Raw genomic sequence first — 72,089 nt, 5'->3', positions numbered from 1 at the left:
AAAGTGTAAATTGATTTTGAATTCAAAATAAGTGATCCCACTAATAAAGGTTAAATACTGGTCATTATCTTTAAGAATCAATTGCAACATCGTACTACAGATCCTAGAGTAACATACTATAATATTAAAAAAAATTTAAAGTAGTAATTTATGTCACTGGAGTTAAATATGGTCTTATTTTATATCAGTAACATTTTTTTTAATAGCAAAAGACTTTATATCATTTATTTTTGAGTATTTATATATGTAAAAGAAATTCAAAATACTAATTGCTGAAAGTGTTTGAAATTAGCTGTCAAAAATATTTTTCTGTATATATTATTCTATGTGATTGTATATATTGTATATTTCTTCTTGCATAAAGTATTAATTAACTACTCACAGATTGTTGAGTTCAAAAATTATTTATTTAAGTTATTTTCTATATTCTGAACATAATAATTGCATCATGAAATTCTATTTATGATCGTCAGGGATTCTCCAATATATTTGAATTATTTAAAATATTGCATGTTTTGACTAAAATAAAATTTTAGAGTTATATTTAAATTTCATATTAATCAAAATATTAATTTTTTTAGATATTCAGATTATATCAGAATTTTCTTTGAGAAAAATTTTATTCCTCAATGCCATTATCCCAAATTTTAATTCTATGATTTGAAGAGCGCATCATATTTATTAAATTCTATATAAAAGTTTTATTTGAAATCTAAACAAATTTGAGTATCTAGCTAGTTTAATCTTCCTCCTAACAAAACTGAATTTCTACATATACTGCATCAATAATGTTTCTGTTTTCTCTTAATTGAGTATAAAAAAAAGAAGAGAAATAAGAGAAAAGGGCATTCTTATAGCATAAATTTATATTGAGCACACATATATTTTAACAAATAGTAATACAGCTACGTCAAGTCGGGAAAAGGGAGAAATTAAAGAATGAAGAGTAGCACTAGCACAGAAAATATAAAATATTGAGGTGAAGATTAATTTAAACAAAATCATAACACAAATTAATCTAAGTACATGAATGTATGTGACCCGACGACTATTTCTGTGAGGATGACACCTACAACTATTATGATGACTACAACTATTTAGACGATGACTATGACGACTAAGAAACTAATAACATATCTCTATGGTGGAATTTAATTGGTTATTTAAAGTACATCCCCAATAACATAAAAAAAAATTAAAAATTAAAAATCATAATTCTCAATTTCTAAGGGTCATTAAACACATTGGACCATATCAATCCATTATTCTGGTAGTTCTGATATGTGAATGGCACCATCATCTCTGCCTGTTCCCCGTTCAACCCGACATAAAGCTGTTGCTGTGCTTGAGAATTCATCCCATTAACGAACTGCATTTGCCACTGCTGCAGCATCTGCACCGTAGAATCCTCCTTGATTTGAGTGAAAGTCTCACCAGGACCCTTCATCACTCCTTTGTCTGTCGCCTCCTGAGGCTGAGGTGACTTGCGTAGTGTTTCCATGCTCTTTTGGATTTCTTTGAGGTGTTGTTCGATAAGTCAACCCAAATCGTTGAGATCAATAAGGTTGAGTTGGTGGAGGGACTTCCCAATAAGACTTTGGAACATGATATCCGTTATCTCCTTTTCGCGATTATCGCTACGCTGCTTCTTCATTTGGTCGATTGCTCTAGTGATCCTCTGGCGTAGGAAGCTCTCCTGATTCACCATTTTCTTGCTCTGCTCTATCTCGGGCATCGTCTTAAAGTCAGCAAACACATGATGGGCTCCGAGAGGGGAAGGCCAAACATCTGGTTGCGAGTCATAAGGGCTTGTAAATGATTGTACAGGCTTTGACATCGCAAAGAGTGCTAAGTTCACTCACTTTCTTCATCAGCCCCTTCTTCCTTTTCTTGAATGTGTCTTTTCTTGCAGAGTTGTTAGTGATATAAGCAAGCTTAACCTTCTTTCTAGTCATGGTATTTTGTCATGTGTGCCCAAGGGGCGGGAGGGGGTATATATAAAACAACACAACAGTTGAGTAGCCATTAGTAAGGAATGGGGGTGAAGTATTTTAATATAGAAGAATATACCATGTAAGGTAAGATATGGTATATTCTAAAACTGCAAGTGGAATGCCCAAATTATCTCCAAAAATGTTATGTCTTTAATAGGGGATATGGAAAAATCTTTTGATTTAAGGTAATCTAATTAAAAAAATTTAATTAGTAAATTGTTGCAAGGCTGTATTTATATAAAATTATTCAATTGTGGCCATCCCTTTTAATTAAAAGCTATTGCTTCACTGTAATGCATGTTTCTACCTACTCTCTCCTGCATTATCCCCAGCATGCATTCACACTCGAAGTCAATTATACGTGGCAACCACACTCACAAATATTATCTCTTAACCATCAACTAATATGGTCATCACTTTCTAATCCAACTTAATTGTATGTCTTGATGACTTAGAGTTAGTACCATTTTATTTTTTAATTCTTTTTTACAAAAAAATAGAAAAACCATAGATATATTTTTTTTTCTATATCAGAGTTCACATTACATACTAACAATCATTTAAATTTATACTTTTAAAAGACAATGGTATTAGTTAGAAAGTTGTTGAAGTAATAGTTGAACTCAAAAAAATACAACAGATTAATATGCCATTACCTTGTAAATTAATAGGGGATTTTGTGACATTAAAATATTCTCTTTGAATATGTTAATGTTTGTATTTATGATAAATGTGAGAAATGTATTTGATTAAATTAGAATTATCTCTTGTTTTGTACTTTGAGTCCTTATTATTACTCTATCAAATCTAAAATAAATAATAGTTTTTTTTACTGCTAAATTTTTAAAGTATATTAGTTTTTACCCTCTCACGTCTTTTCTCTACTTTTACTGGTTTGATCATTATATTATTTATATGATTTTTATTCAACTAAATTGGCTTATATATTTCACAACATACGAACAAATATTAATCGCAATATATATCTATATATATATATCATAACTAAGTTTTTATGGTATTAGAATACTATTGGAGTGTAATTAGTAATTATGTTTTGCATGAAAAGTTTTGAAATCTTACAAATTAAAGTTTGCATGTCAAGCAAATTAATTATAAACCAAGTACGGGCCAGATGTTTGTTGTCTGATCCAGTTGATATATACATATATATATCTATACAAGTAATATATAAGGTAGCGATGGAAGGAATACATGTTAAGGTAGGTAAATATATATTGAGATGTTTGCATATGTGTATGGAAGGGTGAGCATCTAAATTTTTATGATGTTTAGGTAAATATCAATAGAAAGAAATATATCAACGAGAAAAACACAACTTTTGAGGGTCTTGTCGTATCATGTCATAAAATTAATTTTTTCTTTATGAATTATATAACATATATATTGCAATTATAATGAAATTATATAGCATATGTATAACTAATTTACATATTGATCAATTCAAATAAAAATTATTATAATTAAACTAATTAGCTCCCTAATTATTTAACGAATCCTTTGGCATATTAACCTAGTTTCCTTAAATATAGATACGGGAATAAATTATTTCAAATTGTATACTATATATATGGTTTGATGCACTAAAATATTATTTGTGTATATATTTTCTTCTATATACAATTAAAGATTTAAATAAAAGATTATGCATCCAGCATTCAATATTCAAAAAAGTGTAATGCATATATATACCTGCATATAATATTCCTCTCCTTTTTTACCTTCTCCCTAACTCAACTTTTAGGGAGATTCATTTTTTAATTGACAATGTGCATTTGGAACTCAGCCCACAATGTGATGAACATGCTATAGAAATCTTTATTTTTATGTATTACAATAAATTAGCCGCACGCAAGGAACCAGATTCATAAGCACTTCCTCGATTACCATCATCGTACCACAATTATGTATGCACATCTTTTATTTTGACTCACTTTATACATATATATATATAGGACTTGCTCTATAGCTAATTATAATGATTTGCAAACATTTCATATGTAATCTTGTATTTGTTTTTATACTCTTCTAATCTGGACATTCTAATAATCCATTCCTAAGTCACAATTAAGTTTCAAAGTAACTCAAAGAGCTGCCCAGTATCTTCTTCAATTTTCACAAGGCCCGTAAATCAAAATTAATAATACACATATATACATGCAAGAACATATTACATTTCATTCTTTATATCTATATATTTAATTTATATATCTTTTCGATTTAAAACTAAATCACATATATAATTTGCAATTAATCACTATATTAAGACCTTGTACAAGTAGACAAGAAAAGTTAAATATATACACTGATAATTTTTATAATCCTCCTATAGCCTTAACTACCACCAATCCCCTTCATTTTCTTTTCTTCAAAGAAAAAACTCCATGTATTAGATCCCTGAAGCAAGCTTGATGCCACCTTAATTCACCAGCTTAGTGAACCTGTTCTAACCATAGACACATTCTCTTAGGTATAAGTTAGAAATCAAAGAAAAGGACCATATTCAACATGATCGTTAATTTACCCTCTATATTAGCTTCAATTATCTCCTATAAGAAAAAGTAAAAACTTAAAAAGTGTCAAATTGAGCATCATACAATAACATAAGTAGAAAAGTAAGAATTGCATGTATAACTTTTAAAGATAAAACAATAGCTAAAAAAATAAAATAGAAGAATCAGTGTAAACCATCATTGTACGAGTTTTAATGGTACTTATATATACCCACTAAATAGCCTCTTTCATTGGCCAATTAAAACCGATGTTAGAGCATCGTAAACCCATCCAGAGGGCTAAAGAAGTAGTTAAAACTAATAAAAAATCCTCCTATTCAATGTGATACTGCAAGACTAATACAATTCATCTTAAATCACTCCTTAGCAACTATCATCTCCTGATTCACCATTAGTTTGAAATCCAAGGTAAAGCTATCATAAAAGCTATATTACTCAACAAAATCGCCAATATTTGTCTTCAAAAGGTCCTGATCCAATTAAGTATGGATGCTTTGGAGATTCTTTACCTACTTAGGTTTATTAATTCACCAAGTTATTGAAGTCTCTAAGCTTGAAGTTGAGGTTAACTATAAGTGAAATCATTTTTAATAGTTTTAATGTCAAGACTGTTGATATTTTTCAAATTTGTTTCCTACTTAGCTTATTAATTCACCATGTTGAAGAGAAAATTGTGTAAGGAGGCATGTTTCTTTTTCTAACTTTGTTTTTTATTTTACAGTATTCTGTAAAAATTTTAACTTTTTAGGATGTCATCGAACAAATATGATAAATAGGAGTTTGTATTTGTTCAAATAGCAAATAGATCTCTTTACTCAAGTTGATGATGAAATATAGAAGATGATTAGTTAAATTTTGACAAGTGACTACCATGTTTTATTAGATATTTAGAAGATTGGTTGGCATTTTAAGCTTTTGCAATCTTCATCAATTGACTATCTCAAATGTACATAAGCTCCAATATTCTCCCATTCACTTCCTCTTACAATTTCTAAAATGTCGAAATAGTTAATTGTTACAAGATAAATAAAAATAAATTGTTTTAGAAATAAGCAAGTTAAAAACATAAAAATTTTAGTATAAGTACGTATATCCATATATATATATAACTAAATCATAAACAACTATATCTAACTCATGAAAGAATTCTTTGTTGAAATATAATTTACTTTTTGATGTATCTGTATGAGGCAATGAAGGGGGATCATATAACAGATGTTTTAAGAATATGCTTTTATTGTGTTTAGCTTCTATTTCAAATTACCTATATTATCATATAATTTTATTCTTAAATTGTGCTTTTCATTTTCCAAAGGCTGGTGGTTTTGTGTTTTCTTGTAATTCTCTCTTTAAAAAAGATAGAACTATCCTTATTGACAAGATTATTTTTTATTATTCAAATAGAAAAAGGACATGCAACTACCATTTTATTAATAAAGTTATCTTTTAATTAAGGAAAAGTATGCAATACTTAACCTACAACAAAACCCTTAAAAAGATTTATCCCCAAATAAAATTGTAGGTTACTATGCAAACAAAGAGCTAATTATTTTGAATTAATTAACAACATCCTGTATAAAATAAACTAATAGAGTAACATAATAAGATGAATAAAGATTAAGATGATGTTGTATGGCTATTTTCTTTGATAAATAAAGTTATCTTACTTTTTAAAAAAATTCATGATAATTAGAAAATGAAAAAGTGCTATAACAATAAACATATATATATACACTTCATTATTTATGTAAAATAGTGATGAATAGCTAAAACGTATAACACAAACTATTTATAACAAGATACTTCAAAATTATATTTCCTAAATATAACATCTTGAATCTTCCAGTTAAGGGTAATTGATGGATTCCAAATTTTATGACCGATATGTATGCATGAGGGATCTTCACATGTAAAGAAACCCTACAAGCAATCCAACATTTAAAAGTATGTCCCCTAGGACTTGTGATATCACTTTTTTTGTTTTCTTGTGTATATAAAAATTTTGTTTTGGCCTGAGATAAAGTATATTTCTATTCAATTTAATAATTAAAAAATAACATTCTCGTGCAAGAAGAACAAATAACATTTTTCAAAAACAAGATAAAAGAGAACTTTATTGTGAAATTTATATTTTTAATATAGCTACAGTTATCATAGCCATATTTTGATACAACTTCTCCCTCATCCTCTTTACGAATAAATCTAGCCATGTTTCCCATTTCCTCTTGCTCCACAATGTTCTTCGCAACCATCTATCATTATTTATTTTCTATCAAGCTAACCCATACTCATTATTTTTATATGGAAAACACAATTTATTCATATATTAGCTATCTAAATTATTTTAGATATATTAACAGCTCAAATACCATGTTATCTTGTGAGAATAGAAAATTGTGTTTTATTATTGAGATACCACTATTTATAGGCATATTATGTACATAATTTTACAAAGAAAAAATTAAATGAAAATTAAATGCACATTTACACCATAAATGCACTAAAAATTATGGAATAATACATGAGATAAGAATTTTTATTGTTGGCAATAGTATATTATGCTCAACAAATTGTTGTATTATTGGATCATACTTGCCAGTTCTAGTTAATAAAATTTCAAGAATTTTCATACAAATGATTAAATTATGAGTACTTCATATATCACTAATGAGATTTTAGCTAATAGGCAGCTTCATGTATTATTAACAAAATTCTACATGATACCAAAGATGTGTAATAGGAAAGATGTATGGGAGGTTGTGTTAAGATGGTGATGTTGGCGATAGCGGGAAAACAAGCTGACTAGTCATTTTGGTGTGGATTGAGTTGTTAATAGGAAAAGTGAATAGGAATTTAAAGAGTTGTAAAGCTTTAGCAGATATGCACTATTTTCAAGTGTCTGTGAATGAGTGAGAGGGAACAACAAAGCTGGGTGGAAAAGAGGAACGAATGGGTTTGAGAGGATATTGGTAAAAGCTTGGAGATCTTTGGTGGGTGTGGGTGATATGCATGCTTTTAGTTATTTCTTTTTTATTTTTAGTACACATATAGCCAAAGGAATGCTTGTTCTAATTCTCAGAATCTATAAGGTATCCATTAACCCATATAGGCATGATCCTTGGAGCTTCTATACATACAATATGAAATTCACGCACAACCAAAGTTAATCAATTCTATGTCAACTAGTTTAGACAGTTAGGTGTCTCAAATAACCCTTTCATATTGTTGTTAAACATCATCACACATACACATATAGGAAGTTTTTTTAGATGTGTAATGTAGTGTTTAGACTATGTTGTTGTTATTTATGCCTTTTTTTTCTATTATTTTATGCTCCAAGGTCTCATATATCTTAGATGATGCCAATGGTTGATTTTTCTATATAAGCATTCCTTGTAGTTTGTTTTATAAATCTACTTGTTATGGATAAAAGGTATATTACTTTTCAAAAAAATATTACTTTTAAAATATAAAATTAAAATTTAGGATTTAGATTTTTTAGTAACAATTCATACATTTCATTAAGCCGTGAGTTGACCAAGTCTCACAACAAAATTAATTTTAATATTGTTAAATTGCAACTAAAAGGACGCTAAAATTAAACTTCAAGCGTACTTTTTATTCATGCTACGTCAATCACTTCAGTGAAGGAGATTTAACTAGACATGGTAGATTGATCAATAGAACTTATAATTAAAAAACTATAATCATGTAATAATAAAAAATAAATTCCAAAATATTCCAAACATGAGTTTGTTAAAAAATGATGAAAATTTTCATCCTAAAAATCTACAATTTGATAGCAAAAAAAGAAAAATAAATTACTTATTAATTTTTCTCAACTTTTCCTCCGCTGCTCAGCTCTAGGCCCACTTCTGCTTTCTATTTCGGCTTCTTCTCCACCAGATTTGGGTTTACATCGGCTCCAGACTAGATATGGGTTCACTTTTGCTCCCCTCTTAACGTTGCAGATTTGGTTCCTTTTGCAGGTGGTAGAAAGAGAAGAGATAGGGTTTTGCCTACCACCCTTTTTCACTTTCAGTTGCCTCTTTTTTTCCTTTTTAAAGCTGCTTATTTTTCCTCTTCAGAGCTACTTCATTTTTCCTTTTCAGAGCTGCTCCTTCTTCCTGTTCAGAATTGCTTCCTTTTTCCTCTCCAGAGTTGCTTCCTTTCTGCTCTTCAGAACTACTTCATTGTTTCTCTTATCAGTCTTTTTTTCTATTTTCTTAACGAAACCTATATCAAGAATTTTTTCATTAAATGACCTTTAACTCAAAATTAATCAAAAGTTATTCTAAATTTAAGTAAAAAAGGGTATAAAAATATATTAAAAATCAGACACATCAATATACTTCTTTGTATACATAATACTTATTGTACTTACTACCTAAGCAATCGCAATAATATCACATATTTTGTAAATTATACAAGATACTGTCTAAACTACTTGAAGGAGCTCGTAGTGAGTGTACACATGTACTTCTTCTCAATACTCTAAATTAGTAGTATAAGTGTGAGTGTAATTTTTTTGTTCTTTAAAATATAAGGAACAAAGATAGATTATTCTACATATCTATTAATTAATTAGAAGTCGATTTATAACTTAATATAACATATTTTTCCAGATTCATGTATAATATTAATATCAATCAAAATATTAATTGTTTTAAATTATATGATTATACCGGGACTTTGTTTGAAGAGAACATTACCTGCTAGTGCCACTATTCTAAATTTTAATTCCAAGATTCGAAGATCGTATCCATATCCATTAAATTTTATACAAAAATCTCATTTTAAATCTAAAAAAATTTAAAAAGCTAGCTAGCTTCATCTTCATCCTAACTACACTGAAGTTTTACATAAACTACATCAATAATGGTTCTATCCTTGCTTCATTGTGCATAAATAAAAAGAAAAAAAAAGAAATGCGACGTCTTGTGTCTTATGAATTTTTAAAAATGTTATCACAAAAGTATAAATTGGTTTTGAATAAGTGATCCTACTAATAAAGGTTAAATACTAGTCATTATCTTTAAGAATCAATTGCAACATCGTACTACAGATCCTAGAGTAACATACTATAATATTCAAAAAAAATTTTAAGTAGTAATTTATGTCACTGGAGTTAAATATGGTCTTGTTTTATATCAATGACATTTCTTTTAAAAGCAAGAGACTTTATATCATTTATTTTTTAGTATTTATATATGTAAAAGAAATTCAAAATACTAATTGTTGAAAGTGTTTGAAATTAGCCATCAAAAATATTTTTCTGTATTTATTATTCTATATGATTGTATATATTTAAATGTGTATATGTATATATTGTACATTTCTTTTTGCATAAAGTATTAGTTAACTATTCACAGATTGTTGAGTTTGAAAATTATTTATTTTAGTTTTTTTCCATATTTTGAACATAATAATTGCATCGTAAAATTTTATTTATGATTGTTAGAGAATCTTCAATATATTTAAGTTATTTAAATATTGCATGTTTTGACTAAAATAAAACTTTTTAGAATTATATTTAAATTTCAGATTAATCAAAATATTAATTGTTTTAGATATTTGAATTATATCGGAATTTTCTTTAGAAAAAATATTATTCCTTAATGCCATTATCCCAAATTTTAATTCTATGATCTGAAGAGCGCATCCATATTTATTAAATTCTGTACAAAAATCTTATTTGAAATCTAAACAAATTTAAGTATCTAGCTAGCTTAATCTTCCTCCTAAGTAAACTGAATTTCTACATATAGTGCATCAATAATGCATTTGTCCTCTCTTAATTGTGTATAAAAAAAAAGAAAAGAAAGAAGAGAAAAGAGCATTCTGATAGCATAAAATTATATTGAGCATGCATATATTTTAACAAATAGTAATACAGCCACATCAAGTCAGGGAAAGGGACAAATTAAAGAATGAAGAGTAGTACTAGCATAGGAAATATAAAATATTGCGGTAAAGATTAATTCAAAGAAAATCATAACATAAAGCAATCTAAGTACATACATGTATGTGACCCAACGACTATGACTGTGACGATGACAGCTACAACTATTATGATGACTACAATTATTTAGATGATGACTATGACAACTAAGAAATTAATAACATATCTCTATGGTGGAATTTAATTGCTTGTTTAAATTACATCTCCAACAGCACCCCAAAAAATTCAAAATTAAATATCATAATACTCAATTCCTAAGGGTAATTAAACACACTACACCATATCAATCCATTATTCTGTTTGTTCTAATCCGTGAATGGCACCATCATCTCGTGCAAGAAGAATAAATATTTTTTTCGAAAAAGAGTACAAAAAGAAAACTTTATTGAGAAAAAATTCATAGCTTAAAGGTCACATAACAAGCCAGCAAAATAGTTAAAACACAGTTATAAAAAAGAGAAGGTCACACCTGAGGATTAATTGAAGTCATGCAAAATTAAAGACACTATAAAAAATTTCATAACAACTCTATCTTGCCACTGTGAAGAAGCAAAAAGGCTCATATGCATCATATATACAGTTGGAAGTCAAGCTAATCATGAAACTGGAAAAGCCCAACAATAAATTAAGAGCACAAAAGACTATCAACATGGAGAAACTACCAATGATGCTACTAGAATCAGTTATATACATCAACTTAGACCTACCTATGAATTAGCCTCCTCAAAGTAGAAATTTTGAGACCACACAAGCCCCTATTCATACGAGGATTAAAATGACTACTAAAAAAATACAATCATTAAATTATAAATGAAATCTTTATCTTAAAAGTTTAAACTAATAGGAAATAACTCAACTAATTATTTATATTTTAATACATCTTTTAAGTTTTAAGTCTACTTAGGTTAAAAGGATGAATCATACACATAAGCAATAAATATTGTGCAATTTATATTTTTAATATAGTTATGGCTATCAGAGCCATATTTTGATAAAACTTTCTCCCTCATCCTTTTAATGAATCGATCCAACCATGTTTCCCATTTCATCTTGCTCTAGAATGTTTTTTGCAATCATCTATCATTATTTATTTTCTATCAAACTCACCCCTACTCATGATTTTTGTAGAAAAACACAATTTATTCATATATTAGCTATCTAAATTCTTCTAGATATATTAAAAACTCTAATACCATGTTATCTTGTGAGAATAGAAAATTGTATTTTATTATTGAGATACCACTATTTAGAGAAATATTATGTATATAGTTTTACAGAGAAAAAATTAAATGACAATTAAATACACATTTACACCATAAATGAACTAAAAATTCTCAAATAATACATGAGATAAGAATTTATATTGTTGGCAATAGTATATTATGCTCAATAAATTATTGTATTATTGGATTATATTTGCTAGTTCTAGTCAATAAAATTTCAAGAATATTCATAAAAATGATTAAATTATAGGTAGCTTCATATATCACTAATGAGTTTTTAGCTAATAGGTAGCTTCATGTATTATTAACCAAATTTTAAGAGGTGTAATAGGAAAGATGTATGGGAGGTTGTGTTGAGATGGTGATGTTGGTGATAGCAGGAAAATAAGCTGACTAGTCGTTGTGGTGTGGGGTGAGGTGTTAATTGGAAAAGTGAATAGGAATTTACAAAGTTGTAAAGGTCTAGCATATATGCACTATCTTCAAGTGTTTGTGAATGAGTGAGAGTGAGCAACAAAGCTGGGTGGAAGAGAGGAACGAATGGGTTTAAGAGGATATTGGTAAAAGCTTGGAGATCTTTAGTTGGTGTGGGTGATATGTGTTCTTTTCGTTGTTTCTTTTTTCTTTTTAGTGCACATATAGCAAGAGGAACGCTTCTTCCAATTCTCAGAATCTATTAGGTATTCATTAAGTCATATAGGCATGATCCTTGGAGCTTCTATGCATACAATATGAAATTCATCCACAACCAAAGTTAATCAATTCTATGTCTACTAGTTTAGACAGGTAGGTGTCTCGAAAAACCCTTTCATATTGTTGTTAAACATCATCACACATACACATATAGGAAGTTGTTTTAGATGTGTAATGTAGTGTTTAGACTATGTTGTCTTTATTTATACCTTTCTTTGCTATTATTTTATGCTCCAAGATCTCATGTATTTTAGATGATGCTAGTGATTGATTTTGCTATATAAGCATTCATTATGGTTGGTTTTATAAATATACTTTTTATGGATAAAAGGTACATTATTTTTCAGAAAAATATTACTTTTAAAATATAGAATTAAAAGTTAGGATTTAGATTTTTTAGTCACAATTCATACATTTTATTAATTAGATGATACAACCTCTTAAAGATAATCTACAAAAAAACACAATTTGAATCTAAAATCTCTCATGAATAGAAGAAATATCAATCATATTGTTAAGGAAAGTTTAGTTTGATCCAATTTTAAAATGGTATAATAAAAGTAATATATATGAAAACTTTGGTATTGATTTTTGTAATAGCCGCAAAATTCTTAAAGAAATCAAACATATATTTCCTGCCAATTTAATGCAGTAAAAATATAAAAGTGTTATCTCTCTTTCAATAAAAGAATGATACTAGCCTGGTACTAATATATATGCCTTCTCCTTGACACTCTATATTAGTCTGTCAGATAATTTTTTTTTTCAAAATGAAATATAATTTAACAATAGTAATTAACCATTTTAAACACAATAAAAGTACCATTAAACAATATATCCGATCACCACAATGTAGATTGAGAAGAAAAAGAAAAAGGCGTAACCATGTCCAAAAAACAATTAGAAGGAAACAATTCATTATGCATTACTGATTCCAACCTTTAAACAATTCGTAAAAATGATCAAATTATAGGTAGCTTCATATGTCACTAATGAGTTTTTAGCTAATAGGTAGCTTCATGTATTATTAACCAAATTCTATGTGATACCAAAGATGTGTAGTAGGAAAGATATAAGTCGAGATGGTGATGTTGGTGATAGCGGGAAAACAAGCTGACTAGTCGTTGTGGTATGGGATGAGGTGATTATAGGAAAAGTGAATAGGAATTTATAGAGTTATAAAGCTCTAATGGATATGCACTATTTTTAAGTTTTTATGAATGAGTGAGAGGGAGCAATAAAGCTGGGTGGAAGAGAGGAACGAATAAATTTGAGAGGATATTGGTAAAAGCTTAGAGATCTTTGGTGGGTGTGGGTGATATGCGTGCTTTTAGTTGTTTCTTTTTTCTTTTTAGTGCACACATAGCCAAAGGAATGCTTGTTCCAATTCTAAAAATCTATAAGATATCCGTTAACTCATATAGACATGATCCTTGGAGCTTTTATACATACAATATGAAATTCACGCACAACCAAAGTTAATCAATTCTATGTCAACTAGTTTAGACAGTTAGGTGTCTCAAATGACCCTTTAATATTGGTGCTAAACTTCCTTTAAGAGGTATATCATCACACATACAGATATAGGAAGTTGTTTTAGATGTGTATTGTAGTGTTTAGACTATGTTATTGTTATTTATGCATTTCTTTTACTATTGTTTTATACTCTAAGGTCTCATGTATTTTAGATCATGCTAATGGTTAATTTTGCTATATAGTCATTCCTTATGGTTGGTTTTATAAATCTACTTGTAATGGATAAAAAGTATCTTACTTTTCAGAAAAATATTACTTTTAAAATATAGAATTGAAATTTAGGATTTAGATTTTTTAGTAACAATTCATACATTTCATTAATTAGATAACATAACCTCTTAAAGATAATCTAAGAAAATACCTGATCTTTTCATGAAGATTTAGAAAGCTCAGTCCACAGAGCAAGAAATCAATAAAAATTTAAGTAAGCTTACTTCTAATGAGTTTTTTTATTTCAGGCTCACAGATGATGGATTGTGCATATTTCGAGACTGTATTTCGGTCCTTGTCGCTAGGATGGACGTTCTCAAGGCTGCCTATGCCTTCAAACTGTCCATCCACCCTGGGAGTACCAAGATGTACCGAGACCTGAAGCGTCAATATTAGTGGCCTAGAATGAAGGAGGACATTGTCGACTATGTCTCGATGACTTACTTGGCAATGGGTTAAGGTAAAACACCAGAGACCTGGTGGTTTGTTATAAGGCCTCCCTATTCTAGAATGGAAGTGGGAGCATGTAACCATGGACTTTGTCACCAGCCTGCCCAGAACTTGTTCTATTTGTAATGCCATATGGGTCATTGTTGACAGGTTGATCAAGACCGTTCACTTCTTACCCATCAGAATCACAGATTCCACCTGCATATTAGCCCGCCTGTACGTCAATAAAATTGTTCGACTCCATGATGTCCCCTCATCCATTGTGTTCAACTGTGATCCTCGGTTTACCTCCTATTTTTGGGATAGTTTTTAAGAAGCACTCGATTCTGCATTGTACTTCAGCATTGCTTATCTTCCCCAGACTGATGGCCAGTCTGAATGTACTCCAAACATTTTAGTATTTACATGGCTCCATATGAAGCTTTGTACAGTAGACCCTTTTGTTCTCCCATTTGTTGGAACGAAGTTGGGAACGAGCATTTTTTGGGACCTAATTTCATCCAGGAGACTATCAAAAAAGTTGTTATCATTCTAAGAAATTTAGCCACTGCCTAAAGTATCCAGAAAAGCTACATAGACAAATGTAGAAGACCTTTGGAATTTGTAATTGGCGATCAAGTCTTCCTTAGGATCTTCCCTTACAAGGAGAAAATACTATTCAGTAAGAAGGGAAAGTTGAGCCCCTATTACGTGGGACCTTTTTAGATCATGGAGCGTGTTGGACCCGTGGCGTACTGCCTTACTCTGTCCCAAGAGTTTACGGGTCTACATGATATTTTTCATGTCTCTATACTAAAAAAGTACAACCTTGACCCTTCTCACATCATTTCTCATCAAGAGATGCAGGTTTAAGCTGATATGACATACAAGGAGCTTCCCACAAAAATACTTAATTAGACTGACAAGGTTTTGCACAACAATAGGATCCCCATGGTGAAGGTATAGTGGCAACACCACATTTCGAAAGAGGTAACGTGGGAGTTGGAGAACAAGATGAGAGAGAAGTTTTCAGATCTATTCATAACAAATTTGGGGGACAAAATTTTCTAAGGTGGGGTGAATGTAACACCTTGAAAACCTTCGCACTTAATTTGTAATAAGAACCACTATTTATTCGGGCCCTAAGACAATTTAAAACCCCATAATATTTTGTATTTTTAATATTTCGAATGAATATTGTATTTCATATTTTAAGTTTCGTATTTTATTTGATTTAATAATTCTTAAAATTAATTATTTTATTTTCTCATCGGAAAAATTTTATTTTATTTATTATTTAAATAAATTTCAGGAAAAATGGAGAAAAAGACAAAAAATCCCACAGGAAGGATCCTGCTCCCAGGGGCTCTGCTCACTTGGGCGACATGCCGTCATTGTTTGGGTGGCATGCCTCTAAGTTTTGCACCACTATCATGTCGCATTGTCCATTCGTTGGTCACATTCGTCAGTCACCACATCACACTTTTCCCATTGACTTTCTCTCTCCTCACCAAATTTTGCCACTTGGCATAAATCCAACAGTCCCCATTTTCTATAAATAGTGGCCCTCCCTTCACCATTTTCCCATCACTTCCATTTCAATTCTTCTATCCTCTAAGAATTTTAGAGAGAGAGGGAGCTGTCAAGAGAGAGAGGGAGAGGAGAAGAAGAAGAAAAGGCACAAAAAATATCGAAGTTTCGGTAAGGAATTTAGTATTTACTTTTAAACATCCTAAGGAGCATTTCTAGAGTAAAATTAATAAAGTTTAAATTAGTGATTTCATGGTTAAGTTTTATGCCTAAACTAAGTAATTTCAAGTGTTAACGCATATCTATGATCGTGTATGAACTTGTTAATTTGCAAGTGTAATTTAGATGAAACAAATATTGATATGTGATGCAATTAAATGGTAGAGAAATGATTAAGCATGAAATTATGTATAGACATGAGAAACATGTATTGATATTAGCATGCATAATGCATAAAATGTTTCATTATACTTTTTATCTCTAAGGAGTTTCTGTTTCTTCCTCATCTAGTTTGAAAATACATGAGAGAACCACTCCCTGTGGATGATAGCATACCCTTTGACGCGAGGGGTGTTTCAAAATGATTATAGGGGTCACCTTCGACTAATTACGGTCGTGGCCATAGTTAACATGTAGGACCACTATGGTTGGCATGGCTGTGGTCATAGATCGTGTCATAGTTTTGCAAACCGTAAATGTGATTTTGTTTAGCAAACCATAAATGTGTTGTTAGTTTAGCAATATGCAAATTTCTATTACAAATGAAATGAATTTTTCATTCCACATGGGTAGTTGGGAATCCGTATCGCCCTCAATAGATGGAAGTCAGAACGACTTCGCAAATAATGACACGAAAAATAGTGCATATCATGATTTTTTTAAGTTTTTTTATTTTTAGTATGATATACTTGATTGATATGATATGACTATAATATGATGTTTTCTTTAAATAAAATAAATTACTTTCATAATTTAATAAAGAACCCTGACATGACTTTTGATGGTAAGAAATGATGATAGCTTTAATTACCTTTAAAATCTTATGATGTTTTTTAAATACTTTTTTCCTTACTGAGTATATAGAACTCACCCCTTTCCATGCCTCCTCCAGATGAGGAAGATAATGAGGAACTGATTGCTGACCTACTCTTTGAAGTCTTTGAGGATCCCGTCGATCCATAAACTTCTATAAGTGCATGACTTGTCTCGCACTCTGATGAGTCTTTTTACATAATTATAGAAGTGACCCTTTTTGTATTATGATATTTTATATTTTGTCGGCACTTCTGACCTCAGTTATATATGTAATTGGAAACAGATATATTTTGTAAGGATTTTGTAATAAATTGATCTGTTGCATATATTTAACTATTACGCAATCATAATCTATTTCTGTATCTTGCACCTTTATGCCTTAAATAATATTTGGGATGTCACAAAAGTTATCTTACTTTTCAAAAGAATATTACTTTTAAAATATAGAATTGAAATTTAGGATCTATATTTTTTAGTAACAGTTCATACATTTCATTAACTAGATGACACAACCTCTTAAAGATGATCTATAAAAATGCACAATTTGAATCTAAAATCTTTTATGAAGAGAAGAAATACCAATCATATTTTTAATAAAAATTAGTATGATTCAATTTTAAAATGGTATAATAAAAGTAATATATATGAATACTTTTGTATTGATTTTTATAATAGTTTCAAAATTCTTAAAGAAATCAAAGATATATTTCCTGCCAATTTAATGCAATAAAAATGTAAAAGTGTTATCTCTCTTCCAATTAAAAAATGATACTAGCCTGGTACTAATATATATGCCTTCTCCTTGACACTCTATAATAGCCTTTAAGATAATTATTTTTTTTTAATGAAATAAAATTTAACATTAGCAATTAACCATTACAAACACAATAAAATTACCATTAAACAATACATCTGATAGCCACAATATAGATTGAGAAGAAAAATAAAAGGGCAAAACTATGTCCAAAAGCCAATTAGAATGAAACAATTCATCATCTATTACTAATTCCAACCTTTAAGATAATTATGATATTCTACAGATTGCATACTAGTATACATATAAAAAATAAAAACTAGTTAAAGATTATATATATGATGGGAAAATTTGCAAGTGCATAAAATCATTCAAATAATAAAGTGATAAGTATGGTATCATTCTACAGGGATTGTGCATCAAGTACTAGAATTATAGAAATTCTATTATTATCTAGAAATTTAAATCTAATAATAATTTAATCAAAGAAAAATGATTATATTAATGAAAACTATTGATGTAAACCCATCATAGTCATTGATTTCACCTAAATTTTAGGTATATTTGAGTTTTAATTTCACAATCAATTTAATCTAGTTTGCAATGATCGAACAAAGCTAATGTACTTTTGGTTTCCCTCCCAGTATTTGCTAGGTTTATCAATTAACAACTACTAACCTTTTACAATAATTATTAATTTGATTCTATTAGATTTGTGATAATTCGATTTCTCCACGTTAACTCGAACATATAACTCTCGTTTAAATTGCAATTAACGACTAGAAATATCTGTCTAATTAATAGAATTTCACTCCTGCTACTCTAAAACTATCAATAACAAATTAAGCTGTGAGTTGGCCAAGTCTCGCAACAAATTAATTTCAATATTGTTAAATTGGAACTAGAAGGAAGCTAAAATTAAACTTCAAGCATACTTTTGATTCATGCTACATCAATCACTCCAATGAAGGAGATTTAACCAGACATGGTAGATTGAGCAACAAAACTTATAATTAAAAAAAAATATAATCATGTAATAATAAAAAACTAATTTCTAAAAAATTCCAAACATGAGTTTGTTAAAAAATAAGGAAAAACTTCATACCAAAAATCTATAATTTGAAAGAAAAAAATAAAAATAAGAATAAATTACTTGATTAATTTTTTTCAACTTTTCCTCTGTTGCTCAACTGCAAGCCCACTTCTGCTTTCTATTTCGGCTTCTTCTCCACCAGATTTGGGTTCACATTAGCTCCCCACCAAATATAGTTTCACCTTTGCTCACCTTTTAATGTTGTAGATCTGGTTCCTTTTATAGGTAGAAGAAATAAAGGAGATAGGGTTTTGCATGCCTTTTTTTTTCCACTTTTAGCTGCCTTCATTTTTTCTCTTTTCTTCTTCTATTTTCAGTCTTTTTTTAATTTTCTCCACGAAACCTACATAAAATTTTTTTTTTCATTAAATGACTTTTAACTTAAAACTAATTCAAAAGTTATTCTAAATTTAAGTAAAAAAGGTATAAAAATACAATAAAAATCGAACACAACAATATACGTTTGTGTATACATATAAAACAATACTTATTGTACTTGCCACCTAAGCAATCGCAATAATATAACATATTTAGTAAATTATACAAGATATTGTCTAAACTACTTAAAGGAGCTAGTAGCCAATGTACACATGTACTTCTCATCAACACTCTAAATTGGTAATATATGTGTGAGTGTAATTTTTTATTCTTCAAAATATAGGGAACAAAGGCAGATTATTCTATATATCTATTAATTAGTTAGAATTCTATATATCTATTAATTAGTTAGAAGTGGGTTTATAACTTAATTTAATGTATTTTTCCAGATACATGAATAATATTCATATTAATCAAAACATTAATTGTTTTAGATGTTATGATTAATCAAATTTTAATTCCAAGTTCCAAAGATTGAATCCATATCTATTAAATTTTATACAAAAATCTCATTTTAAATCTAAAAAAATTTAAGGAGCTAGCTAGATTCATCTTCATCCTAACTAGATTGAATTTTTACATATACTACATCAATAACGCTTCTATCTTTGCTCCATTGTGTATAAATAAAAAGAAAAGAAAATAAATGTGACATCCTTATGCCAAACAGGGAACCAATGTCCAAATGAGCAGACATAAAATAGATATTAATATTGCAGCAGAACTATACATCCCATACAAGATTATGTGCAGGCTAGGCCTTCAGCACATAGCTGGCTTGGTGTGGCACACTATTGCCTCGGGCAGTGTGCTGCCGCCCTCTTGGGCTTCGTGCACCACCTTTGGCGATGTGCTGCTGCCTTGGGTGGAGAGCTGCCACTGGTGGAGGATTCTTCCTCTGCTTTTTGTGCTGTTGTCGTCTCGTGTCAAATCACTCATCTTTCACTCAACTTTCTCTCTCCTCACCGAATTTTGCCACTCAGCACAAATACAACAGTCCCAATTTTTTATAAATAGGGACCCCTTTCTTCCATTTTCCTCATCACTTCCATTTTATTCTTCCATCTTCTAATAGCTTAGAGAGAGAAAAGGAGTGATTTAGAGAGAGAAGGAGAAGACAAGAAGAAGAAAGGTGTAGGAAAACTTCTAAGTTTTAGTAAGAAATTTAGTATTTCCTTAAACATCTTAACGAGCATTTTTAAAAAATCAAAATTATGACGTTTGTGTTTTGTGTTTTTCATATTTAATGTTTAATAAAGTGATTTGTTCTTGATTTCAAGCATGCTATGTGATTTTATAGATACTTGATGATTTGCATGTAAATTAAAAAACATGAATCTGGTGATAATTTTTTGAAATATACATAAAAAAAAAGAAAGAGAAGGGGAATGAGCCTGAATGGTCTAAAAAATATATGTATTTGTATTGATATGTATAATGCATCAAGTGTCTCGTTAGGCTTTTTATCTCTGAGGGTTTTCTTTTTTTTTCCTCCCCTATTTGGTCTCAAAAGACGCCGCTCTCTGTAGACATCGGTGTACCATCTGACGAGAGCGGTGATGCGATTATCTGTTAGAGGTCACCTTTGGCTAAGTACTATCGTGACTATAGAATATCTGATAGAACCACTTTGGTTGGTACGACCATAGTCATAGATTGTACCATAGTTTGACAAGTCAGAAATGTGCTTGAACGAATTGTCGTTATATATCTAATCTGGTCCTTCCACATGGGTAGTCAAAAATTCATATTTGCCCTCACAGATGGAAGTTGGAACGATTTCATGAAGTATGACACAAAAATCTAAGCATTTCATGATTTATTTTATTTTTTCTATTGTTAAGTATGATTTTGATTTGATTGTTGTGACTATGACAGGATGTTTCTTTTAATAAATAAAATTATTTTCATAAAATAAGAAAGGACCATGACATGACATGATGGTAAGTATTAATGATATAATTATTCACTCTTAAAATCTTATGTTATTATTTAAATGTTGTTTTTCTTACTAAGTATATAGAACTCACCATTTCCATACTCCCTCCAGATGACGGAGATAGTAAAGAACTAATCGCTGACCTACCCCTTGAAGTCTATAAGGATCCCATGGATCCACAAACCTTGAGTGCAGGACTTGTCGTGCACTCTAATGAGTCCAATCACATAATGAAAGAAGTGATCCTTTGTATTTTGATATTTTGTATTTTGTTACCACCTCTGTCCTCAGTTATATATATGTGTGATAGGAACTCATATATTTTGGTAAGGGATTTGAAATAATTTGCTCCGCTGTATACAATTTTTATAATGCACTCGTAATCTATTTCTGTATCTTGCACCCTTAGGCCTTAATTTGCATTAGAGATGTCACACATATTTTAGCGGTTCTGAAACAAATAATCAAAACTAAATACCCCTCAAAGGAAATATGGTGAACCAGATTTAACTAGACTCTGTGTTTGTTAAGTTTTGACTTTTTATTTTATTAGTTAACTTTTTAGATTCTTTTGTTCTTGTTTCATTTTTTCTTTAATCTTTTAATTTCAAGTTTTTTCAAATGTTAATTCTCCTTCTTTTATAATTATTTATAGATTTAGAATTTCTTTTTTACAAGTTTTTAATTTATAAAATTATTCTTAGAATTTTAAGATTTTATTAATTTTATTAGATTTATTCTATTAAATTAACGAAATCATTTTTTGTTATAGTAGATTTCCAATTTATACCAATATTCCTAAAATGCCAATTTGTCACAAAATTTACTTAGTTTACCAAATTACAGATTTTATTTATTTATTTTATCTTGTGCCCGAGGGAATTTATCCTCCTATTCGCACCCGCAATATGGGGAGCACATCCGTGAAGACCCCTCTGCATCCGTATAAGCCTGGTAGGTCAACACGATGCCCAAGGCTGGCTGCAATGTGCAGGTGCTTGGAGTGTAGTGGCACTCCCACACACAAGACTTGTGCACAAATGCACACCAGCATGCATCACAGTGCCATGAACATTCCCACACGACTGTGATGACAACAACTACAACTATTATGATGATTACAACTATTAAGACAATGACTACGAGTCTGACAACCTATCTATGTAGTGGATTGGTTCTTCAAAGTACATCTCCAACAACATCAAAAAAATTAAAAACTAAACATCCTAATACTTGATTCCTAAGGGTAATTAAATCTACTGAACCATATCAGTCCATTATTTTGGTTGTTCTTATCCGTGAATGGCACCAACATCTTTGCATGTTCCCCGTTAGCAAACCCTACATGAAACTTTTGTTGTACTTACAAGTTTATCTTGTCAATGGACCACTCTCACGACTGCTGCATCTCCTGCACCAGAGAATCCTCCTTCATTTGAGTAGACGTCTCTTGAGGACCCTGCATGACTCCCCCGTTAGGTTGTCCTTTAAGGCTAAACTGACTTCCTAAGTGTTTCTGTCCTATTCAAGATTTCTTTAAGGTGTTGTTCGATGCGCCAGCCCAAATTTTTGAGATCAATGACATTGAGTTGGTAGAGGGGCTTCCCAATATGACTTTGGAGCATGACCTACGTGATCGCCTTCTCACAATTACCTTTCACTGGTTCTTCAGTTGGTCAATTATCTTTGTGATTCTTTAGTGCAAGAAGCTCTCTTAATTCACCATCTTCTTGTTATGCTCCATCTCAGGCATCCTCTGAAAGTCAACAAGCACATGTTAGGCTTCTAGAAGAGAAGGCTAAACCTCTGGTTATTAGTCATAGGGGTTGTAAATGATTGCATAGACTTTAACGTCACAGAAACTACTGAGTTCACTCACTTTCTTCATCAGCCCTTTCTTTCTTTTATTGAATATGGTTTTTCTTGCAGGGTCATTAAGTGATATACGCAAACTTAACTTTCTTTCTTCATTAGTACAGATTGTATGTGCTGAAAAATATTTAAAAATACATAATAAAGCATATAAAAGAAGGAAAAAAAGAAGAAAATTATGTATCTTTGCTTTCAATCAATTACATGCAACTAATAAATCTACTACACTAATGATAAGATTATTTTCTTTCTTTTTCAAAATAAAATAAATCCACTTAGACCAATTAATTATAATTCTACCCTACGCATCATGTTCTTTTAAAACATAAACTTCATATAAAATAAAGACATGAGATCACATAAAACTATTTTCTCTATATATGTTTGTGTATGTGAGTGCCTTTTTCATGTATATCTTCAAAGGGAAAAGAATGAGGAAGCCTATAATTGTTTTATATTGGAAAACCATGTATAGATGGCAAAACTCCAGTAAGGACATATTTTTTGTTCTCAATTAGCATACAAGATTATGTGCAGGCTAGGCCTTCAGCACGTAGCTGGCTTGGTGTGGCACACTATTGCCTTGGGTGGAGAGCTGCCACTGGTGGAGGATTCTTCCTCTACTTTTTGTGCTGCTGTCGTCTCGTGTCAAATCACTCATCTTTCACTCAACTTTCTCTCTCCTCACCGAATTTTACCACTCAGCACAAATACAACGGTCCCCATTTTTTATAAATAGGGACCCCTTTCTTCCATTTTCCTCATCACTTCCATTTTATTCTTCCATCTTCTAATAGCTTAGAGAGAGAAAAGGAGTGATTTAGAGAGAGAAGGAGAAGACAAGAAGAAGAAAGGTGTAGGAAAACTTCTAAGTTTTAGTAAAAAATTTAGTATTTCCTTAAACATCTTAACGAGCATTTTTAAAAAATCAAAATTATGACGTTTGTGTTTTGTGTTTTTCATATTTTATGTTTAATAAAGTGATTTGTTCTTGATTTCAAGCATGCTATGTGATTTTATAGATACTTGATGATTTGCATGTAAATTAAAAAACATGAATCTGGTGATAATTTTTTGAAATATACATAAAAAAAAGAAAGAGAAGGGGAATGAGCCTGAATGGTCTAAAAAATATATGTATTTGTATTGACATGTATAATGCATCAAGTGTCTCGTTAGGCTTTTTAGACATCGGTATATCTGAGTTTTAATTTCACAATTAATTTAATCTACTATGCAATGATTGAACAAACCTAATGTACTTTTGGTTTTCCTCCCAGTATTTGCTAGGTTTATCAATTAATAACTACTAACTTTTTATAATAATTACTAATTTGATTCTACTAAATCTATGATAATTCTATTTCTCCATGTTAACTTGAACATATAACTCTCGTTCAAATCTCAATTAACAATATATTTCTAATTAATAGAATTTTACTCTTGATACTCTAAAACCATCAATAACTAATTAAGCTGCGACTTGGCCAAGTCTCAACCAAATTAATTTCAATATTGCATGCCTCCTTTTTTCCATTTCAAAGTTGCTCGTTTTTCCTCTTTAGAGATGCTTCCTTTTTCCTTTTCAAAGAAACTTCATTTTTCCTCTTCACAGCTGCTCATTCTTCATGTTCAGAATTGCTTCCTTTTTCTTCTTCGGAGTTGCTTCCTTTTTGCTCTTAAAAACTACTTCAATTTTTCTCTTTTCATCTTCTCTTTTTAGTTTTTTTTCTATTTTCTTCACGAAACCTACATCAAGAATTTTTTTCATTAAATGAATTTTAACTTAAAAGGGTATAAAAATATAATAAAAATCGAACACATCAATATACGTCTATGTATACATATAAAACAATACTTATTTTACTTGCCACCCAAGCAATCGCAATAATATAACATATTTAGTAAATTATACAAGATATTGTCTAAACTACTTAAAGGAGCTAGTAGCTAGTGTATACATGTACTTCTCATCAACACTCTAAATTGGTAGTATATGTGTGAGTGTAACTTTTTTGTTCTTCAAAATATAGTGAACAAAGATAGATTATTCTACATATGTATTAATTAGTTAGAAGCCAATTTATAACTTAATTTAACGTATTTTGCCAGATACATGTATAATATTCATATTAATCAAAATATTAATTGTTCTAGATGTTATGATTATATCAAGACTTTCTTTGAGAAAAACATCACATGTTAGTGCCATTATCCCAAATTTTAATTCCAAGATCCAAAGATTGTATCCATATCTATTAAATTTTATACAAAAATCTCATTTTAAATCTAAAAAAATTTATAGAGCTAGCTAGCTTCATCTTCATCCTAACTAGATTGAATTTTTACATATATTACATCAATAATGCTTCTATCCTTGCTCCATTGTCTATAAATGAAAAGAAAAGAAAAGAAATGTGACATCCTGATGCCAAAACAGGGCACAATGTCCAAATGAGCATACATAAAATAGATATTTATATTGCAGCAGAACTATACATCCCATACAAAATTTACAAAAGACTGTATCCTGAGGCAATCTGGACATCTATCTTTTAGAATACAAAATATTAGATAGCATAATTATAAAAACTAGCCTTAAAGTTTAAAACAAAATGCAAAGTTTGCTCCAAACTATTCCTCCTGAAAGGAATCTAAACATGATTTTTCAGAATTTTTTTCCAAATCTACATCTATGAGGGGTTTGGATATGGGTGAGTTCTAATATTCAATAAGATAAAAAGAAATAATGCAACATACATACGTTTTAAAATATTCATTGATGCACGTTTATTAAAACATTAATTTTAAGTTTAATTAATAAATCCAAATAAAAAATTATTGCCAAATATTCATATTTAAATCAAATGTCGAATTCATACGAATCGTCATGAAGACGGTCAAATACCATATTCAATGGGTTTACACAACTCATGCACACAGGACGAAACTCCTCTTTTGACACAATTTTTGTTTATAGTAATTTATTATCTTAATTTATATTACACTGATTGCAAATCTATATGCGCAGCCGTTTACACCTAGTTATAGAGAGGAAAAATGAGATATTGATTAGTCATGTCTTGGTACACAGATAGATACAAACATACATTCACAAATATTAAATACAAATATAAATCTCTTAGGTCTCTCAGGTGCCATCATTCATGCCCTTAAGCCCTAGAGCATGAATATCAAATCATTCAGAGTCACAAGGACAACTAAACTACCATTTTGTTAAGGGATCAAAACTAGCACCCATATTATAACACCCCACTCATCACCTCGCTAAATGTGTATCTGGAAACTCCTATTTATTCGAGCCTTAAAGCCACCTGAACTCATTTAAATTTATCTCGTAGTTTATATCGTATTTCATAATTTAAATTCATAATTTTAATTTATTCAGATTTTGTTATTTTATTTATTTTTATTATTATTATTTTATATTATTTTATTTTTGTTGCATTTTTATTTAAAAGTAATTTTTAGGAGAAAAATGGAAAATGGGGTGAAATCTAGTGGGAAAACACTCGTGGGAGAGGCTCGCATGCGCGGGCGTAGCACATTGTGCGCAGGCGTGCGTGCGCAACAAGCGTAGGACGTGTGCAATGTGCACACATCCTATCCTTGCAGGGTGCGGGCCTGTTTTGCACGTGCGTCCCATCACGCGCAGACAGGTTAGTCCACAAGTGTGTCCCATCGCACACGGACAGGGTAAGGTGCCATATGCCCCATGCGCTCACTGTCTGCGTAGTAGGCTTGCATGTATTCTTTGATGAAAATATTATTTTTTAATCTTTCTATCCTAAATTTTAATTCCAAGATCCGAACATGTATTCATATATATTAAATCCCAAACAAAAATCTCTTTCGAGATCTAAACAAAATTTGAGTAGCTAGTAAACTTAATCATCATCCTAAGTAAACTTAATCTACTGTGTATAAGAAAATTAAAAAAAGGAAAAGAAGAGAGCAAAGCATTCTAATAGTTTAAAACTACATTGGGCATGCATGTATTTTAACAAATAGCAATGAAGAGACATCAAGCCGAGGCGAGAGAGAAATTAAAAGAAAGAAGAATAATACTAGTATATGAGATATAAAATATTAAAGAGAAGATTAATCTGAAGAAAATTAAAACACAAACAAATACCTTTACATGCATGCATGCGATGCGACATTTATGTTGACTATTACGTGATGACTACGATGACTAGTACTATGACAACGACGACTACAACTATTAAGAATTTGAAGATATATATATGTGGTTGATTGTAATTGGTTATTTAAGCACATCCCGACAACAATCCAAACAATTCAAAATCAAACATCTTATCATTCCATTCCTAAGAATAATTAAACCTCCAGAGCACATCTGTATATGATTTTGGTTGTGCTGATCAAACAACACCATCATCTCCACTTGGTCCTCGTTACTAAACACGAAATGAGTTGTTGTTGTGCTTGCGGGTTAATACCATCAATGAACCATCACTACAACTGCTGAAGCTTATGCGATAGAGAATCCTAGTTGATATAAGAGGATGTCTCCCCCGGACCCTTCATCACTCCTCCATTTGTGGCCCCATGAGGCTTAGGTGATTTACAGAGTGTTTCTATCATGTTTTTGGATTTCTTTGAGGTTTTATTCAATTAGCCAACCTAGATCGTTGAGATAAACGAGGTTGAGTTAGTGAAGGGGCTTCCCAACAAGGCTTTGAAACATGATATGCATTATTTACTTCTCTTGATTGTCTTTGTGTTTCTTCTTCAGTTGGTCTATTGTCTTGGTGATCATCTATCATAGGAAGCTCTTTTAATTCATCATCTTCTTATTCTGCTCCATCTCAAAGATCCTCTTGAAGTCGGCCAACAGGTATTGGGCTCCGAGAGGGGAATGCCAAACCTCTAGTTACTAGTCATATGGGTTGTAAATGATTGCACATGTTTTGACATTGCAGAGAGTGCTAAGTTGACTCACTTTCTTCATCAGCCCCTTCTTCCTTTTCTTAAACGTGGTTTTTCTTGCAAAGTCATTAGTGATATAGGTAAGCCTAACATTGTTTCTAGTCATGATGTTTTGTCGTGTTTGGTCAAGGAGCGAGAGGGGCTATATATAGAATGAGATAAGGGTTGGAGAGTTACTAGTAAGGAATGAGGAATGGAGCATTATAATATAGTAGAATATACCATCTAAGATAAGATATGGTGCATTCTACAACAAGTGGAATGCCAAAATATTACTTAATGATTTGTTAGATATACATGTTCCTCATTAATGTTAGCTTTTATATAAAGAGTTAACAAATCATATAAAAACTCATACATTTTAAATCTTCTATTAAATTTTCAAAAGTTCAAGCATTCATATAAAATGGTATATAGGTGGCCTTAGGTATGAATTTTTAACACATTAAAACAAGGGAACTTCCATATGATTTATAAAGGTTTACTTTGTATTTCACTTATTAATTTTGAATTTGGCTTATCTATAAAGGATGTATTGTGTTATGATTTTTTGATGTAATGTGTTATGATTTTTTTATCTTTTTATTTCTTTTTGTATTCTTAAATATTAGAACTTCGTTGTGTGTGTCTTATTTAGAGAGATTATATATATATATACTTAGAATGATAAAAGAGTGATTCATTGAATAACACTAATCATGTTTACTTCCCTTTATTTAATAACGATGGCACTTTATTAATATATTGTACTTGTGTTAATTGTGTAATTGAATTTTTTTAAATTAAATATTATGCTAGCTATTTAATTAACTACAATTAAAATAAAATATTAATGTAAACAATTATGTGAGAAAATAAAATGTTACAATTAAATATCAATATAATTAATTCTATAATCTATACATAAAACGGGCTGCAGATTTAATTTTAAACAAAGTAACTGAATTTAAGTACTGTTATATATCACTAAATTGACGTATTCACAAAAAAAAATAAATACGTTCAATACATATTTAATAGAAAATGATTGATATTATAAGTTAATAGATTATATAAATGGTATGTAGGTGATAATTTGGCTGATTTGTTAACTGTTTATATAAAATTGTGAGTTCACATGTTCTTCATTAATGGAAACTTATGCCATCCCTTAATGATCGGGCCAAAGGCCCAATAGTTTCAATTCTAGGATCTTTACTTCATGACCAACCACCTTAATAGAAATCAATCCTCCTAAAAGTTAAATATAATTAAGGCATGATAATACTTGAATTTTAAATCAAGTGGTACTTCTCTACCTCTAAGAAAATAAGAATTGAAGATTCGACTCTTATGTAACACAAAAATAAATATATAATTTATTGTACGTAAACATTAATAAAAATAAATTTTAATAACTCTTATAATTATACCAGGGGAAAACATTTTCTGTTAATGCAGATATCCCAAGTTTTAATTCCAAGATCCAAAGATCATATCCATATCTATTAAAGTTTATACAAAAATCTCATTTTAAATCTAAAAAAATTTAAGGAGCTAGCTAGCTTCATCTTCATCTTAAGTAGAATGAAATTTTACATATACTACATCAATAATGCTTCGATCCTTGTTCCATTGTGTATAAATAAAAAGAAAAAAAAGAAATGTGACGTCCTGATGCCAAACAGGGCACCAACGTCCAAATGAGCAGACATAAAATAGATATTTACATTACAGTTGAACTATACATCTAATACAAAATTTATAAAAGATTGTATCCTGAGGCAATTAGGCCATCTACCTTTTAGAATACAAAATATTAGATAGCACAATTACAAAAACGAGCCTCAAAGTTTAAAACAAAATACAAAGTCTTCTCGAAACTATTCCTCCTGAAAAGAATCTAAAAATAGTTCTCAGAATTTTTTTCAAAATCTACATCTAAGGGTGGGTGGGATATGGGTGAGTTCCAATACTTAGTAAGATAAACAGAAATAATGCAACACATACGTTTTAAAATATTCATTAATGCACGTTTAATGAAAAAATAATTTTAAGTTTAATTAACAAATTCAAATGAAAAGTTATTACCAAATATTCATATCCAAATAATGTCGAATTCATACAAATTGTCATGAAGATGCTTAGTACTGTATTCAATGGGTTTATACAACTCGCGCACAGAACAAAACTCATCTTTTGACATAGTTTTTTTATCCTAATTTATTATCTTAATTTATATTTCACTTATTATAAGCCAACATGCACAACCGCTTACACCTATTTCTAAAAATGTCAAATGGGATATCGATTAGTCATGTCTTGGTACGTAGATAGACACAAACATACATTCACAAATATTAAGTACACATATAAATCTCTAAGGTCTCTCAGGTTGCCATCATTCATGCCCTTGAGCCGTAGAGCATGAATATAAAATCATTCGGAGTCCCAAGGACAACTGAACTACAGTTTCATTAAGGGACCAAAACCAGAACCCATATTCTAGCGGTTCTGGAACAAATAATCAAAACCAAATACCCCTCAAAGGAAATATGATGAAGTAGATTTAACAAGACTCTGTGTTTTGTTAAATTTTGACTCTTTATTTTATTAGTTAACTTTTTATATTCTTTTATTCTTGTTTTATTTTTCCTTTAGTCTTTTAATTTCAAGTTTTCTTAAATGTTAATTCTACTTCTTTTATAATTATTTATAGATTCTAAATTTATTTCTTACGAGTTTTTAATTTATAAAATTATTCTTAGAATTTTAAGATTTTATTAATTTAATTAGATTTATTCTTTTGAGTTATACCCCTGAACATCCGTAGAAGCCTGGTAGGTCAACAGGACGCGCAAGGCTTGCAACAATGTCAAGCTGCTTGAAGTGTAGTGGCACTCCACATATAGACCCTATGCGTAAAAGAGCACCAGCACGCATCAGAGTGCCATGAACATGACCGAACAACTGTGATGACAATAACTACAACTATTATGATGATTAAAACTATTAAGACAACGACTATGAGTCTGAAAACCTATCTATATGGTGGATTGTAATCGGTTATTTAAAGTACATCTCTGAAAACATCAAAAACATTAAAAACTAAACATCCTAATACTCGATTTCTAAGGGTAATTAAACCTGCTTGATCATATCAGTCCATTATTTTTGTTGTTTTTATTTGTGAATGCCACCATCATCTTTGTTTGTTCCCTGTTAACAAACCCTACATGAAAATGTTATTGTACTTACGAATTCATCCTGTCAACGAACCACGCTTGCAGCTACTGTAGCTCCTACGCCAGAGAATCCTCCTTGATTGGAGCAGACGTCTCCTGAGGACCCTTCCTGACTCCTCTATCTGGTGGTCCCCTGAGGTCGAAGGTTTCATGAAATCTACATCAAGAATTTTTTTTATTAAGTGACTTTTAACTGAAAATTAATTCAAAAGTTATTCTAACTTTAAGTAGAAAGGGTATAAAAATATATTAAAAATTAAACACATCAATATACTTCTGTGTATACATATAAAACACTACTTATTTTACTTAATACCTAAGCAATCGTAATAATATCACATATTTTATAAATTATACAAGATACTGTCTAAACTACTTGAACGAGCTAGTAGCGAGTGTGCACATGTACTTCTCATCAACGCTTTAAATTGGTAGCATAAGTGTGAGTGTAATTGTTTTGTTTTCCATTGGTGTTATACACTTTGACAGTAGTGTATAAGTGGTTTCATTGTATTATTACATCTATCTTCATTTTTAAAAATTACTTATATTATGTCTTATGAATTTTTGAAACTGTTATCACAAAAGTATAAATTAATTTTGAATAAGTGATCCCACTAATAAAGGTTAAATACTGGTCATTATCTTTAAGAATCAATTGCAACATTATACTACAGATACTACAGTAACATACTATAATATTAAAAAAAAATTTGTTTTTTAATAGCAAGAGACTTTATATCATTTATTTTTGAGTATTTATATGTGTAAAAGAAATTCAAAATACTAATTGCTGAAAGTTTTTGAAATTAGCTGTCAAAAATATTTTTCTGTATTTATTATTCGATGTGATTGTATATATTTAAATATGTATATGTATATGTATATATTGTACATTTCTTCTTGCGTAAAGTATTAATTAGCTATTCACAAATTGTTGAGTTCGAAAATTGTTTATTTCAGTTATTTTCTATTTTCTGAACATAATAATTGCATCACGAAATTCTATTTATGATCGTCAGGGATTCTCCAATATATTTGAGTTATTTAAAATATTGCATATTTTGACTAAAATAAAATTTTTAGAATTATATTTAAATTTCATATTAATCAAAATATTAACTGTTTTAGATATTCGGATTATATTGAGATTTTTTTTTAGGAAAATATTATTCCTCAATTCCATTATCCCAAATTTTAATTCTATGATCTGAAGAGCACATCATATTTATTAAATTCTATACAAAAGTTTCATTTGAAATCTAAACAAATTTGAGTATCTAGCGAGTTTAATCTTCCTCCTAACTAAACTGAATTTCTACATATAGTGCATCAACAATGTTTCTGTACTCTTTGAATTGAGTATTAAAAAAAAAGAAGAGAAAAGGGCATTCTGAGAGCATAAATTTATATTGAGCACACATATATTTTAACAAATAGTAATACAACCACGTCAAGCCGGGAAAAGGGAGAAATTAAAGAATGAAGAGTAGCACTAGCACAGAAAATTCAAAATATTGAGGTGAAGATTAATTTAAAGAAAATCATAATACAAAGTAATCTAAGGACATGAATTTATGTGAACCGACTACTATGTCTGTGAGGATGACATCTACAACTATTATTATGACTACAACTATTTAGACGATGACTATGACGACTAAGAAACTAACAACAATCTCTATGGTGGAATTTAATTCGTTATTTAAAGTACATCCCCAATAACACCCAAAAAAAATTCAAAATCAAATATCATAATTCTTAATTTCTAAGGGTAATTAAACACATTGGACCATACCAATCCATTATTCTGGTAGTTCTGATATGTGAATGGCACCATCATCTCTGCCTGTTCCCCGTTCAACCCGACATAATGCTGTTGCTGTGCTTGAGGATTCATCCCATCAACGAACTGCATTTGCGGCTGCTGCAGCATCTGCACTGTAGAATCCTCCTTGATTTAAGTGAAAGTCTCACCAGGACCCTTCATCACTCCTTTGTCTGTCGCCTCCTGTGGCTGAGGTGACTTGCTGAGTGTTTCCATGCTTTTTTGGATTTCTTTGAGGTGTTGTTCGATGAGCCAACCCAAATCGTTGAGATCAATAAGGTTGAGTTGGTGGAGGGACTTCCCAGTAAGACTTTGGAACATGATATCCGTTATCTCCTTTTCGCGATTATCACTGCGCTGCTTCTTCATTTGGTCGATTGCTCTAATGATCCTCTGGCGTAGGAAGCTCTCCTGATTCACCATTTTCTTGCTCTGCTCCATCTCGGGCATCCTCTTAAAGTCAGCAAACACATGATGGGCTCCGAGAGGGGAAGGCCAAACATCTGGTTGCGAGTCATAAGGGCTGTAAATGATTGTACAGGCTTTGACATCGCAAAGAGTGCTAGGTTCACTCACTTTCTTCATCAGCCCCTTCTTCCTTTTCTTGAATGTGTCTTTTCTTGCAGAGTTATTAGTGATATAAGCGAACTTAACCTTCTTTCTAGTCATGGTATTTTATCATGTGTGCCCAAGGGGTGGGAGGGGGTATATAGAAAACAACACAACAGTTGAGTAGCCATTAGTAAGGAATGGGGGTGAAGTATTTTAATATAGAAGAATATACCATGTAAGGTAAGATATGGTATATTCTAAAACTGCAAGTGGAATGCCCAAATTATCTAAAAAAATGTTATGTCTTTAATAGGGGATATGGAAAAATCTTTTGATTTAAGGTAATCTAATTAAAAAAATTTAATCAATAAATTCTTGCAACGATGTACTTATATAAAATTATTCAATTGTGGCCATCCCTTTTAATTAAAAGCTATTGCTTCACTGTAATGCATGTATCTACCTACTCTCTCTGCATTATCCCCAGCATGCATTCACACTTGAAGTCAATTATACATGGCAACCACACTCACAAATATTATCTCTTAACCATTAATTAATATGGCCATCACCTTCTAATCCAACTTAATTGTATGTCTTGATGTCTTACAGTTACCGCCATTTTATTTTTTAATTCTTTTTTTTTTAAAATACAAAAACCATAGATTTTTTTTTCTATATCAGAGTTCACATTACATACTAATAATAATTTAAATTTATACTCTTAAAAGTCAATGGTATTAGTTAAAAAGTTGTTGAACTCAAAAAATTACAACAGATTAATATACCATTACCTTGTAAATTAATAGGGGATTTTGTGACATTAAAATATTTTTTTTTTGAATCTGTTAATGTTTGTATTTATGATAAATGTGAGAAATGTATTTGACTAAATTAGAATTATCTCTAGTTTTGTACTTCGAGTCCTCGTTTTTACTCTATCAAATCTAAATAAAAATAATAGTTTTTTTCAATGCTATTTCTAAAATATATATTTATTTTTACCCTTTCATGTCTTCTCTCTACTTTTACTGGTTTGATCATTATATTGTTTATATGATTTTTATTCAACTAAGTTGGCTTATATATTTCACAACACAAGAACAAATATTAATCGCAATATATATCTATGTATATATATCATAACTAAGTTTTTATGGTATTAGAATACTATTGGAGTGTAATTAGTAATTATGTTTTGCATGGAAAATTTTGAAATCTTACAAATTAAAGTTTGCATGTCGAGCAAATTAACTATAAACCAAGTACGGGCCAGATGTTTATTGTCTGATCCAGTTGATATATACATATATATATATATACATGTAATATATAAGGTAGCGGTGGAAGGAATACATGTTGAGGTAGGTAAATATATATTGAGATGTTTGTATATGTGTATGGAAGGGTGAGCATCTAAATTTTTATGATGTATAGGTAAATATCAATAGAAAGAAAAATATCAACCAGAAAAACACAACTTTTGATGGTCTTGTCGTATCATGTCATATAATTAATTTTTTTCTTTATGAATTATATAATCATATATATTGCAATTATAATGAATTATGTAACATATATATAATTAATTTACATATAGATCAATTCAAATAAAAATTATTATAATTAAACTAATTAGCTCCCTAATTATTCAATGAATCCTTTGGCATATTAACCTAGTTTCCATCAATATAGATATGGAAATAAATTATTTCAAATTGTATATTATACATATGGTTTGATGCACTAAAATATTTTGTGTGTATATATTTTCTTCTATATACTAATGATTTAAATATAAGATTCTGCATCCAGTATTCAATATTCAAAAAAGTGTAATACATATATATATATATACCTGCATATATAATTGCTCTCTTTTTTTACTGCCTGACTAACTCAACTTTTAGGGAGATTCATTTTTTAATTGAATATGTGGATTTCGAACTCAAGCCCACAATGTGATGAACAAGTTACAGAAATATTTATTTTTATATCTACAATAAATTAGCCGCACGCAAGGAACCAGATTCATAAGCACTTCCTGGATTACCATCATTATACCACAATTATATACGCACATGTTTTCTTTTGACTAACTTTATGCATATATATATATATATACGATTTGCTCTCTAGCTAATTATAATGATTTGTAAACATTTCATATGTAATCTTGTATTTTTTTTTTATATTCTTCTAATATGGACACACTAATAATCAGTTCCCAAGTCACAACAAAGTTTTAAAATAATCAAAGAACTGCCTAGTATCTTCTTCGATCTTCACAAGGCCCACAAATCAAAATTAACAATACACATATATACATGCAAGAACGTATTACATTTCATTCTCTATATCTATATATTTAATTTTATATTTTTTCGATTTCAAACTAAAATCATATATATAATTTAAAATTAATCACTATATTTTTTCGATTTCAAAGAAAAAACTCCATGTATTAGATCCCTGAAGGAAGCTTGATGCCACTTTAATTCACCAGCTCAGTGAACCTGTTCTAACCCTAGACAACTCTAAATATCTATTCATTCTCTTAGGTATAAGTTAGAAATAAAAGAAAATGACCATATTCAACATGCTCATTAATTTACCCTCTATATTAGCTTCAATTATCTCCTAAAGAAAAACTAAAAACTTGAAAAGTGTCAAATTGAGCATCATACAATAACATAAGTAGAAAAGGAAGAACTGCATATGTAACTTATAACAGTGAAACAACAGTTACACAAACAAAATAGAAGAATAAGTGTAAACCAGCATTGTACTAGTTCTAATGGTACCTATACATACCCACTAAATACCCTCTTTCATTGACTAGTTAGAACCAATGTTACAGCTTCGTAAATCCATCCAGAGGGCTAAAGAAATAGTCAAAACTAATAAAAAATCATCCTATTCAATTTGATACTCCAAGATCAATAAAATTCATCTTAAATCACTCCTTAGCAACTATCATCTCTTGATTCACCACTAGTCCAAAATCCTAGGAAAAGCTATCATAAAAGCTATTTTACTCACCAAAATCACCAATACTTGTCTTCTAAAGGTCTGGATCCAAATAAGTGTGGATGCTTTTGAGATTATTTGCGTACTTAGTCTTATTAATTCACCAAGTTATTGAAGTCTCTAACCTTGAAGTTGAGTTTAACTATATGTGAAATCATCTTCAGTAGTTTTAATGTCAAGACTGTTGATATTTTTCAAATTTGCTTTTTACGTACCTTATCAATTCACACGCTGAAGAGAAAGTTATGTAAGGAGGCATGCTTTTTTCTTGTAAATTTGTTTTTTTTTATAGTATTAATTGAAAATTTTAACTTTTTAGGATGTCATCGAATAAATATGAGAAATAGGAGTTGGTATTTGTTTAAATAGCAAATAGATCTCTTTGCTCAAGTTGATGATGAAATAGGGAGGATGATTAGTTCAGTTTCGACAAGTGACTATGTGCTTTATTAGATATTTAGAAGATTGGGTAGTGTTTTAAGCTTTGGCAATCTTCATCAATTTACTATCTCAAACATACATAAGCCCCAATATTCTACCATTCACTTCCTCTTACAATTTCTAAAATGTCAAAATAGTTAATTGTTACAAGATAAATAAAAATAAATTATTTTAGAAAAAAGAAAGTTAAAAACATAAAAATTTTAGTATAAGTACGTATATACATATATATATATAGCTAAAGCATAAACAACTATTTCTAACTCATGAAAGAATTCTTTGTTGAAATGTAACTTACCTTTTGATGTAGTTGTATGAGGCTATGAAGGGGGATCATGTAACAGATGTTTTAAGAATATACTCTTTTCATGTTTAGCTTCTATTTCAAATCACCTATATTATCATTTAATTTTATTCTTAAATTGTGCTTTTTATTTTCCAATGGGTAGCTATTTTGTGTTTTCTCGTAATTCTCTCTTTAAAAAAGATGGAACTAGACAAAATTAGTTTTTATTATTCAAAGAGAAAAAGGACATGCGACTGCCATTTTATTAATAAACTTATCTTTTAATTAAGGAAAAATATGCGATACTTAACCTACAACCAAACCCTTAAAAAGATTTACCCCTAAAGAAAATTTTAGGTTACTTCGCTAACAAAGAGCTAATTGTTTGGAATTAATTAACAATGTTCTATATAAAATGAACTAATAGAAGAATATAATAAGATGAATAAAGATTAAGATGATGTTGTATGGCTATTTTCTTTGATAAATAAAGGTTATCTTACTTTTTTAAAAAGTTCATGATAATTAAAAAATTAAAAAGTGCTATAATAATAAACATATATTATATATACTTCATTAATTATGTAAAATAGTAATAAATAGCTAAAACCTATAACGCAAACTATTTATAAGAAGATACTTTGAAATTATATTTTCTAAATATAACATCTTGAATCTTCTAGTTAAGGAAGTGAAAGAGGCTCTCCTCCCTCGTTTTTCATGCCAAATATCTTTTTCTCATCTCTCTTCACCGGATTTCACCACTTTGCGTGAATTCGACGGTTCCAAAATTCTATAAATTGTCCTTCCCCTTCCATTTCTCCCCACACTTTATTCTTCCATTTTTCAAGATTTAGAGAGAGAGAGATAGTAGTCTAGTGAGATATAAAGTGAAAGAATGGAAAACGGTGGAGGAGAAAACATCGACATTTTAGTAAGGAATGTAGTATTTCTTTGGACATCTTAAGGAGTATTTTTTGATAAACTAATTATTGTGATTTAGCCTATTTTATATGCCTTTGTGTTTAGAAAAGTCAAATTATTCTTATTTTCAAGCATGTTATGCGAATTGAAAACACTTGATGAATTGCATGTAACCAATATAATTGCCTAGTAAAAATAAAAAGTAAAAAAATAATAAAAAGACAAAAAAAAAGAGAAAAGTGGAATGAAGCATGTATGGTCTGAAGTGTATCTGTATTGGCATGCATGTTGCATCAAGTGTCTCGGTAGGCTTTTTATCACTGAGGGGTATCTTTTTCCTCCCTCCTCTATCTGGTCTGGAAAGACGTAAGAGGACCACTCCTAATAGAGGACGACCTACTCTTTGACGAGAGTGGTATCGCACTATCTGTAGGGGTCACCCGTGGATAAGTAATATCGTAACTATAGATATCTGTTAGGACCACTATAGTTGGTACGGTTGTGGTCGTAGATCGTACCATTTGTTGGCTAGACGAAAATGAGCTTGAGGAAATTACCGTATCTGTATCTGATCTAGTCATTCCACTTGGGTAGTTTGAAATATGTATCTGCCTTCAAAGATGGAAGTTGTAACGACTTCACGAAGCATGACACGAAGATCAGAGCATTTCATGATTTATTTGATTTTCTTTATTATTCGGCATGATGTATGTTTGATTGTCTGTATTAACGTACTATTTTCTTAATAAATAAATTATTTTTATAATATGAGATAGGTATACAAGGCTGTTAAATGGGTGTCAGAATAACGAGTGCATGATAAAATTTTATACAATAGAACAATTAATATAAATCCCTTACAAATATATGTATGAGTTCCAATTACATAAATATAACTAAAGCCTGAAGTGGCTATAGAATACAAAAACAAAACATAAAAGAATGCCACTTCTTTCACTATGTTATTGGAATTATCAGAGTGCAGAAACAATCTTGCACTCAAATTTTGTGGATCCAAGGGATCCTCATAGACTTCCAAGTATAGGTTAGCCTGCGGTTCCTCATTTTCTTCATCATCTAGGGGAGCATGGAAAGAGTGAGTTCCATATGCTTAGTAAAGAAAATAATATTAAATTAAAATCGTAAAGTTTTAAAAGCGAATTATTTTAACTTAACTTACCATTTAGCCACATCATAGACCGATCTTACATTATGAAATAATTTATTTATTAAGAAATAATGCATTAATATGAACAAATCAAATATACATCATGCCAGATAATAAAAAAAATCAAATAAATTATGAAATGCTCAGATTTTTGTGTCATGCTTCACGAAGTTGTTACAACTTCCATTTCTGAAGGCAGATATAGATTTTCAACTATCCAGGTGGAATGATCAGATCAGATACAAATACGAAAATTTGCTCAGGCCCATTTCTAGCTGGCCAAACCATAGTATGAGCTACGACCACGGTCGTACTAACCATAATGGCCTGATTTGATATCTACAGTCACGACAACACTTAGCCAAGGGTGACTCCTAATAGATATTCGTGTTACCACTCTCGTTAGAGGGTACAGTGTCATCCACTGGGAGCGGTTCTCTTACGTCTTTCCAGACCAAATGGGAGAGGGAGAAATAAATACCTCGAAGGGCTAGGGGAACAGATATCACTCAGAGATAAAAAGCCTAATGAGACACTTGATTCAATATACATATCAAGACACATATATTTTGGACCATTCATGCTTCATACCACTTTTCTCTTTTCTTTTTTTTTTATTCTTTATTTTTACCAGCCAATAATAACGACTTCATATTATATTTTATTATATGCAAATCATCGAGTGTCTAATTCACATAACATACTTAAAAAAAAGAATAATTCGACTTATCTGAACTATAAATGCAAAGGCATACAAGTAGGAAAAATCACAATCATCACGTTTAATAGTTTTATTTTATCTAAACATATCCCTTAAGACGTCAAAAGAAATACTAAATTCGTTAACGAAACTTTGATGTTTTCTCTTTCACCATTTTTCTTTTCTTTTCCTCCTCTCTCTCTCCTTTTTTCTCTAAGTCTCAAAAAATGGAAGTGTGGGGAAGAATAGGACGAGAAGATCTATTTATAAAATTTTAGAACGGTCAGATTTGCACCAAGTGGCAAAATTCGATGAAGAGAGAGGAGAAAACGAGCTCGACACAAAAAAATGAGGGAGAAGGGCCTCCTCCAACCACTATGGCACCGCTGGAGGTGACAGCGGTGCACTGCAGGCTATCCTGCAAGTGTACAGGCCTTCTGCCACGCACAGGTCCTATATGCGCGGCATCCGCGCAAGTGGCTCTGCTTAATCGTAGGATTTCTTCCTGTTTCGCTATTTTTCTGATTTTTCTGAATTTTTCTAAAACTAAATTAAATAAAATCAAATGCAAATTAAATAATAAAAATTCAAATTTTCATAAAATAAAATAGAAATAAAATAATTAAAAATCAACCAAATTTACGAATTACGATAAATAACACGCAGTGTAATTTAAATGAGTTTAATGGGGCCAAAGGCCCGAACAAATAGGATTTTCTAAATTAATTAAGCACAACAATGGGCAGGGTGTTATAAATACCAGGCTAGTATCATTTATTTATTGAAAAAGAGATAACACTTTTATATTTTTATTGCATTAAATTGGCAGGAAATACATGTTTGATTTCTTTACGAATTTTTTGGCTATTACAAAAATCAATACAAAAGTATTAATATTTATTACTTTTATTATACCATTTTAAAATTGAATCATACTAATCTTTCCTTAACAATATGATTGATATTTCTTCTCTTCAAAAGAGATTTTAGATTCAAATTGTGCATTTTTGTAGATTATCTTTAAGAGGTTGTGTCATCTAATTAATGAAATGTATAAATTGTTACCAAAAAATCTAAATCCTAAATTTCAATTCTATATTTTAAAAGTAATATTTTTTCTGAAAAGTAGTATACCTTTTACCCATAACAAGTATATTTATAAAACAAACCATAAGGAATACTTATATAGCAAAATAAACCAGTAGCATTATCTAAAATACATGAGACCTTGGAGCCTAAAATAATAGCAAAAAAAGGCATAAATAACAACAATGTAGTTTAAACACTAAATTACACATCTAAAACAACTTCCTATATGTCTATGTGTGATGATGTTTAACAGTAATATGAAAGGGTTATTCGAGACACCTAACTGTTTAAACTAGTTGACATAGAATTGATTAATTTTGGTTGTGTGTGAATTTCATATTGTATGTATAGAAGTTCCAAGGATCATGCCTATATGAGTTAATGGATACCTTATAGATTCTAAGAATTGGAACAAGCGTTCCTTTAGCTATATGAGCACTAAAAATAAAAAAACAACTAAAAGCACACATATCACCCACACCCACCAAAAATCTCCAAGCTTTTACCAATATCCTCTCAAACCCATTCGTTCCTCTCTTCCATGCAGCTTTATTGCTCCCTCTCACTCAATCACAGACACTTGAAAATAGTGCATATCTGCTAGAGCTTTACAACTCTGTAAATTCCTATTCACTTTTCCTATTAACAACTCATCCCACACCACAATGACTAGTCAGCTTATTTTCCCGCTATTGCAACCATCACCATCTCAACACAACCTCCCATACATCTTTCCTATTACACATCTTTGGTATCACGTAGAATTTAGTTAATAATACATGAAGCTACCTATTAGCTAAAAACTCATTATTGATATATGAAGCTACTCATAATTCAAGCATTTTTATGAAAATGCTTGAAATTTTATTAACTAGAACTAGCAAATATGATCCAATAATATAATAATTTATTGACCATAGTATACTATTGCTAACAATATAAATTCTTATCTAATGTATTATTCCAAAATTTTTAGTGCATTTATGGTGTAAATGTGTATTTAATTTTTATTTAATTTTTTCTTTGTGAAACTATATACATAATATGCCTATAAATACTGGTATCTCAATAATAAGACACAATTTTCATTTCTCACAAGATAACATGGTATTAGAGCTGTTAATATATCTAGAAGAATTTAGATAGCTAATATATGAATAAATTGTGTTTTCCATACAAAAATAATGAATAGAGGTGAGTTTGATAGAAAATAAATAATGATAGATGGTTACAAAGAACATTGTGGAGAAAGAGGAAATGGGAAACATATTTGGGTTGATTCGTGAAAAGGATGACAGAGAAGTTGTATCAAAATATGGCTCTGATAGCCGAACCTATATTAAAAATATAAATTACATAATAAAGTTCTCCTTCTATCCTCTTTTTTGAAAAAAATATGTGTTCTTCTAGCACGAGATTGTTATTTTTTAATCAATAAATTTAATACAAATATACTTTATCTTAGGCCAAAAAAAATTTGCTATATACACAAGAAAACAAAAAAAGTGATATAAAAAGTCCTAGGGAACATACTTTTAAATGTTGGATTACCTGTAGGGTTACTTTACATGTGAAGCTCCCTCATGTATACATATTGATCATAGAATTTGGGATGCATCAATTACCCTTAACTTCCTTAACTGGAAAATTCAAGATGTTATATTTAGGAAATATAATTTCAAACTATCTTTTTATAAATAGTTTCCGTTATAGGTTTTAGCTATTCATCACTATTCTAAATAATTAAATATATATATATGTTTATTGTCATAGAACTTTTTAATTTTCTAATTATCATGAATTTTTTAAAAAGGAAGTTAACTTTATTTATCAAAGAAGATAGCCAAACAACATCATCTTAATCTTTATTCATCTTATTATGTTACTCTATTAGTTCATTTTATACCGGACACTATTAATTAATTCTAAATAATTAGCACTTTGTTGGCAAGGTGACCTACAATTTTCTTTGGGGATAAATCTTTTTAAGGGTTCGGCTGTAGGTTAGGTATTGCCTTAATGAAAAGATAATTTTATTATTAAAATGGTAGTTGCATGTTCTTTTCCTCTTTGAATAATAAAAAATAATTTTGTCAATAAGGACAATTCCATCATTTTTAAAGAGAGAATTACAAGAAAATACAAAACCACCAGCCCTAGAAAAATGAAAAGCACAATTTAAGAATAAAATTATATGATAAAATAAGTGATTCGAAATAGAAGCTAAACACCAAAAAAGCATATTCTTAAAACATTTGTTGTATGATCCCCCTTCATAGCCTCATACCAATAAATCAAAAGGTAAGTTACATTTCAATAAAGAATTCTTTCATGAGTTAGATATAGTTTTTTATGTTTTAGCTATACATATATATGCATATATGTACTTAAACTGAAATTTTTATGTTTTTAACTTGTTTATTTCTAAAATAATTTATTTTGATTTATCTTGTAACAATTAACTATTTCGATATTTTAAAAATTGTAAAAGGAAGTGAATGGCAGAATATTGGAGCTTATGTACATTTGAGATAGTCAATTGATGAAGATTGCAAAAGCTTAAACCATCACCCAATCTTCTAAAAATCTAATAAAGTACATAGTCACTTGTAGAAATTAAACTAATTGTCCTCCCTATTTCATCATCAACTTGAGTAAAGAGATCTATTTTCTATTTGAACAAATACTAATTCCTATTTCTCATCTTTGTTTGACGACATCCTAAAAAGTTAAAATTTTCACAGAATACTATAAAATAAAAAAAAAGTTTGAAAAAAAAGACATGCCTCCTTGCACAACTTTCTCTTCAGCATGGTGAATTGATAAGCTAAGAAGGAAACAAATTTTAAAAATATCAACAGTCTTGACATCAAAACTACTGAAAATGATTTCACTTATAGTTAAACTAAACTTCAAGCTTAGAGACTTCAATTACTCGGTGAATTAATAAGCCTACGTAGGTAAAGAATCTCAAAAACATCCATACTTAATTGCATCAGGACCTATTGAAGCCAACTATTGGTGATTTTAGTGAGTAATATAGCTTTTGTAATAGCTTTACCAAGGATTTTGGACTAATGGTGAATCAGGAGATGATGGCTGCTAAGAAGTGACTTAAGATGAATTGTATTGGTCTTAGAGTATCACATTGAATAGGAGGATTTTTTATTAGCTTTGACTATTTCTCTAGCCCTCTAGATAGGATTATGACGCTCTAACATTGGTTCTAACTAGCCAATGAAAGAGGCTATTTAGTGGGTATGTATACGTACCATTAGAACTCGTACAATGATGGTTTACATTGATTCTTCTATTTTGTTTATTTAGCTATTGTTTCACCTTTAAAAGTTATAGAGTTCTTACTTTTTTACTTATGTTATTGTATGATGCTCAATTTGACACTTTTTAAGTTTTTACTTTTTCTTATAGGAGATAATTGAAGCTAATATAGAGGGTAAATTAATGAGTATATTGAATATGGTAATTTTCTTTGATTTCTACACTTACACCTAAGAAAGTGAGTAGATAATCAAAGTTGTCTATGGTTAGAACAAGTTAACTGAGCTGGTGAATTAATGTGGCATCAAGCTTGCAATAGGTATCTAATACATGGAGTTTTTTCTTTGAAGAAAAGAAAATGAATGGGATTGGTGGTAGTTAAGGCTATAGGAGGATTATAAAAATTATCAGAGTATATATTTAACTTTTCTTGTCTACTTGTATAAGATCTTAATATAGTTATTAATTGAAAATTATATATATGATTTTAGTTTGAAATCGATATATAAATTAAATATATAGATTTAAAGAAGGAAATGTAATATGTTTTTGCATGTATATATGTGTATTATTTATTTTGATTTGTAGGCCTTCTGAAGATCAAAGAAGATACTGGCAGTTCTTTGGTTACTTTGAAACTTTGTTGTGATTTGGGAACGAATTATTAGTATGTCTAGATTAGAAGAGTATAAAAAACAAATACAGGGTTACATATGAAATGTTTGCAAATCATTATAATTAGCTAAAGAGCAAGTCTTATAAATATATATATGTATAAAGTGAGTCAAAAGAAAAGGTACGCGTATATAATTGTGGTACGATGATGGTAATTAAGGAAGTGTCTATGAATCCCGTTCCTCGTGTGTGGCTAATTTATTGTATATATAAAAATAAAGATTTATGTAACCTGCTCATCACATTATGGGCCTGAGTTCCAAATGCACATTTTCAATTCAAAAATGAATCTCCCTATAAGTTGAGTTAGACAGACGGTAAAAAAGGAGAGCAATTATATATGCAGGTATATATATATGTATTACACTTTTTTGAATATTAAATGCTAGATGCAGAATCTTTTATTTAAATCTTTAATTGTATATAGAAAAAATATATACACACATAATATTTTAGTGCATCAAACCATATGTATAGTATACAATTTGAAATAATTTATTCCCGTATATATATTGAAGCAAACTAGTTTAATATACCAAAGAATTTGTTAAATAATTAGGGAGTTAATTAGTTTAATTATAATAATTTTTCTTTGAATTGATCAATATGTAAATTAATTTAATATATGCTATATAATTCATTATAATTACAATATATATGATTATATAATTCATAAAGAAAAAAATTAATTATATGACATGATACGACAAGACCATTAAAAGCTGTGTTTTTCTTGTTGATATTTTTCTTTCTATTGATATTTACGAAAACATCATTAAAATTTAGATGCTCTGTAGCAGCCCCGGAAATTTAAAATGGAATTTATATTCAAAAATATTAAATGCGGAAGCGAGATCAAAATTTCAGTTAACATCCCTTACACGAAAACCAAAAACGTGCTCAAAATATAAAAGATTAAACTAACAAAAAAAAAGAAACTCGAAAGTAAAGCTATGAGTATGACTATGGAGTCTCTAGGCATCCCCTTCGTTGTCCTCCTGTGGAACGGGCTCGGGAACCATGTCTTCCTGATCTGAAATGATTAAATAAGGAATGAGCTACACTAGCCCAGTAAGGACATCACGATATCTCACCGTCACAGAGGTAAAGGTGGGTAGAAAACACAAAAGACCAATGGAGCATGATTTACGACAAATCCTTTTATTAATAATAAAACCTTTACCATCCACTTACCTCGGTGGAATTTATAAAACAATATACGAAAGCAATAACATTATCATAATCATGGAATCATATAAACTGTAAAACATAACACTTATCATGCCTTTTGTAATTCAATCATTATACAACATATCTTTTCCTCATTTACCAGCCTACTAGTATCCGTGGGGGTCCATAGGGGTCCCGCTACCCTTTAACCTTTAACATTCGTCATCAGATTCCAGGGCCGTCCCCATACCCCGTCCGGTATGGGCGCCAAAACCATAAACCTCAATACCCCGTCCGGTATGAGGGTGAAACGGGCCGTCCCCATACCCCGTCTGGTATGGGCGCCAAAACCATAAACCTCAATACCCCGTCCGGTATGAGGGTGAAACGGGCCGTCCCCATACCCCGTCCGGTATGGGCGCCAAAACCATAAACCTCAATACCCCGTCCGGTATGAGGGTGAAACGGGCCGTCCCCATACCCCGTCCGGTATGGGTGCCAAAACACATAAGATCTCTATACCCCGTCCGGTATGGGAGACCACAATCCCGGTAGGGTTCCCTACGGACCCGGTCCGTCCACCATCTCCCAGGATATCTAGTCAGGCTGAACACATTATACAATTTCCATTTACATAATCTTTCATTCTCCTTTTCCCTCAGTCAGCATTATCAATCACATACAAACAAGCAAAACGATAATTTATGCCAAACAGACAACATACAGCATCAATATCCCGGTCATTCAATCTATAATCAATAAAATAGTAAAATATGCACACGAAACTATAAAATGAAAACATCGAACCTCATGCTGCATTTAAAACTGTAAAACAGGCCAAATAACAGTTAACCGACAAACACACAAGACTCGGGCTCCATTAGCAACCTTAAGCAATTTCACACATTCGTTGATTCATGAAATACCGTTTTATCATTTATTGAACTTTAAAACCGTGATAGGAAATAGGGTGAGGGGTCCTTACACGTTTCGAGGTCCGAACACGGCTTCACAGTGCGCCTATAGGCTGTCCCTAATTTTTCCTAAATTTTCCTCGGGGAACTGAAACGCACTACTGGTACCTGCACCTGTTCCAAAAAATCCCAAATTAGGCCCAGGGCCCCTTTCAGCCCAAATCGCAACTCCGGCCGCCGTGCTCCGGCGACAGCGCCACCGCTGGTGGCGGCAATTCGCCTCGGGTTGGCTGTTTTCGGTCGTTTTTGGCCGAATTTGGCCACACTCGCATCGGTCCCTGCGAGAAAACAACCCTAGGGCCCTCGGGGGGCCAAAAAATCACGGAAAAACGGAGCTTACCGGGGGCGGCGCTCTCGGGTGCGGCGGCTCTCCGGCGAGGTTCGTGTTTTGGTGATTCGGCTCTGGTCAACCTGTAGAGAAAATAATGGTGATCACGGTGATATAAAAATTGCATCAAATGGAGGCCGGGAAGGGTCTCATCGGAGGCAAAAACTGAGAAGGGGCGTGGCGGCGCCGCTGGGCTTCGGCTGTGTATTCCAGCCGTTTGGCCAGGATTTTGGCTCCGATTTGGCCACAGGAGGAATCAGCGTGGAAAAACGAGTCGGGGGTACGAAATCTACCTCGATCGGCGGTCGAAAATTCCTCCGGTGCGGCGGCGGGTGGCGGCGGCCGGCTTCTGGTTCGTCTTCTCCGGCGAGCGGCAGGCGGCTAGGGTTTGTGGTCTGGTGTGGGGGTTCTATTTATAACCCTTTGCCTTTTGATCTCAGCCATCCATTTTGTTTTAATCTGGGCCGTCCGTTTTTGATTAAATCTGGACCGTCCGTGCGTTTAAATCTGGGCCGTCCGATCGTACGCTTGATCTGGACCGTCCGATCGCGCCTACGCGGATCGCCAACGTGGCCCTTTTTGGAACGACGTGGTCTTACCACGTGGCAGGTCCCGGTTGGCCGGGACTGCTGACCGGGCCTGCTGACGTGGCTGCCGACGTGGCTTTTTTTTTTTTTTTTTTTTTTCGGCCCCTTTCCGGGCGCTACATGCTCACCCTTCCATACACATATACAAACATCTCAATATATATTTACCTACCTTAACATGTATTCCTTCTATCGCTACCTTATATATTACATGTGTATATACATATATGCATATATCAACTAGACGAGACAACTAACATCCGGCACGCAATTGGTTTATAGTTAATTTGTTGGACATGGAAACTTTAATTTGTAAGAGTTCAAAATTTTCTGTGCAAAACATACTTACTAATACACTCCAAGAGTATTCTAATACCATAAAAACTTAGTTATGATATATACATGTATATGATATATATATATGGATATATATTGTGATTAATATTTGTTCTTGTGTTGTGAAATATATAAGTCAATTTAGTCAGAAAAAAAAATCATATAAACAATATAATGATGAAACTAGTAAAAGTAGAGAAAAGACATGAGAGGGTAAAAAACAATACATTTTAGAAATTTAGGATAAAAATAACTATTATTATTATTTAGATTTGATAGAGTAATAACAAGGACTCAAAGTATAAAACAAGAGATAATTTTAATTTAATCAAATACATTTCTCTCATTTATCATAAATACAAACATTAGCAAATTCAAAAAGAACATTTTAATGTCACAAAATATCCTATTAATTTACAAGGTAATGGTATGTTAATCTATTGTATCTTTTTGAGTTCAACAACTTTCTAACTAATACCATTGACTTTTAAAAGTATAAATTTAAATTATTGTTAATATGTAATGTGAACTTTGATATAGAAAAAAAAAGATTTCTATGGTTTTTGTATTTTCTTTTTTTAAAAAATTAAAAAGTAAAATGATAGTAATTGTAAGAGATCAAGACATACAATTAAGTTGGATTGTTAGGTGATGGCCATATTAGTTGAGGGTTAAGAGATAATATTTGTGAGTGTGGTTGCCAAGTATAATTGACTTCAAGTGTGAATGTATGTTGGGGATAATACAAAAGACAGTAGGTAGATAAATGCATTACAGTGAAGCAATAGCTTTTAATTAAAATGGATGGTCACAATTGAATAATTTTATATAAGTACAGCCTTGCAACAATTTACTAATTAATTTTTTATAATTACATTACCTTAAATCAAAAGATTTTCCCATATCCCCTATTAAAAACATAACATTTATGGAGATAGATTGGGTATTCCACTTGCAGTTTTAGAATGCACCACATCTTACCTTTCATTGTATATTCTACTATATTAAAATGATCCACCCCCCATTCCTTATTAATAGCTATTCAACCGTTGTATCATTTTATATATACCCCCTCCCGCCCCTTGGGCACACATGATAAAATACCATGACAAGAAAGAAGGTTAAGCTTACTTATATCACTAACAACTCTGCAAAAAAAGCCACATTCAAGAAAAGAAAGAAGGAGCTAATGAAGAAAGTGTGCGAACTTAGCACTCTTTGCGATGTCAAAGCTTGTGCAATTATTTACAGCCTTTATGACTCGCAACCAAATCTTTGGTTTTCCTCTCTCGGAGCCCAACACATGCTTGTTGACTTTAAGAGGATGCCCGAGATGGAGCAGAGCAAGAAGATGGTGAATCAAAAGAGCTTCCTGCACCAGAAGATCATTAAGGTAACGGACCAACTAAAGAAGCAGTGCAATGATAATCGCGAGAAGGAGATAACAGATATCATGATATACTCGAGGGATTTGGTAGAATATGCAAAACATTTGGCAATAGTGCTAGGGATACTTCGGAGAGCCAAGTTGTATGCAAAGTTCAGTAGATGTGACTTCTGGTTGGATCAAATAGCATTCTTGGCCAATATTGTGTCGAAAGATGGGGTATCTGTTGACCCAGCAAAGGTAGAGACAGTGGTAAAGTAAAAGGATGGAATCACTCAGCAAGTCACCTCAGCCTCAAGAGGCGACAGATGGAGGAGTGATGAAGCGTCCTGGTGAGACTTTCACTCAAATCTAGTAGGATTCTATGGTGCAAAAGTTGTAACAGCTGTATATGCGGTTCATTGATGGGATGAATCCTCAAACATAGCAACAGCCTTATGTAGGGTCCAACGGGGAACATGCAGAGGTGATGGTGCCATTCACAAATTAGAACAACCAGAATAATGGATTGATATAGTCTAGTGTGTTTAATTACCTTTAGGAATTGAATATTATGATATTTAATTTTGAATATTTTGGGTTTTTGTTGGAGATGTGCTTTAAATAACCAATTAAATTCCACCATAGAGATATGTTGTCAGTTTCTTAGTCGTCATAGTCATCGTCCAAATTGTTGTAGCTGTCATCGTCACAGTCATAGTCGTTGGGTCACATACATGCATGTACTTAGATTGCTTTATGTTATGATTTTCTTTAGATTAATCTTCACCTCAATATTTTATATTTCATGTGCTAGTGCTACTCTTCATTCTTTAATTTCTCCCTTTCCCCGGCTTGACGTGTCTGTATTACTATTTGTTAAAATATAAGCATGCTCAATATAAATTTATGCTATCAGAATGCTCTTTTCTCTTCTTTCTTTTCTTTTTTTATACACAATTGAGAGAGGACAAAAGCATTATTGATGCACTATATGTAGAAATTCAGTTTAGTTAGGAGAAAGATTAAACTAGCTAGATACTCAAATTTGTTTAGATTTCAAATGAGATGTCTGTATAGAATTTAATAAATATGGATGTGTTCTCCAAATCATAGAATTAAAATTTGGGATAATGGCATTAAGGAATAATATTTTCCTCAAAGAAAATTCCAATATAAACCAAATATCTAAAATAATTAATATTTTGATTAATCTGAAATTTAAATATAATTCTAATAATTTTATTTTAGTCAAAACATGTAATATTTTAAATAAGTAAAATATATTGGAGAATCTCTAACGATCATAAATAAATTTCACGATGCAATTATTTTGTTCAGAATATAGAAAAAACCTGAAATAAATAATTTTCAAACTCAACAATCTGTGAATTGTTAACTAATACTTTATGCAAGAAGAAATGTACAATATATACATATAAATATTTAAATATATACAATCACATAGAATAATAAATATAGAAAAAAAATTTTGACGGCTAATTTCAAACACTTTAAGCAATTAATATTTTGAATTTCTTTTACATATATAAATACTCAAAAATCAATGATATATATAGTTTCTTACTACTAAAAAAAATGTTACTGATATAAAATAAGACCATATTTAACTCCAGTGACACAAACTACAACATTAAATTTTTTTCAATATTATAGTATGTTACTCTAGTAACTGTAATACGATGTTGCACTTGATTCTTAAAGATAATAACTAGTATTTAACCTTTCTTAGTGGGATCACTTATTCAAAACCAATTTATACATTTGCGATAACAGTTTCAAAATTTCATAAGACACTAAATACTTTTTTAAAAATGAAGATAATTGTAATAATACAATAAATTATAATTAATTTTAACATATGATAGCATTATATATTTATTTTTGTGTTACATAAGAGTCGAATCTTCAATTCTTATTTTTGTAGAGTTAGAGAAATACCACTTCATTTAAAAGTCAAGTATTATCATGTCTAAATTATATTTAACTTTTAGAAGGATTGATTTCTATTAAGGTGGTTGGAAATGAAGTAAAGATCCTAGAATTGGAACTATTGGGCCTTTGGCTCGATCATTAAGGGATGGCATTAGTTCCCATTAATGAAGAACAAGTCTACTCACAATTTTATATAAAAAGTTAAAAAGTTAGCCAAATTATCACCTACATACCTTTTTATATAATCTGTTAACTTCTAATATCAACCATTTTCTAATAAAAATGTATTGAATATATTTATTTGTTTGTTTTTGTTAATATGTCAATTTAGTGATATATAAAAGAACTTAAGTTCAATTACTTTGTTTAAAATTAAATTTGCAGTCTGTTTTATGTATGGATTATAGAACTAATTATATTGATATTTAATTGTAACATTTCATTTTCTCACATAATTGTTTACATTAATATTTAATTTTAATTGTATTAAAATTTTTAATTAAATAGTTAGCATAATTTTTAATTAAAAAAAAATTCAATTACACAATTCAACACAAGTACAACATATAATAAAGTGCCATCTTTACTAAATAAAGGGAAGTAAACATGGTTAATTATATTCGATGAATCACTATTTTATCATTGTAAGTGTGTATATATATATATATATATATATAATCTCTCTAAATAAGACACACACAATAAAGTTATAATATTTAAGAATACAAAAAGAAATAAAAAGATAAAAAAATCATAGCACATTACATAAAAAATCATAACACAATACATCCTTTATAGATAAGCCAAATTCATAGTTAATAAGTGAAATATAAATCATATGGATGTTCTCTTGTTTTAATGTGTTAAAAACTCATAGCTAATGCCACCTGCATACCATTTTATATGAATGCTTGAACTTTTGCAAATTTAATAGAAGATTAAAAATGTACGAGTTTTTATATGATTTGTTAACTCTTTAGATAAAAGATAAGATTAATGAGGAACATGTATATCTAACAAATCATTAAGTAACATTTTGGCATTCCACTTAATGTTTTAGAATGCACCATATCTTACCTTAGATGGCATATTCTACTATATTATAATGCTCCATTCCCCATTTCTTACTAATAACTCTCCAATCCTTGTCTCATTCTATATATAGCCCCTCTTGCTCCTTGGCCAGACACACAAAACGTCATGACTAGAACAAGGTTAAGCTTAACAATATCACTAATGACTTTGCAATGTCAAAGCATGTGCAATCATTTACAATCCCTATGACTCGTAATTAGAGGTTTGGCGTTCCCCTCTCAAAGCTCAACACGTGTTGGCTGACTTCAAGAGGATCTCCAAGATGGAGCAGAACAAAAAGATTATGAATTAAAAGAGCTTCCTATGATAGATGATCACCAAGGCAACTGACCAAGTGAAGAAGAAACACAAAGACAATAAGGAGAAGTAAATCATGCATATCATGTTTCAAAGCCTTGTTGGGAAGCCCCTCCACCAACTCAACCTCATTGATCTCAATAGGGTTGGCTAATTAAACAAAACCTCAAAGAAATCCAAAAAATATAGAAACACTGAATAAATCACCTAAGCCTAAAGGGGCCGTAAATGGAGGATGATGAAGGGTTTGTGGGAGACATCGTCTCTGATCAACGAGGATTTTCTATCGCATAAGCTTCAGCAATCATAGTGATGGTTCATTGATTGTATTAACCCGTAAGCACAACAACAACTCATTTAGTGTTTGGTAACGGGGACCAAGTGCAGATGATGGTGCTGTTTGATAAGCACAATTAGAATAATACGCTAATATGCTCTAGAGGTTTAATTATTCTTAGGAATGGAATGATAAGATGTTTGATTTTGAATTGTTTGGATTGCTGTTGAGAGGTACTTAAATAACCAATTACAATCCACCAAAGATATATATCTTCAAATTCTTAATAGTTGTAGTCGTTGTTGTCATAGTACTAGTCATCGTAGTCATCGCGTAATAGTCAACATAGTCTTCATATCGCATGCATGCATGTAAAGGTATTAGTTTGCGTTAGAATTTTCTTCAAATTAATTTTCTCTTCAATATTTTATATCTCATGTACTAGAACTACTCTTATATTTTTTATTTTCTCTCTTGCCCCAGGTTGATGTCGCTTCATTGCTATTTGTTAAAATACATGCATGTCCAATGTAGTTTTAAACTATTGGAATGCTTTTCTCTCTTTTTTTCCTTTCTTTTATTTTTTATATGTAGTGGAGTGATGATAGAAGCATTATTGATGTAGTATATATAGAAATTCAGTCTATTTAGGATGACAATTAAGTTTGCTAGCCACTCAAATTTTTTTTTGATTTCAAATGAGATTTTTGAATGGGATTTAATATATATGAATACACGTTCGGATCTTAAAATTAAAATTTTAGGATACTGAGATTAAGAAATAATATTTTCATTAAAGAAAATCCTGATATATTATGACCATCTTAAACAATTAATATTTTTATTGATATGAACTTATACTTATATCAGGAAAAATATGTTAAACTAAATTATAAATATGTTATTCAATTACTTGAATAGACTTATTTTTTAACTAACTAATAGATAGATAGATTGTTTCATCTTTTTTTCTATATTTTAAAAAGTTAAAAAATTACTCTCACATATATATTACCAATTTAGAGCGTTGATGAGAAGTCTATGTATACTAGCTCCTTTGAGTATTTAGATAGTATCTTTTATATTTTGCTAAATATGCGATATTAAGAATAAGGATTGTTTTACATATACACACACACACACACACATACACACGTATATGTAATCTTTAATTAGTTTTAGTCATTTATATGTATAATAGCATGCAATCTATAACTTATCATAATTATCTTAAAGGTTAGAAGCAATAATGGATAATGAATTGTTTCCTTCTAGTGGTTTTCTGAACATGGTTGTGCCTTCTCTTCCTTTTTAATTTATATTATGATTGTCCGATATATTGTTTAATGGCACTTCTCCTTGTGTTTGTAATGATTAATTATCATTGATAAATTTTATTTTATTTGAAAAAAATAATATAAAAGGTCAATATGGAGTATTGAACCATGCTAGTATCATTTTTTTACTAGAAGAGAGACAACACATTTATATTATTACTGCATTAAATTGGCAAGAACTATACCTTTGATTTCTTTAAAATTTGTTAGATATCACAAAAGTTAATATGTATTCATCTCTATTACTTTTGTTGTTCTATTTTAAATTTGAAACATACTAATCGTTCCTTAACAATATATTGGGATTTCTTATCTTTATAAGAGATTTTGGATTCGAATTATGTTTTTCGTACATTATCTTTAGGAGATTGTGTCACCTAATTAATGAAATATATGAATTTTTATTAAAAAAATTAAATCATAAATTTTATTTTCATTTTTCAGAATTAATATTTTTTTTGAAAAGTAAGAGAGCTTTTATCAATAACAAATATATTTATAAAACTAACCATTAGGTATTCTTATATGCCAAAACCAACCATTAGTATCATCTAAATACATGAGACCTTATAGTATAAAACAAGTGCATCATCTAAGAAGTGTCAGAAACAACCATAAAATGGTCTAAACACTACATTCATATCTAAAACAAATTAGTGTAGTGGATTTCTTAGTTGCATGTAATTGATTGAAAGCAAAGATGCATAATTTTCTTCTTCTTTTCCTTCTTTTGTATGCGTTATTATGTATTTTAAGTATTTTTTTTGCACATATATCTTTAAACAAGTCTTCTTTTTCAAAATAATTATTGGTTATTGGTTATAGCTTCATGAAAAAATGTAAGTTTTATTATGTACAAAGAAAATAAAAAATAAAGCTTGATTGCATATAATAGTTAATTGTCTACTAAATATATATAATTTGTTGTGATATAGAGAGATATTATAACTTTAATAATTGTGATTAATAGTATTCCATAAAGATAAAATCAAATATATAATTGCTCTAATAATCATATTCTACATACCAAATGAAATAATTAATTATTATGGAGTTCAGAAAAAATCACCATGTGCCTACATTATATGTATAACTATTATGAAATCTTGTGTATGTGTAATTAAATTTTCTTTGGTGACAATAAAGTTTTGGAGTGTAAAGTTTGCAGAAGAAATTAAAAATGAAGAAAACCAGCATTAATTTTAAGGATGATCACATATTTTTCTTATAAATAAAATTTATTTTGCGAATTAGGAAAAAATGAATAATGACATTAATGCATAAAAGCAAATAAAAAACTATATATCTATTGTTTTTGTTTCTTTTTTCAAAAATTAAAAAATAAAATGATGGTAGGTGTAGGATATCAAGACACATAATTAAGTTTAATTTGGAAGGAGGTGGCCACATTAGTTGATGATTAAGAGTAATATCTGTGAGTGGTATAAGACAAAGAGGTGTGTATGGTTGCCATGTATGATTAATTTCAAGTGTGAATGCATGCTGGGATAATGCAAGAGAGAGTAGGTATATAAGTGCATTACAATGAATCAATAACTTGTAATTAAAAGGGAGGATTGGATGATTTTAGATAAGTGTAGCATTTCAATATTTTACTAATTAAATTTTGTGAAATACATTCCTTAAATGACAAGATTTTCCCATATTCCCTATTAAAGACATAACATTTTTGGAGATAATTTGAACATTTCACTTGCAATTTTAAAATGCACCACATCTTACCTTACATGGTATATTCTACTATATTAAAATGCTCCACTCCCCATTCCTTACAAATAACTATTCAATGTTTGTCTCATTTTATATATACACTCTCTTGCTCCTTGGACAGACACGACAAAACACCATGACTAGAAAGAAGGTTAAGCTCGCTTATATCACTAACGACTTTGTTCAAAAAAAGAAAGAAGGGATTGATGAAAAAGGTGAGTGAACTCAGCACTCTCTGCGATGTCAAAGCCTTTGCAATCATTTATAGCCCCTATGACTCAAAACAAGAGGTTTGGCCTTCCCCTTTCGGAGCCCAATGCGTACTTTCTGATTTTAAGAGGTTGCCCAAGATGGAGCAAAGCAAGAAGATGGTGAATCAAGAGAGCTTCTTGTGTCAAAAGATCGCCAAGGCAACTGATCAACTGAAGAAATAGTGCAAGGATAATCACGAGAAAGAGATCACGTATATCATGTTCCAAAGTCTTATCGGGAAGCCCCTCCACCAACTCAACCTCATTGATCTCAACAAGTTGGGTTGGCTCATTGAACAATACCTCAAAAAAATTCGAAGAGTATTGGAACACTCTGGAAGTCACCTCAGCCTTAGGAGGCCACAGAACGCAGGAGTGATGAAGGGTCCTAAGGAGACATTCACTAAGATCACGGAGGATCATCCGGTGCAGATGTTGCAGTAGCTATAGACGTAGTTCATTTATGGGATGAACCCACAAGCACATCAGCAACCACCTGGAGCAGACGGGGAATAGGCAGAGATGATGGTGCCATTCACCCATAAGAACAACCAAAATAATGGACTGAAATGGTCTAGTGGGTTTAACTGCCCTTAGGAATCGAGTATTATGATATTTAATTTTAAATTTTTTGGAGTGTTGTTGGAGATGTACTTTAAATAACCAATTACATTCCACCAAAAAGATATGTTGTCGGTTTCTTAGTCATCGTAGTCGTCGCCTTAATAGTTGTAGTCATCATAATAGTTGTAGCTGTCACCATCATAGTTGTAGTCGTCGAGTCGCATGCATACATGTACTTGGATTACTTTGAATTATGATTTTCTGTAAATTAATCTTCTCTTTAATATTTTATATCTTGTACTAGTACTACTGTTCATTCTTTAATTTCTCTCTTCCCCCTGCTTGACATGGCTACAACTACTTGTTAAATAGCTACATGCTCAATGTAATTTTAAGCTATTATAATGCACTTTTCTCTTCTTTTCTTTTCTGTTTTATTTTACATAATGGAGTGATGACATAAGAATTATTGATGTAGTATATGTAGAAATTCAGTCTAGTTAGGAGGAAGATTAAGCTAGCTAGCTACTCAAATTTATCTAGATTTCAAATGAGATTTTTGTAGAGAATTTAATACATATGGATATGCTCTTCCAATCTTGAAATTAAAATTTAGGATAATGGCATTATGGAATAATATTTTCCTCATAGAAAATCTTGATCTAATCGAAATATCTCAAATAATTAATATTTTTATTAATATGAATATTATGCATGTATCTGGAAAAAATACGCTAAAATTATAAATATGTTGTTTAATTATTTGTTGGATTTATTTCGGGTTCTACTAACTTAAAGATATATAGAATAATCTATCTTTGGTCCCTATATTTTAAAAGGTAAAAAAATTATAGTCACATGTATACTACTAATTCAGAGTGTTGATGGGAAGTATATGTGTACACTTGCAACTAGCTCCTTTAAGTAGTTTGGACAATATCTTGTTTAATTTGCTAAATATGACATATTATTGTGATATAATAGCAATGTTGTCTAAATAACTAGTAGAATAAGTATTGCTTCATACGTATACACACATATATATAACCTTTAACTGTTTTTCGTTATTTATATTACACGAGCATGCAATCTATAGCACATCATAATTATCTTAAAGGTTGGAATCAGAAATGGAGGACGGATTGTTTCCTTCTAATTGTTTTTTGAACATGACTTTACCTTCTTCTTGTTTTCTCAATCTCTATTGCGGTTGTCGGATGTATTGTTGATGGTACTTCTCGTTATGTTTGTAGTGGTTAATTACTATTGATAAATTTTATTTCAATTTAGAAAAAAAAGTTAATTATCTTAAAGACAAATATGGATTGTCGAGGTTCAGAAGGCATATATTTTAATACCATACTAGTATCATTTTTTTTACTGAAGGGAGACAACACCTATGTATTATTACTGCATAAAATTTGCAAGAAATATATCGTTGATTTCTTTAGGAGTTCTTTGGCAACTACGTAAATCAATAAGTAATCATATATATACTTTTATTATTATATTTTAAAATTAAATTACAATAATCATTCCTTAATAATATGTATAGTATTTCCTCTCTTTATAAAATTTTTTTTATTGAAATTGTATGTTCTCATATGTTATCTTTAGGAGATCGTGCTAATTAATAAATGAAATGTATGAATTGTCACTATAGAGATTTAAATCCTAAATTTTATTTTCATTTTTTAGGATTAATATTTTTTTTGAAAAGTAATATAGCTCTTAACAATAACACGCAGATTGACAAAACCAGCCATAAGGTATGCTTATACACCAAAACCAACCACTAGCATCATCTAAAATACATGAGACCTTAGAGTATAAAATAAGAGCATCATATAAAAAGTGGCATAAACAACCATAAAATAGTCCACACTACACATCTAAAACAACTTCTTGCATGTGTAAATGTGATAATAAACAACTTATAGATTGTGAGAATTAGAGTGAGTGTATTGTTGTGATTGCATGTCTATAAGCCCCAACATTTTCTATATATATTTTTGGCTATATGGGCACTAAAAAGAAAAAAGCAACTAAAAGTGCACATATTGTTGGGACTAAAACAAAGACTTTTATGATTGAAATGCAAACTATCTTAATTGGAGGACTATATTGGAAATTTGCGAAAAGCAATATCAATATTCTATATGATAAAAATGGGATGCTCAGTACAAAGGATGGGTGACCTATTTATATGCAATTCTAATAGCGTAATTACAAGCAATATCAATCTTTTATTTCGTTGCCATTTTTTTCTCCCTTAAGACAACTAAGTTCAAGTTTTTTTTTTTCTCTCTGTCTCTTTTTAACTAACCCCCCATATACAAGGAAAATTAATTAAGTATTCTACCAATCTTCTGGTTCAATTCATTTTTTTTACACATCTACGCATATAAGAGAGAGTGGATATATACATGCATTATAATGAAGCATTAACTTTTAATTAAAAAAGATAGTTGTATTTGAATGGTTTTATAAAAGTGCAGCCTTGCAACAATTCACTAATTAAATTTTTTAAATTACATTACCTTTAATCATAAGATCTTTCCATATGTGCTATTAAAAATATAACATTTCTAGAGATGATTTAGGCACTCCATTTGCAGTTTTAATCTAACCTTACAAGGTATATTCAATGTTCCACTTCACATCCATTACTAATAAATCTTCAACCCTTGTCGCATTCTATATATGTACCATCTCGCTCTTTGGCCAGACATGACCAAACACCATGACTAAAAAGAAGGTTAAACTTTCCTATATCACTAACAACTTTGCCAGAAAAGCTACTTTCAAGAAAAAGAAGAAGAGTTTATGAAGAAAATTAGTGAACTTAGTATGCTCTGCAAAGTCAAAAGCCTGTGAAATCATTTACAGCCCCTACGACTGGCAACCAGAGGTTTGGTCTACCCCTTTCCTATCCCAACGCCTGTTGGTCGACTTCAAAATGATGCCTGAGAAGGAACAAAGAAAGAAAATGGTGAATCAAGAGAGTTTCTTGCGCCAGAGGATCACCTAGGCAATTGATCAATTGAAGAAGCACCGTGAGGACAATAGGGAGAACGAAATCATGCAAGTTATGTACCAAAGCCTTATTGGGAAGCCTCTCCACCAACTAAACCTCATTGTTTTGAATGATTTGGCTTGGCTCATCGAACTATACCTCAAGGAAATACAAATAAGGATGGAAACACTCAACAAGTCACCCCAGCCTAGTGGGGCCACGTATGGACTGATTAAGGATTTCAGGTAGATGTCCAAGATCAATAAGGATTCTCCAACATATGGAGTTTTACCCATCTTCTAATTTTCCTACTTTCACCTTAGTAACATACCAGTACTATAACATATGGAGTTTCACCCATACTAAAAAAATAATGCAGTATGTAAAAAAAAATAAGTAATACATTTTTATCAATTTATTTAAAAAATAATTGCTCTAATTAAGGCTTATCCATAATCTAACTAATTAAATCGAATTTATGTATATATATATATATATATCCATCCTACTTCTCATACTCATTTTATTTAAATGATAAAATAGTAGGCATTTCTTATCAAATTTATCAATTACAATACATTTCCACTGTTCCCCAGGTGGATCAAACAAATAAGATTACAATCAAATTTCCTTGCCCACAATATATATCAAATATGAAATAAATTAGAACATTTGTGTATATATATCGAACATATAAAACATATACGCTAATTGAGAACAAAAAAAATGTCCTTACATGAGTTTTGCCATCTATACATGTTTTTCCAATATAAAACAATTATAGGATTCCTCATTCTTTTCCCCTTTGAAGGTATACAGGAAAAAGGCACTCACATACACAAACGTATATAGAGAAAATAGTTATATGTGATCTCATGTCTTTATTTTATATGAATTTTATGTTTTAAAAGAACATGATGGGTAGGGTAGAATTATAATTAATTGGTCCAAGTGGATTTATTTTATTTCAGAAAAGAAAGAAAATAATTTTATCATTAGTGTAGCAGATTTATTAGTTGCATGTATTTGATTGAAAGCAAAGATACATAATTGTCTTCTTCTTTTCCTTCTTTCATATGCTTTATTATGTATTTAAATATTTTTCAGCACACAAAATTTTCAAATAAATCTTCTTTTTCAAAATAATTACTGATTGTTTACTACAACTCTATGAAAAAAATATAAATTTTGAACGTATAAAGAATCCAAAACATGGAAGCCCGATTGCATATAGTAACTAATTATCTACTAAATGTATATAATTGATTGTGATATAGAGACATATTTTGACTTTAATAATTGTAATTAAAATATTCTTCTATAAAGATAAAATAAAATACACATACACTCTAATAATCATATTCGACATTATGCATACCAAATGAAATAACGCAGGAGAGAGTAGATATAAAGATGGACTATAGTGAAACATTAGCTCTTAATTAAAAGGGATAGTCATGATTAAAGGAATTTTGTATAAGTGCGGCCCTGCAACAACTTACTAATTAAATTTTGTGAAACATTTCCTTAAATCAAAATATTTTCCCATATTCCCTATTAAAGACATAGCATTTTGGAAATGATTTTGAAACTCCACTTCAAGTTTTAGAATGCAGTACATCTAACCTCACTTCGTATATTCAATGTTTCACTCCCCATCCTTTACTAATATTCTTCAACCCTTGTCTCATTCTATATATACCCATTCCCTCTCCTGAGCCACAAACCAAATGACAAAAGACCATGAGTTGAAAGAAAGTTAAGTTTGCATATGTTACCTAATCGCGTCGTAAAAAAAAACCACATTCAAGAAAAGAAAGAAGGGGATGATGAAGAAAGTGAGTGAACTTAGCAGTCTCTATGACGTTAAAGCCTATGCAATCATTTACAGCCCCTATGTCTCGTAACAAGAGGTTTGGCCTTCTTTTCTATGAGCCTAACGCGTGCCTGTTGACTTTTAGAGGATGCCCGAAATGAGCAGAACAAGAAGATGGTAAATCAAGAGAGCTTATTGCACTAAAGGATCACCAAGACAATTGACCAACTAAAGAACCAGTGCAAGGACATTTGCGAGAAGGAGATCACATAGGTCGTGCTCCAAAGTCATATTGGGGAGCCCCTCCACCAACTAAATGTCATTGATCTCAAGGATTTGGGTTGGCTCATCAAACAACACCTTAAAGAAATCTAGAAGAGGACAGAAACACTTAGCAAGTCACTTTAGCCTCAAGAGACCACCTAACGGGGGAGTCATGAAGGGTCCTTAGGAGACATCTGCTCAAATCAAGGAGGATTCTCTTGTGTAGGAGCTACAACAACTGCAAGAGTGGTCCATTGACAGGATGAACTCGTAAGTACAACAACAGTTTCATGTAGGGTTTGCCAGTGACGTGCAGGCAAAGATGATGATGCCATTCACAGATAAGAACAACTAGAATAATAGACTGATATGGTCCATCATGTTTAATTACCCTTAGGAATCAAGTATTAGAATGTTTAGTTTTTAATTTTTTTGATGTTGTTGGAGATGTATTTTAATTAACCGTTTATAGTCCACTACATAGATAGGTTGTCAAACTCGTAGTCATTGTCTTAATAGTTGTAATCTCCATAGTAGTTGTAGTTGTTGTTGTCACAGTCATTCAGGCATCTTTATGGCACTACGATGCGTGCTGGTGCACATCTACACACAGGGTCTTTGTGTGGGAATGCCACTACACTCCAAGCACCTGCACATTGCAGCAAGCCTTGGGCATCATGTTGATCTACCAGGCTTCTACGGATGCTGAGGGGTCTTCGCAAATGTGCTCCCTGTACCGCGGGTGTGCATAGGAGGATAAATTCCCACGCGCACAAGGTAAAATAAATGTAAAATCTGTAATGTAGTAAACTAAGTAAATTTTGGACAAATTGATATTTTAGGAATATTAGTATAAATTGAAATTTTGGTATAACAAAAAATGATGTGGTTAATTTAAAAGAATAAATCTAATAAAATTACTAAGATCTTAAAATTCTAAGAATAATTTTATAAACTAAAAGCTCATTAGAAAGAAATTTTAAATCTATAAATAATTGTAAAAAAAGGAGAATCAACATTTAAAAAACTTGAAAGTAAAAGACTAAAGAACAAATAAAACCATACTAAAAGAATCTAAAAAGTTAACCAATAAAATAAAAAGTCAAAATTTAACAAACACATAATCTAGTTAAATCTGGTTCACCATATTTCCTTTGAGAGGTATTTAGTTTTGATTATTTCTTCCAGAACTGCTTGAATATGCGTGACATCTCCAATGCAAATTAAAGCATAATGATGCAAGATAAAGAAACAGATTACTAGTGCATTATACAAATTATATGCAGTGTAGAATATTATTATAAATCCCTTATCAAAATATATGAGTTCCAATTACAATATATATAACTGAAGCAAGAAGTGGCAACAAAATACAAAGGGCCACTTCCTTCACTATGCAATTAGACTCATCAGAGTGCAGGACAAGTCATGCACTTAAGATTTGTGAGTCCTCGGGATCCTCATAGACTTCAAGGGGTAGGTCAATGATTGGTTGCTCACTATCTTCTGCATCTGGAGGGGCATGGAAAGGGTGAGTTCCATATACTCAGTAAGGAAAATAACATTTAAATAAAATCGTAAGATTTTAAGAGTGAATAATTATATCATTAATACTTACCATTAGGTCACGTCAAGGTCTTTTTTTATTTTATGAAAACAATTTTATTTATTAAAAGAAACATCATCTCACAGTCACAATGATCAAATCAAAATCATATTTAACAATAGAAAAAACCAAATCATGAAATGCTCAAATTTTTGTGTCATGCTCCACGAATTCATTCCAACTTCTATCTTTGAGGGGAGATACAGATTTCTGACTATCCATGTGGAATGAGCATATCAGATATATAACGACAATTTGCTCAAGTACATTTTTGGCTTGCCAAACCATGGTACAATCTATGACCATGGTCATACCAACCACAGTGGTCCTATCATATATTCTATCATCATGAAAGTACTTAACCAAATGTGACTTGTAGCGCCCCGAAAGGGGCCGAAAAAAAAAAAAAAAAAAAAAAAGCCACGTCGACAGCCACGTCAGCAGGCCCGGTCAGCAGTCCCGGCCAACCGGGACCTGCCACGTGGCAAGACCACGTCGTTCCGGAACGGGCCACGTTGGCGATCCGCGTAGGCGCGATCGGACGGCCCAGATCAAGCGTGCGATCGGACGACCCAGATGCAATCGCACGGACGACCCAGATTAAAACAAAATGGACGGCTGAGATCAAAAGGGAAAGGGTTATAAATAGAACCCCCACACCAGACCACAAACCCTAGCCGCTTGCCGCTCGCCGGAGAAAACAAACCAGAAGCCGGCAGCCGCCACCCGCCGTCGCACCGGGGAAATTTCCGACCGCCGATCGAGGTAAATTTCGTACCCCCCGACTCACTTTTCCACGCTGATTCCTCCTGTGGCCAAATCGGAGCCAAAATCCTGGCCAAACAGCCGGAATACACGGCCGAAGCCCAGCGGCGCCGCCGCACCCCTTCTCAATTTTTACCTCTGATGAGGCCCTTCCCGGCCTCCGTTTGATGCAATTTTTATATCACCGTGATCACCATTCTTTTCTCTACAGGTTGACCAGAGCCGAATCACCAAAACACGAACCTCACCGGAGAGCCGCCGCACCCGATAGCGCCGCCGCCCCGAGGGCCCTAGGGTTGTTTTCTCGCAGAGACCGATGCGAGTGTGGCCGAATTCGGCCGAAAACGGCTGAAAATAGCAAACCCGAGGCGAATCGCCGTCGCCAGCGGCGGTGCCGTCGCTGGAGCACGGCGGAGCCACCGTGCCGGAGTTGCGATATTGGCCAAAAGGGGCCCTGGGCCTAATTTGGGATTTTTTGGAACACGTGCAGGTACTAGTAGTGCGTTTCAGTTCCCTGAGAAAAATTCAGGGAAAATTAGGGACAGCCTGTAGGCGCACTGTGAAGCCGTGTTCGGACCCCGAAACGTGTAAGGACCCCTCACCTTATTTCCTATCACGGTTTTAAAGTTAAATAAATGATAAAACGGTATTTCATGAATCAACGAATGTGTGAAATTGCTTAAGGTCGCTAATGGAGCCCAAGTCTAGTGTATTTGTCGGTTAACTGTTATTTGGCCTATTTTACAGTTATAAATGCAGCATGAGGTTCAATGTTTTCATTTTATAGTTTCGTGTGCATATTTTACTGTTTTATTGATTATGGATTAAATGACCGGGATATTGATGCTGTATGTTGTCTGTTTAGCATAAATTACTGTTTACTTGCTTGTATGTGGATTAATGATGCTGACTGAGGAAAAAGAGAATGAAAAATTATGTAAATGGGTAATGGTATAATGTGGTCAGCCTGACTAGATATCCTGGGAGATGGTGGACGGACCGGGTCCGTAGGGAACCCTACCGGGATTGTGGTCTCCCTTACCGGACGGGGTATGGAGATCTTATGTGTTTTGGCGCCCATACCGGACGGGGTATGGGGACGGCCCGTTTCACCCTCATACCAGACGGGGTAATGAGGTCTATGGTTTGGCGCCCATACCGGACGGGGTATGGGGACGGCCTTGGAATGGATTTCAAGTGTTAAGGATTAACGGGTAGCGGGACCCTTATGGATCCCCATGGATACTAGTGGGCTGGTGAATTAGGAAAATATGTTGTGTAACGATTGAATTACGAAAAGTTTGATAGGTATTATGTTATACAGTTCATATATATGTTTTTATGATGATGATGATGTTATTGCTTTCGTATATTGTTTTATGAATTTCACCGAGGTAAGTGAATGGTAAAGGTTTTATTATTAATAAAAGGATTTGTTGTAAATTATGCTCCATTGGTCTTTTTGTGTTTTCTACCCACCTTTACCTCCGTGACGGTGAGATATCATGATGTCTTTACTGGACTAGTGTAGCTCATTCCTTATTTAATCATTTCAGATCAAGAGGACATCGTTCCCGAGCCGGTTCCGCAGGAGGACGACGAAGGAGACGCCTAAAGACTCCCTAGTCACATTCGTAGTTTTTTTTTTACTTTCAAGTTTCTCCTTTAGGTAGTTTAATCTTTTATATTTTGTGAGCACGTTTTTGGTTTTAGTGTAAGGGATGTTATTCAAATTTTGACTTCGCTTCCGCATTTGATATTTATAATATAATTTCCATTTTAAATTTCTAGGGCTGCTACATGACTCCTAACAGATATTTATTGCACCGCTCTCGTTAGAGGGTACGTCGTCATCCACAGGAAGTAGTCCTTTAACATCTTTCTAGACTAGATAGGGGAGTGAGAAATAGAAACCCCTCCGAGATAAAATACCTAATGAGACGCTTGATACATTATGCATGTCAATACAAATACATATATTTTTCAGGCCATTCAAGCTCATTCTCCTTCTCTTTCTTTCTTTTTCTATATATATTTCAGAAAATTATCATCAAATTCATGTTATTTAAGTTACATGCAAATTATTAAGTGCCTATAAAATCACATAACATGCTTGAAATCAAGAACAAATCACTTTATTAAACATAAAATATGCAAAACACAAAACATAAACTTCTTAATTTTGATTTTCTAGAAATGCTCCTTAAGATGCTTAAGGAAATACTAAATTTCTTCCCAAAATCTTGAAGTTTTCCTACACCTTTCTTCTTCTTCTCTTCTTCTTCTCTCTCTAGATCACTCCCTCTCTCTTTAAGCTCTTGGAAGACTGAAAATGAAATGGAAGTGATGAAAGCAAAGGGTCCCTATCTATAAAAAATTAGGACCGTTGGATTTGCGCCAAATGGTAAAATTCAATGAGGAAAGAGCAAGTTGAGTTAAAGATGAGTGATTTTACATGACACGACGGCAGTGCAAAAAATAGAGGAAGAATCCTTCATCAACGGTGCAGGGCTACAGCGCATATGGCGCAGCACCTAGGCCTACAACGCACTGGCCCAAGCGCGCAAGCCTACTACGCGGATGGCGCGTGTACAGGGCGCATGGCATCTAGCCATGTCTGCAAGGACTATCCTATTTGTGTACAATGGGACGCAGCCACGGATTTGCCAATCTGCACCTGATGCGATGCATGTGCAAACTGGCCCTATGCCCCGAGCCGATGGGATTTGCACAAGTCTTGCGTTGGTCGTGTGTGCACGCACGCACACAAACAGTGTGCTGTGTCAGTGCGGGCGAGCCTCTTCTGCAGGCGTTTTCCTGCAGGATTTTGCCTCATTTTCTATTTTTCTCCTGAAAATTATTTTAAAATAAAAATGCTGCACAAAAATAAAATAATAATAATAATAATAAATAAAATAACAAAATTTGAATAAATTAAAATTATAAATTAAAATTATGAAATACGATATAAACTCCAAGATAAATTTAAATTAGTTCAAATGGCCTTAAGGCCTTATAAATAGGAGTTTCTAGATACACATTTAATGTGGTGATAAATGGGATGTTACAATATGGGTGCTGGTTTTGATCCCTTAATGAAACGGTAGTTCAGTTGTCCTTGTGACTGTGAATGATTTGATATTCATGTTCTAGGGCTCAAGGGCATGAATGATGGCAACGTGAGAGACCTAAGATATTTATATTTGTATTTAATATTTGTGAATGTATGTTTGTGTCTATCTGTGTACCAAGACATGACTAATCAATATCTCTTTTCTCCTCTCTAGAACTAGGTGTAAGCAGCTGCACGTATAGGTTTACAATCAGTGTAATATAAATTAAGATAATAAATTAGTATAAAAAAAACTATGTCAGAAGAGAAGTTTCATCTTCCATGCGTGAGTTATGTAAATCCATTGAATACGGTATTGAGCGTCTTCATGATGATTCGTATGAATTCGACATTTGATTTGGATATGAATATTTGGCGATAACTTTTGATTTGAATTTGTTAATTGAACTTAAAATTATTGTTTTACTAAACATGCATTAATGAATATTTTAAAACATATCCATGTTGCATTATTTCAATTTATCATATTAAGTATCGGAACTCACCCATATCCAACCCCCTCTTAGATCTAGATTTGGAAGAAAATTCTGAAGAATCATCTTTATTTAGATTCCTTTCAAGAGGAATAGTTTTGACCAGACTTTGTATTTTATTTTAAACTTTGAGGCTTGTTTTTATAATTATGCTATCTAATATTTTGTATTCTAAAAGGTAGATGGCCTGATTGCCTCAGGATATAGTCTTTTGTAAATTTTGTATGAGTTGTATAGTTCTGCTGTAATATAAATATCTATTTGGACGTTGGTGCCCTGTTTGGCATTAGGATGTCACATTTCTTTTTGTTTTTTTTTTCTTTATGGAGCAAGGATAAAAGCATTATTGATGCAATATATGTAAAAATTCAGTCTAGTTAGGATGAAGATGAAGCTAGCTAGCTCCTTAAATTTTTTTAGATTTAAAATGAGATTTTTGTATAAACTTTAATAGATATGGATACGATCTTTAGATCTTGAAAATAAAATTTGGGATAGTGGCATTAACAGGTAATATTTTCCTCAAAGAAAGTCTCGGTATAATCATAACATCTAAAATAATTAATATTTTGATTAATATGAATATTATACATGTATCTTACAAAATACGTTAAATTAAGTTATAAATCGGCTTCTAACTAATTAATAAATATGTAAAATAATCTATCTTTGTTCCTTATATTTTGGAGAACAAAAAAATTACACACACATATACTACAAATTTATAGTTTTGATGAGAAGTACATGTGTACACTGGCTACTATCTCCTTTGAGTAGTTTAGACAATTTATTAAAAATTCCTTAAAAATTATATGAGTTCCCAATTACATATATAATTGAGGCCAGAAGTGGTGAGAAAAAATAAAATATCAAAATCCAAAAAGGGCCACTTCTATTATTATGTAAAAGGACTCATCAAAGTGCAAGACAAGTCATGCACTTATAAAAATTTATGGATCCATGGGATCCTCAAAGACTTCAAGGGGTACGTCAGTGATCGGTTCCTCACTATCTTTCTGTAACATCCCATGTGCTAATTAAGTCAAATGGGTGTCAGATAAAGATTCAGAATAATGAATGCATAATAAAATTTATGCAGTGGAAAAAAATTATTAAAAATCCCTTACGAATACATATGAGTTCCAAAACATACATATACTGAGGCTAGAAGTGGTTGCAAAATACAAAACAAAACATAAGAACCAATTTTTTCACTAGATTATTGTGCTCATCAGAGTGCAAGAACACAAGTCTGAGTGCATGACTATTGTATATATACGTGTTGGAACTCATATGTATTTGTAAGGGATTTGTAATAATTTTGTTCCGCTGCATAATTTTTATCATGCATTTGTCATTCTTAATCTGCATCTGAACCCATTTGCCTTAATTAACACTTGGGATGCCACAAACATATTCAAAAAGAATATTTTAGTGTTACAAAATCCCCTATTAATTTACAAGGTAATGGTATATTAATCTGTTGTATTTTTTTGAGTTCAACTATTAGTTCAACAACTTTCTAACTAATACCATTGACTTTTAAAAGTATAAATTTAAATTATTGTTAATATGTAATGTGATATCTGATATAGAAAAAAAAAGATATCTATGGTTTTTTATTTTTTAAAAAAAAATTAAAAAATAAAATTGCGGTAATTGTAAGAGATCAAGAAATACAATTAAGTTAGATTGTTAGGCCATATTAGTTGATGGTTAAGAGATAATATTTGTGAGTTTGCGTAAGATAGGGAGGTTGGTATCAACCATTTTACAGTTATGTGAGAAAATGAAATGTTACAATTAATATCAATATAATTAATTCTACAATCCATACATAAAATTCGCTGCAAATTTAATTTTAAACAAAGTTGCTGAACTTAAGTACTTTTATATATCACTAAATTGACATATTCACAATAAAATAAATAAATACATTAAATACATTTTTAATAGAAAATGGTTGATATCAAAAGTTAACAGATTGTATAAAAAGGTATATAGGTGATAATTCGGTTGATTTGTTATTTTTTTATATAAAATTGTGAGTAGACATGTTCTTCATTAATGGGAACTAATGCCATCCCTTAATGATTGGGCCAAAGGCCCAATAGTTCCAATTCTAGGATCTTTACTTCATTACCAACCGCCTTAATAGAAATCAACCCTCCTAAAAGTTAAATATAATTAAGGCATGATAATACTTGCAAGTGGTAATTCTCTACCTCTACAAAAATAAGAATTGAAGATTCTATCATATGTTAAAATTACTTATAATATAACCAGATGAATAATTAAAATTTGAATACTAGACTTTTCACGTGGATGTTGGTGTTATACACTTTGACAGTAGTGTATAAGTGGTTTCATTGTATTATTACATTTATCTTCATTTTTAAAAAGTACTTATATTTTGTCTTATGAATTTTTGAAACTGTTATCGCGAAAGTATAAATTGGTTTTGAATAAGTGATCCCACTAATAAAGGTTAAATACTGGTCATTATCTTTAAGAATCAATTGCAACATCGTACTACAGATACTACAATAACATATTATCATATTAAAAAAAATTTGAAATAGTAATTTATGTCACTGGAGTTAAATATGGTCTTGTTTTATATCAGTAACATTTTTTTTAATTCCAAGAGACTTTATATCATTGATTTTTGAGTATTTATACGTGTAAAAGAAATTCAAAGTACTAATTACTGAAAGTGTTTGAAATTAGCTGTCAAAAATATTTTTCGGTATTTATTATTCTATGTGATTGTATATATTTAAATATGTATATGTATATATATATTGTACATTTCTTCTTACGTAAAGTATTAATTAGCTATTTACAGATTGTTGAGTTCGAAAATTATTTATTTCAGTTATTTTCTATATTCTGAACATAATAATTGCATCACGAAATTCTATTTATGATCGTCAGGATTCTCCAATATATTTGAGTTATTTAAAATATTGCATGTTTTGACTAAAATAAAATTTTTAGAATTATATTTAAATTTCATATTAATCAAAATATTAATTGTTTTAGATATTCGGATTATATCGAGATTTTCTTTGAGAAAAATATTATTCCTCAATGCCATTATCCCAAATTTAAATTCTATGATCTGAAGAGTGCATCATATTTATTAAATTCTACACAAAAGATTCATTTGAAATCTAAACAAATTAAAGTATCTAACGAGTTTAATCTTCCTCTTAACTAAACTGAATTTCTACATATAGTGCACCAACAATATTTATGTACTCTCTGAATTGAGTATAAAAAAAAGAAAAGAAAGAAGAGAAAAGGGCATTCTGATAGCATAAATTTATATTGAGCACGCATATATTTTAACAAATAGTAATACAGCCACGTCAAGCCAGGAAAAGGGAGAA

At 31.1% G+C, this 72,089-nt stretch overlaps 3 pseudogenes; 1 reads left to right on the top strand and 2 right to left on the bottom strand.

Moving 5' to 3' along the window:
- Positions 1–1,165: 1,165 nt before the first annotated feature.
- On the bottom strand, positions 1,166–1,955 carry LOC110809380 (agamous-like MADS-box protein AGL80 pseudogene; annotated as a pseudogene).
- Positions 1,956–32,846: 30,891 nt separating this feature from the next.
- LOC148268874 (agamous-like MADS-box protein AGL80 pseudogene) lies at positions 32,847–33,877 on the bottom strand (annotated as a pseudogene).
- Positions 33,878–49,852: 15,975 nt separating this feature from the next.
- Positions 49,853–50,395, top strand: LOC110807064 (agamous-like MADS-box protein AGL80 pseudogene; annotated as a pseudogene).
- The last annotated feature ends 21,694 nt before the right edge of the window (positions 50,396–72,089 follow it).

The sequence above is a fragment of the Carica papaya genome, chromosome 2 (assembly GCF_054855325.1).
Source record: "Carica papaya isolate Zhongbai chromosome 2, ASM5485532v1, whole genome shotgun sequence".
NCBI classification, from domain to species: Eukaryota; Viridiplantae; Streptophyta; class Magnoliopsida; order Brassicales; family Caricaceae; genus Carica; species Carica papaya.
The sequence above is the reverse complement of the archived record's forward strand: the minus strand, read 5'-3'. Positions and strand labels throughout refer to the sequence as shown.